This window comes from Medicago truncatula, chromosome 2 (assembly GCF_003473485.1).
Source record: "Medicago truncatula cultivar Jemalong A17 chromosome 2, MtrunA17r5.0-ANR, whole genome shotgun sequence".
In the NCBI taxonomy this organism is placed as follows: Eukaryota; Viridiplantae; Streptophyta; class Magnoliopsida; order Fabales; family Fabaceae; genus Medicago; species Medicago truncatula.
Genome location: NC_053043.1, coordinates 30,389,718 through 30,461,806, shown reverse-complemented (window position 1 = coordinate 30,461,806; position 72,089 = coordinate 30,389,718). Strand labels below are relative to the sequence as shown.

General features: G+C 33.1%; 3 protein-coding genes, 1 long non-coding RNA gene and 2 other non-coding genes across 7 annotated transcripts; all 6 read right to left on the bottom strand.

Moving 5' to 3' along the window:
* Positions 1-23,018: 23,018 nt before the first annotated feature.
* On the bottom strand, positions 23,019-27,486 carry LOC11413194 (uncharacterized). 2 transcript variants are annotated; one of them, XM_024775771.2, is made up of 5 exons: positions 27,294-27,486; positions 27,143-27,219; positions 24,702-24,805; positions 23,753-23,807; positions 23,019-23,520 (listed from the first exon to the last, which is right to left on the bottom strand). In XM_024775771.2, exons 1-5 carry the CDS (start codon positions 27,453-27,455, stop codon positions 23,391-23,393), a joined length of 528 nt encoding a protein of 175 aa, XP_024631539.1. In that variant the 5' UTR covers positions 27,456-27,486; the 3' UTR covers positions 23,019-23,390. The 2 variants fall into 2 exon arrangements, with proteins under 2 accessions (XP_024631539.1, XP_003595679.1); XM_003595631.4 differs by having other exon boundaries at positions 23,037-23,520; positions 27,143-27,225; positions 27,294-27,484.
* A 13,128-nt stretch (positions 27,487-40,614) lies between these two features.
* Positions 40,615-41,367, bottom strand: LOC11417736 (uncharacterized). Its single transcript, XR_003009647.2, has 2 exons — positions 41,229-41,367; positions 40,615-41,091 (listed from the first exon to the last, which is right to left on the bottom strand). It is a non-coding gene; the product is annotated as an uncharacterized lncRNA (long non-coding RNA).
* Positions 41,368-46,247: 4,880 nt separating this feature from the next.
* LOC112419595 (small nucleolar RNA R71) lies at positions 46,248-46,351 on the bottom strand. Its single transcript, XR_003009720.1, has one exon. It is a non-coding gene; the product is annotated as a small nucleolar RNA R71 (small nucleolar RNA).
* A 5,089-nt stretch (positions 46,352-51,440) lies between these two features.
* On the bottom strand, positions 51,441-54,623 carry LOC11432049 (pentatricopeptide repeat-containing protein At1g18485). Its single transcript, XM_003595626.4, has one exon. It carries the CDS (start codon positions 54,535-54,537, stop codon positions 51,610-51,612), a length of 2,928 nt encoding a protein of 975 aa, XP_003595674.1. The 5' UTR covers positions 54,538-54,623; the 3' UTR covers positions 51,441-51,609.
* A 1,919-nt stretch (positions 54,624-56,542) lies between these two features.
* TRNAA-UGC (transfer RNA alanine (anticodon UGC)) lies at positions 56,543-56,615 on the bottom strand. The gene has a single exon. It is a non-coding gene; the product is annotated as a tRNA-Ala (tRNA).
* Positions 56,616-58,125: 1,510 nt separating this feature from the next.
* LOC11422310 (serine protease SPPA, chloroplastic) lies at positions 58,126-69,640 on the bottom strand. The gene is made up of 13 exons (XM_003595625.4): positions 69,171-69,640; positions 67,869-68,052; positions 66,991-67,128; positions 65,402-65,572; positions 65,223-65,326; positions 64,817-64,884; positions 63,746-63,912; positions 63,089-63,158; positions 62,283-62,437; positions 60,561-60,666; positions 59,050-59,137; positions 58,811-58,954; positions 58,126-58,718 (listed from the first exon to the last, which is right to left on the bottom strand). Exons 1-13 carry the CDS (start codon positions 69,555-69,557, stop codon positions 58,488-58,490), a joined length of 2,013 nt encoding a protein of 670 aa, XP_003595673.1. The 5' UTR covers positions 69,558-69,640; the 3' UTR covers positions 58,126-58,487.
* Between the last annotated feature and the right edge of the window lie 2,449 nt (positions 69,641-72,089).

Here is a 72,089-nt window from a genome sequence, read left to right as displayed (position 1 = left end):
TTCATTTTGAACAGCTCATACTGATGAACTAGCATTAGGGCCTTTGCTTCTCTGACCTTCTTGCTTCCTTCGTAATTTGCACAGAGTGATGCAAACATTGCCTTAGCAGTGGATTTATCACTCATCTTCATGTATTCAGTACGAGGAATAGAAGCAACAATAATTCCTCTGATCTTGTGATGCTTTTTGTAAGTCTTCTTCTGAGCAGGAGTGTGTATTTTTCTGTCTATAGCAGCTCCTTCTTCATCCAAATCCAGATCATCAACTCCATCTTCAAGAATATCCCATAGTTCATCATCTAATCCCATGATATAGCTGTACATATTGGTTTTCCACCATGAAAACTCTTCTGGATCTCCATTGAACTTTGGAGCTTTTCCAGAATCTGATTTCCTTTCAGCAGTATCATAGTCATGTTTGACACTAGTGTATTTTAAGGATGTAGTTGATTCCTCTCCTCCAGACATGTTTTTCTTTTGGATCTTGATTTGTCACACGGTTAAGTGCTTATGATAACAGAGCAAGCTCTGATACCAATTGAAGGTGAGAAAAACACAAGAAAGGGGGGGTTGAATTGTGTTTTCTTTTTCTCTCTAAAAATACTTCTTCTGATAAAACTTCAGAAGCAGTTTGTGAATGCTTCTATTGAAATGATCAGAATCAGATATGCAGCGGAAAAGATCAAAGCAGAGAAAAGAAAAGCAAGACACAAGCAGTTATCCTGGTTCCTTCCACAAAACGGAAGTTGTCCAGTCACCCTTGCACTTCCAAGGAGATTTCACTATAATCACAAAGATTACAAATGCTCAATACTCTCTAAGTATGAGACTTCTCAAAAATGCTCAAGCACACACGCAAGAGTCTTCCAATGCTCAAGCACTAAGCAAGAGTCTTCTAATGCTCAAGCACACAGGCAAGAGTCTTCTGATCAAACAAAAATACAAAGAGATAAGTTTGACTTGAACACTTGATATACAATCAGTGGTGTTCACAATACAATACAATAAAGACTCTAGACTTTTGAATTTCTAAGATGTATCAAATCAGTGCAGAAATTCAGTGTGCTTTGTAGAATCAAATTGACAGAGTTTTGGCGCTTTTTAACTTGTGTATGTCTATCTACAATCTTCAAGTCTTCACTCCTTCATATAGAGGCGTGAAAGAGACGTTGAGATGATTAGCACGTCTAAAGAGTCGTTGAGTTCCTTTGATCATTCACCAGTAATCATTTGCCTGATTTGGGTGTAGTCCTTTGAAGAATTAGCTTCAAATTCATTCTCATCTTGAAGGCACAAATTCTGCAGGCATAGCTGTTGTCTTGTCTTGTAGCGTGGACAAAACAGAGTAGTGGAGGTAGTGGTTGTACACTTGTACTTTGTCAACTTTGTTAACGAAGGACAAATACTCAGTGCTATCCAAATGATCGTTGATACCTCCCTTTCAATTCTTCGTTCTTCTTAGACGAGGTTGAAATGAGAAACAGCTACTTTGGATCTTCAGTTTGAATTTACAAATCAATTGTAGCTTCTGGTGATGATTTCGCTTCTGATGAAAACCTTGCTTCTGATGAGCTTCTGCTTCTGATGACGTCATCACTTCAGAGGCACTTCAGCTTCAGAAGCACTTTAGCTTCAGACGCAGTTTTCTTCAGATGCTTCGAATTCCTTTGCTCTCCATTGTTCTTCCAAGACCTATTGAAATTACTTGACTAGCCTTTGGTCCTGTACACTTGAACAATCATTAGCAATAACCAATTGACAATTTTTAATACCTTGTTATCATCAAAACTCATTAAGGTTCATTATGAAACACATTTTGTTCCAACAGCGGGGTGGGGACGAGTTTTACCTTCCCCGTCCACATACCCTATTCTCATACACTTACCCGTTACCCTACCCATACCCAACGGGGATGAGAAATTGAATCCCATCCCCGTCCCCGACGGGTTCGGGTATCCCCGCCCCATCCCCGTCCCCGCATTGAATAATTTTTTTAATAAAAAATAGAAGTTTTTTTGCATCCCCAAGAGCAACGTTGTAATACATTATCTAACAATAAGCTCACTTTCACATTTGTTAGACAAAATTATTTAGTTGATCATTTAAATATCAATGGTAGTTTTTATTAACATGACAATTATCAAACAAAATAACATAACATATCAACATAAAGTAGTTTTTTACATTTGGGACGGGTTTGGGTATGGGTTCGGGGTGGGTACCTATATACCTGTTACCCGTCCCATACCCGTGTTTTGAGATCGGGGAAAACCGATACCCATACCCAAACCCAATCAAAACGGGGAAAACCCGTCAAATTGGGTTTGGTTCGGGCGGGTAACCACAGGTATGGGTTTTGTTGCCATGTCTGTGCTAAACTCCACAAGATAAAATTTCGTGCCATCCCCACGAATGAGTTGTTACCTACCTAGCCGTCAGATTTCATAATATTACGTCACCACCTCTCTCTTTCAGTCTTTTGTTGTAACTAATCCCTCTTATTTAATTCGGAAAATGCTATTTCTCTAGAAAAATAGCATCAATAATTTTTGGGTTAATGGTGCTTTACACCCCTGTAATATAAGTCATTTTTGGTTTCCCCCTGTAAAATATTTTTTTTGATTTACCCCCTGTAAAAAAACGAAGAAATTCTGCAAAAAAAAAAAAAAGTCATTTTTTTATGACCTATTAGGGCGGTATTTCAAAAATATAAAAATTACAAGAGGGTAAATCAAAAAAAATATTTTATAGGGGAGGAAAACAAAAAATGACCTATATTACAGAGGTAAAGCACCATTAACCTATAATTTTTCAAGGAAAATTGCTAAAGTGTGCGACAATATTTTCGCGTGATATGCACGATTGGCTATTTTGATTTATGAGTTATTTCTTTTTTTAATGCTATGCTGTAAAGTTGCTTTTAATTTTTTAATTAGACGAATTTCTTTAAAACAAAATCAAAGCATATATAATAATATATTAATTTGATACATCTTACTTAAAAAATTCGACAGAATGATACATACTAATAAAAATTAATTATATGTAAGAAAATAAATTGAATAAAAATCAAAATATATGAGTGTGTATAATATTAATCTCTAAACAAGGACCTAAAAGTAAACCTTCACCCTTTTAATAAAAAATATATTTTAATATGTCCTCATGAGCTTAACTCAATTGTAGGGACAATGCATAATATATGCAAAGTCCATGGTTCAAAATCCAGACAAAAAAAAAAAAAAAAAATGTCGAGAACAAAAATATTATTTTATTATTTATAAAACTTGTCAAAAATAAGAGGGGCTACTATTCGACCAAGTCCATATTCAATATACCCTGAGATGGTACGAGTCTCTTCTAGTTTAAGCAAAGGTCTTGAGTTCGAATCTAACCTTGACATGCAGCAACGTTAAAACTCTAAGGAGAGCTTGCCACCTATTTGAGTCCCACAATACTTGAGGAATTAGTCTCCGCAGTTCCGCTAGGAGGATACCCAATTTACGAAAAAAAGTACTGCATATTGGATATCCCTCTCAAATATATGTACTAGATTCGGTTTGGAATTGAAAAATCAATGCGAAATTTTATTTGAACCAACCGAATGTAACAAAAGAACAACTAAACATATCAAGTAATATTTGATTTTTTTTGTCTGTAGTTTTTTTTTTTTTGTTGTCAAGTAGTCTAGATGAATTTGTAATTTTAATTTGAATTGATTTGTATTTCAAGACCGACCATTTTTTTGTTAACTCTCCGATTTCTAAAAAATAGCCTCAATAATCCGGAGTTCAGACAAAAAGTGAGTAAAAATCAATAATTGTTCCACTTAGAAATCAAATTCTACTAAACACTTCGACATTTGGGGAAGTTTATTAAATACTCGAGTTTGATTGCTATGTTTTTAATTTCCATTTCTGGTTACATCAAAATACTATAAATTATTAATTTTACTTGAAAATTATGGTAATCATGGAAAAAGCCAATCACAAAGTCAAGAAAGAGAGAGAATATAACATGCAGGACGTGAGACCTAAGAGTGGCATTTGAGAGAAGCACAAGGCCATTAACTATGAAGTAACAAGACGAGTGTAATTGTTTCGTGCATATGGTGCGACAAATATGTCGTACCAAATAGCATTGCTTATGTCTATATAATCTTTTTGCAATCAGTATAGAACATACTTTGAAACACACATATTCTTCAAAAAATCATTTTTTTCTCTTCCAATCAAATGTTTTCTTGGGTTACATCTTCCTAAAATAATTTTTCATTGTCAGTTCTGTTTACTCGATTCTATATCGAGAAGGGTCTGTTATATTTTGGGGGATTAGAGCATAATTACGCGTAAAATCCATAAGGACAGTGCCATCGGCACATCTCAGACTACTTCACTACTTGTTTGTTCTACATATGATGATTCGGTAGCAGATTTAATTTGCTTGTCAAAGATGTTGATAAATTTGTAGTCGGTGATATAATTCAACAACAATCTCAAAGAGATAAGTTTATCGATCTCTCTAATTTTTATATTTAATTGATTCTTATATTTATATATTGATTATTATTTATATTTATAATTTATGCTTAATTTTACAACAGAGTTTTCTAGATACATATCACGATTTCTCCGACACTCGTCAATGCATCCAATTAAAAATCAACATTAGTAAGTTGTAGTTCATGCATCCAACGGATGGTGTATGAAAGTCACAAAGCTTCTCCAACATCCGACGGACAACAGGATTCGACCACATTGTTCTTGCACGAATAAATTCTCCAAATTCATTCCTGATGCAGAATCCAAATCCTACACAATTTAACGCTTTCGAAAACGTCGCGTCAATGTTGCACTTTAGCCTACCATGGATTGCGATGTCTCTACTTCATTCTGCCATAGCCGTAAATTACGGCTTTTCCACGAACTTAACAACATCGAAGCGAATAGCTCAGCTTGAGTATGAGACGTTTCTTGTAACAAAGCAAAAATGAACTCAGCCGCGGTGTTATTCCACAGCATTACCGAATTCACTTTGCTTAGAAGCAAGCCGTCCTGCCAAACTTTCCTCGCTCGCGGATAGTCAAACAAAACATGACTCACATCCTCGTAACATTCTTCACACATAACACATGCATACGTACAATTAACCCCTGTATATTTTTATTTTTTTTAACCTTAAACTAACACAAGGACCAATAATAATTTTTTTACAAACTGAAAGGACTTAAACAAAAAAAAAATAAAAATGCAGGGATAATCACACATTTAAGCCAATATTTTTTTTTTAGGGGTTTAGACTAATGAAATACTTTTTTTTGAACGGGTTTAATGAATATCCGTTTTTTTGGGAGGTTTAACGAAATACTTTTTTTTTTTTTTTTGAAAGAGGTCTAATGAAATACTTTTGATCAGTTAGTATGATCATTATATTTAAAAGTTAAAGTTACTTTTTGTTAAAAAAATAATCAGTAGCTATTCAATAAAATCCAAATTAATCTTCAAAAAATAAAATCCAAATTAGGTTGGACACCAAAAACTTATTTTGAAGTGGTTGGAGGTATAAGGTGAGAGGTTACATTTGAGTGACTTTCCTAACGAAAAATTTCTCCCATAGTCATTTATAACACTCTCATCTAATAACATTAAATCACACATATCTCTCAAAGTCACTGATTATTTTCCGTTAGTAAAGGGATGGCTCGAGATGGTAGCATTGTGGCTCTAGATGGTAGCGTTGTGAAGAAGAAGACACAGTCTTTTGGAAGCTGGATTGCTTTGGATAGTAATCAGGGCCGTCCCTAAGAATTCGGAGGCTCGGTTTTGGGAATGAAAAGAGGCCAGTGATAAAATCAAAACGTATTTTTTTTTTTTAAAAAACAATGTTCTATTTATATTTTTTAAAAGATAAATATAAGGTGCCGTATATATGCGGTACACCCAAAGGTGAAAATGACTACCGTATACATGAGGAACCCCCCACCTAACACCAAAAACAAGAGGACCTAATTCTAATTGGCCTAAAAGGCTAAAACAAGGGGGACAGAAAATAGCTGGGGGTATTAAAAAAAAAATTGGAGGGTAGTAGTACTAATGGGTATTAAAAAAAAATTGAGGCCCATGACTGAGGGAGGCCCAGCTCTGTTGAGCTGTTTGCACCCCCTTAGGGACGGGCCTGATAGTAATGGCCACTCGTCTCAAATTGATGTGGACAAGTATGCTATCATGCATAGGGTTCAGATTAATGCATGTGATCTTAGAATCCTTGATCCCTTGCTCTCTTACCCCTCTGTTATTCTCGGTCGTGAGAAGGCTATTATTCTTAATTTGGAGGTATATCATATCATTTTGTTTTTGTTTTTAACATTTTACTGTGATTTTTTTTTTTAGGTTTTGCTTGTGTTTTTTATTTTGTTGTTATGATTTTGTATTTCAGCATATCAAGATGATTATCACCGCTGATGAGGTTAGTTACCTTTTCTTTCAATGTGTGAATATGTTGATTGATGATGGTGAATAAAATTGTGTTTTTCTTGACATTTTGGTGAGAATTCACTGTATTGATGCTTAACCTCACTTTGCATTTTTTTTTTTGAAGGTACCTCACTTTGCATCTTAAAAGTAACTCCAAAATACTATATTTTTAAGGTGAATGCTATTAAGTGTCGTAAGCTTATATGAAATAGATTTAATAGCAATTTTAGCCTTAAATATCATAAACTTCCCTAAAAAAGAATATCACAAAAAAGAAAATAACAACTCAGCAGGTGAGCCTTTTACCAGTTTTGGCCCATTATGCCAATTTTGTCAAGAAAGTTGCTTTTCTGACATATAAAACTTTTTCATAAAAACACATGTAAATGTCGTCTTTGTCCGGCGGTAGTTAACTATTATTGGGGATAAAAACGTCATTTATATGTGTTATTACGAAGTATTTGATGTCAGAAAAACAATTTTCTTTTGCCAATTTCACCTGCTGAGTTGTTATTTTCTTTTTTGTGATATTTTTTTATAGGTAAGTTTTTGATATTTAAGGCTAAAATTGCTATTAAATCTATTTAATATAAGCTTACGACACTTAATAGCATTCACCTTAAAAATATAGTATTTTGTAGTTACTTTTAAGATGCAAAGTGAGGTACCTTCAAAAAAAAAAAAAATGCAAAGTGAGGTTAAGCATCAATACAGTGAATTCTCACCCAAATGCCAAGATAAACACAATTTTATTCACCATCATCAATCAACATATTCACACATTGAAAGAAAAGGTAACTAACCTCATCAGCAGTGATAATCACCTTGATATGCTGAAATACAAAATCATAACAACAAAATAAGAAACACAAGCAAAACCTAAAAGAAAAATCACAGTAAAATGTTAAAAACAAAAACAAAATGATATGATATACCTCCAAGTTAAGAATAATAGCCTTCTCACGACCGAGAATAACATAGGGGTAAGAGAGCAAGGGATCAAGGATTCTAAGATCATGTGCATTAATCTGAACCCTATGCATGATAGCATACTTGTCCACATCAATTTGAGACCAGTGGCCATTACTATCCAAAGCAATCCAGCTTCCAAAAGACTGTGTCTTCTTCTTCACAACGCTACCATCTCGAGCCATCCCTTTACTTACGGAAAATAATCAGTGACTTTGAGAGATTTGTGTGATTTAATGTTATTAGATGAGAGTGTTATAAATGACTATGGGAGAAATTTTTCGTTAGGAAAGTCACCCAAATGTAACCTCTCACCTTATACCTCCAACCACTTCAAAATAAGTTTTTGGTGTCCAACCTAATTTGTATTTTATTTTTTGAAGATTAATTTGGATACTAACTGATCAAAAGTATTTCATTAGACCTCTTTCAAAAAAAAAAAAAAAAAAGTATTTCGCTAAACCTCCCAAAAAAACGGATATTCAGTAAATCCGTTCAAAAAAAAGTATTTCATTAGTTTAGACCCCTAAAAAAAAATATTGGCTTAAATGTGTGATTCGTCCCTGCATTTTTTTTTGTTTGGTTTAAATCCTTTCAGTTTGTAAAAAATTTATTATTGATCCTTCTGTTAGTTTAAGGTTAAAAAAAAAAAAACATATAGGGGTTAATTGTTCGTCTGCATGTGTTATGTGTGAAGAATGTTACGAGGATGCGAGTCATGTTTTGTTTGACTGTCCGCCAGCGAGGAAAGTTTGGCAGGACAGCTTGCTTATAAGTAAAGTGAATTCGGTAATGCTGTGGAATAACACAGCGGCTGAGTTCATTTTTGCGTTGTTACAAGAAACGTCTCATGCTCAAGCTGAGCTATTCGCTTTGGTGTTGTGGAGTTCGTGGAAAAGCCGTCGTTTACGGCTATGGCAGAATGAAGTAGAGACATCGCAGGCCATTGTTGCATGCGCACAGCAGCTGTTGGTCAGCGTGTAGCAAACTGCAAGAGACAGCAAGGTGGAATGACTGGCAGGTCCGCTGATCCGATTAAAGATGTGCAGCAGATAAAATTTGTGTCCAACAGTGCAGATTGGGAAGAATCGATGGCAGAAACCAATCCATGGCAGGCTAAAGTGCAACTTTGACGCGACGATTTCGAAAGCGTTAAATTGTGTAGGATTTGGATTCTACATCAGGAATGAATTTGGAGAATTTATTCGTGCAAGAACAATGTGGTCGAATCCTGTTTGTCCGTCGGATGTTGGAGAAGCGTTGTGACTTTCATACACCATCCGTTGGGTGCATGAACTACAACTTACTAATGTTGATTTTTAATTGGATGCATTGACGAGTGTCGGAGAAATCGTGATATGTATCTAGAAAATTCTGTTGTAAAATTAAGCATAAGTTATAAATATAAATAATAATCAATATATAAATATAAGAATTAATTAAATATAAAAATTAGAGACATCGATAAACTTATCTCTTTGAGATTGCTGTTGAATTATATCACCGACCACAAATTTATCAACATCTTTGACAACCAAATTAAATCTGCTACCGAATCATCATATGTAGAACAAATAAGTAGTGAAGTAGTCTGAGACGTGCCGATCGCACTGTCCTTATGGATTTTCTGCGTAATTATGCGCTAATTCCCCAAGATTTAACGGACCTTTCTCGATGTAGAATCTAGGAAACATAACTGACAAGAAAAATTATTTCAGGAAGATGTAATCCAAGAAAACATTTGATTGGAGAAGTGAAATTGATTTTTTGAAGAATATGTGTGTTTTAAGGTATGTTCTATACTGATTGCAAAAAGATTATATAGACATGAGCAATTTGGTATGACATATTTGTCGCACCATATGCACGAAACAATTACACTCGCCTTGTTACTTCATAGTTAATGGCCTTGTGCTTCTCTCGAATGCCACTCCTAGGTCTCACGTCCTGCATGTTATATTCTCTGTCTTTCTTGACTGTGTGATTGGCTTTTTCCATGATTACCAGAATTTTCAAGTAAAATTAATAATTTATAGTAAGTATTTTGCTGCAACCAGATTCTGTAATATTCTTGTGCTGCATCTATCTTTCTTGTATCTTTGTTTTACCAAAACAAATGTAGACACAGAGAGACTAACATTGCAAATGCAAAATAGTTCATTGCACATGCTAACCTAAACTCTACAATTACAAATTCTTCTCTAATAAATTCTAAGAATGTGTGAGTAGAAATGTCATTAGAATATAACAAACAAGTGAGGGAACAAAAGCTATTCAAAATAGGCTTACACTTTATATTTAAGTATATACAACATTGAAGTATTTCATTTCATTAGTCTAATATTGTATTAACGACACTTTATATTGACTCTAATATTTTTAAAACATGAATGCTTTACTTGAATATGGATCAATATAAATAAGCAAAAGAGAAATTGTAGTAGAAACTAGGGACTATGCACTGCAGAATTATGATCAATATAAATAAGTAAATCTGTCAATATTCCTAAACTGTACAACATTCTAGAATCTAGATTACTTGATAATATTCATAGTCTCGTAGATTATACAACTTCCTAAGTTATTCAATGTATTTATTTTGACACCATTACAGAATCTTTCAATAATAATGAACTGATGCAAGATATTCACCAAGCTATGCAAAATGCGGTCTACATGGCTAAATCATGGAATCTATCATATTGTAACAAATGTAGCAAGAATAGTAGGCTATATTTGCTTACCTCCATTACAGTTTTTGCTAGAGAAATATTTTCTGAACCTCTCAATGCACTGCTTACTGTCCAGGTGACTGTAAAAAGAGTAAAATCGTAAATTATCTTAATCTGGAAATATAATTTGCAACAAAGAAAACATCTCATAAAAAAATTAGAGCACATAATAAAGAAATAAACATTTGCGGCTATTGTCTCCAAATAAATAATCAGTGAAGAAAAAATAAATTAGCAATTATGCGAAAATCCAACATGCACCGTGACTAAGTTACAACCACAGTAGAAAAGGCAAACAAGTATGGTTTAACATGCAAAGTTACATTTTCCAAACCTGATATTGTTTATTGGCAGTTTTCTGAGGTTTGAATGTGAAGTGTTGGTTAAACTCGGTCATGTGGTCTGTTCCAATGCGTACATCATTTAGTCTTGGTTTTGTGTGTACATGTGAATGTGCATGTGTCTGTGGATCTGCCTCTGCGTAACCCCTCGTGAAAGTAGGACCAAGATATGTAAAATCGGGTTTTTGGGTTTGAAATGGTGGATGGATTTGAAAAGCTGATGGTGATGGTATGAAACTTTGTTGCACCAAATTAGAAACAGAACCAAGATATGTAAAATGTGGTATATTTGAGGCTTCCCGAGTCACTTCTGCATTCAACTGGTTCATATATTGGACAGAGGGATACCATGAAGCATTAACAGGACTCATTGGATATGGACAGAGGGATATCCATATCCCGCTCCATGTTTTCTTCCCATCTTATATTCTCCGAAGTTTAACAACTTGTGTTTAAAGTTCCAAATTCATATTTTGGAAGATCGTCTTCCAGTTCCTTCCCATCAAGAAAAAATGATCCTATTCGCACTTCAGCATCCAATCTTTTTTTCTGCGAAGTATGATAACTTGTATTTGAAGTTCCAAAATCATATTCTGGAAGATCGTCATCCAGCTCATCTTGAAGAATAACAGAAGATAAAGATTGTTTTGTAACATCATCCAATCTTCTCTTCTGCGAAGTTCCAAATTCGTATTCTGGAAGATCGTCTTCCAGTTCATTGTGAAGAATGGCAGAAGGTAAAGATTGTTTTGTAACATCAGTTACAACAGGTACTAACTCACGTCCAACATCCTTCAAATTTAAGTCAATATTTGAAGCTTCAACTTCAGCGGACACAACTTGTCTACTATTTGGAGTGTCTTCTGATTTGACTAAGTCACTATAGTAGTAAGCTCGAAAATTTAGGTGTGGTAGGGAGGTTATGCTTCCATTCTTATCCCTTTTAACGCTATCCCTTTGCTTAGAAATATCAACTTGATCACTTGATACTAAAGGCCAGCGAATTGGTGACCAGACAGGACTAGAATCAATTTTACTCGATGTTTCGGAAGGTGAGCGAATCGGAGACCACACAGTAGGATCATTTTTTTTTTATTCTGAAGAAGTGCGAATCGGAGACCACACAGTAGGATCATTTTTTCTTGGCCATTTGGAAGGACTGTGAATCGGAGACCACACTTGAATATGATCACTTTTTCTTGATGATTTCTGAATAGAGTTAAGATAATTAAGTTGGTTTCTTCTCCATACAACACAACCAATTAGGGAATCTTTGTTCTCTTTAAAATGTGTGCTTTCGTCGAGGTATCCATATTTTCCAAGTATGGTGATTATTGTGTCACTAGGAGGACACACATAAAGATCAATGCCAGTTATAACTTTTGCAAGCCCAACCCTTCCATCTTCAACATATTTCTTTGCAACCTGTTAAACCAAGGTAATTTATTTTCTAAAAACCATACATGGGAGAATTCATGACCGATACTCAAATTGGTTTTTGAAAATTTAGGGTTATCAATCTAGGTTCATACAACCCTACAATTTCAATAACCAACTTTGATATTTAATCATTTAAATTAAGTATTTTTATCAAATTAGTCTAAATTTGAGATCATCCCTACTCACCTTTTCCATGCCTTCCAATCCAACTTGTGAAGATTCTTCTTTGCAATACAGGGAGACTATCTGAAATTAATTGCATCCTTTATAGTAATTCAATCTGGTTTTAATCACATGTTCATTAAAATAAAAATATATGTTGCAAATTACAATGATTTTTTATAACACAACAGAAAAGTAAGGACAATCCCACCATGCATAACATATTGTAAATTTAGATACTCAAGTGACCAAGAAATAAATTGGCATTATTAAAATTTAACAGTAGATCATAATGCTTAAACTAACTTCTTTTATTTTATATTATGTCCATCAATTAGGCTCACTAAATAGAACCTTGCCCAATTTCACCTTATTCTTAGGAAATGAATCTGTAAATAGTAGAATTGATGATATTTCTAAAAACATTAAATAACAATAATTTTTGAAGACATTGTAACAAACATGGGAGCATAATTCTATTTCTTACCACTAATTTCATTAATGTAATTGTTTGACTTTCTTTTCTAAAAAAAAGTCAAAAAACCTTTATCAAGTATAAAAAAAAACAATTTTGAACTAGATTTATCATTTGGGGATTTCATAACGTCCTTCCACACATAAATAGAACTGCACATATTGCATAATAATTGATAAAAATTTTAGATGCAACAAATTTTAGATTTAAGTAAAAAAAATCGATATTGTAATAAATAAATATAATAACGAGAATTTCTTACCATAAGTTCTTTGTTGCATGAGAGAGGAAGTTCTTGAATGTATTTTTCAAAATCTTGTAATTTGACAGTCCCTTTCACTACAATAGATCGAGACCATTTGACATCCGGCATCTTTTCGCCACTATACAATTGAATAAGTAAATTCAAAGATATGACAGATTAGAGAGAAAAGAGTCACTAGTACAACATGAAGTTTCATCATCTATAGTGGATTAGAATTAATAAAGCATTGATCTCATCTTGTTACCAACTTAGCTTACTATAAGAAACTTGATTGTCGTCGTTTCTCGAAAATTGGAGAATTTTTTTACTTTTAGAAAGATAAGCATGGACACTCCTCGAATTAGGGTAAAGTTGCAGCACTAATGTGTTGAAGCGTTTCTCAGATCAAGGATAAGCACAAGTGTTGCAACACTTATATTTTAGTTTTGAGTAGATGGTGCAGTATTAGGGCAAGTTTGGTACTATTATTTTGTAACAAAATTACTACACATTTATTGGTCACAAATATTGTTATTGATTATAATACCGATTTATTCTTGCATTTAGAGATCTATATATGTAGCATATATTAGGGTATCTCTATGTAAATATGCTTTTGATGAATCACTTAGGTTAATACTTGAATATGTGATGTGAAGCAATTCATGTAAACTCTCTACTTTTGAAAATAAAATTACTTTGATATTATTTCTGATCATATAATAAAATTAAAATAAAGTAAAAGTTACACAAGCAAACTAACTTTAAATGTAGAGAATTAATTACCCTTCAAAGAAGCCAACTGCAGAAACAGTTGGAGTAGAGTTCAATTGTAGGTACCCATCCCATAGCTTATCATTATTTGAGTTGGGGACAGCTGAAAAAGAATTCCAAAGCCTATATCCTAATTAGTGAAATAATTTCATAGCACTTGAAAATAGTGCATCATCATAGTATACTTAGGTTTGCAAGTTCCATCAAACACTTATATAAATGCATATATATGCTATATGATAAGTTTAATACGTTGTTTCAAAGTTCTCCAATGACAAATATATTTTTGTTCTTGTCTTTGTTTTTTCTTAGTTACTTCAACCACCACAGAGGTGTCTATTAATTCATTTTGATTTAATTCTTCTATTTACATCCCTTCTCTAATAATCCCTTATTTTATTTTTCTCATGTAAATAAAATAAAAAATCTAGCAATAAATGGATTAAAGTACCTTATTTCAAAAAAAAAAAAAAAAGATTACTTAGTGTCGCTCAAACAACTAAGGGTGCGTTTGTTTTATCTTTAAAAAAAAAAGATTTTGAGTTGAAAGAATTTAGAGATTTTAAAAAAAAATCTAAGGGTCTGTTTGGGAAACCCAAAAAAAGAGCTTTTAGCTTTTAGCTTATAAGCTCGTTTGACAAAAAAAGCTCTGTTTGGTAACACTTTTTCACCATGAGCTTATAGCTTATTTCACGAGCTTATAAGCTATTTTTCAGAAGCTATTCCAAGTAGCGTTTGAGCTTATAGCTTATAGCTTCTCACTTTTTTTCCAATTTTACCCTTATTATTTCATACGTAATAAAGACTATTATCCCTTTATTCCAATTTTTGTATATATATCAGCTGGCCTTTTTTTTTTTTTTTGAAAAAATATATACCTTCGTTTTTTTTTTTTACGAAACAAAATACTATTATTCTATTAGTGTTACTTTATTTTTTATTTTTTTAAGGTAAGTGTTATTTTCTTTATTCTCTGTTATTAGTATTACTCTATTAGTGCTACCTTTTTTTTTGTTTTTGAGGTAAATGTTATTTTCTTTATAAGGTAGAAACACTTGAATGATAATAAATATAAGATAAAATTTTAGTGAATAAAATTTAATTTAATTTATAATACATAGGATATATTAAATTAATAATTTTAAAGTATTTTTTAAAGAAAAATTAGTTTACAAAATTACAAATACTTAAATTAATGATATAATTTTTATTATGAATTAAGAATAACCTTTATGTCATTTTTTGAACCGCTATTTTTACCAAACACTTCAGTTAGCTTATCAGCTAAAAACTATCAGCTAAAAGCTATCAGCTAGTTTATCAGCTATCCGCTATTTTTACCAAACAGAGCCTAAATCTATTTCTGTTTGTTTACTATCATAAAAATCATTTTTATAAGATTTGAAACTCTTACACTTGAGTTCCTTATGTTTAGAAAAAAAATAGATTTTGAAAAAGCTATTTGAAATAGCTTTTCATTTTGAGATTAAAAATGATTTTTTTAACAAAATGGATTATTTAAAAATCTAAAACAAACACTACAATAATTAAAAATTGATTTTTTTTTAGATCAAAAAATAGATTTTTTGTCAAAAAAATCCAACACAAACGGGCCTAAGTCGCATCATACACCTAAAAGATTTTAATCTATAACAATTTTTCTTAAGTCTTCAAAATGTAATTAATTTTCTTTTAGGAATGTAATCAAATTCTGTATGTACGGCAAATTAAAGTTTTCTTACCATCTTCAATTCATCAATACATGAACTATTGCCGCCATATTTTGAAATTAATACACTCCTCATTTAAAAGTTTCATGTGCTTAGCACCCTTAATTATTTATGTAATACAAAAATTTAAGATATTTTATTTGTGATTAATTTTTATATTAAGTGATTAAGTATATCTTGTCAATATAAAAATGTGGTAGAACATACTTAAGCAATGAATTAGTTCAACTAGTAAGGGATTTGAGTCTCTTAAGCAAGTGATAATCAATATTTTTCACTTACGTATGAAAAATAATTAGTTTGAAGAGGAGAACTCACCTTGTATGCCCCACATTCTTTACTACGAATATTAGTCATTGTTCAGATGATGATGAAAGTTTCGTACGTATATAACATGATAAGTCAAAAATAACATACTTAAACATAAACACAAGGTACATATGAATTATGGAATCGTTTAAAAAGAAAATGTTTGTAAAAAAATAATATACAAAATAGAGAATGATAAAATACAAAAAAATCTTTAATAAATTATTTATATAAAACTCTCTCCCTCTCTCTAGCACTTAAAGATGGCATTGCTAATTGTACCAAAAAAGAAGATGACATTGTTAATTAAAGACAAATATATCAGCTTCGTTTCTTTTCACAAGCAACATTTGATGGACAACATTTTTTGTGTGATATTTATCATATAATTACAACAACAAAAAAATCCAACAATCAAAACATAAATTTTATTCTGTTGAAAAACACGAGCACAACCAATACGATCTGATTATGATAGCAATAATAATAATAAACACTTAAAAAATTGATTATTACTCCCTCAAAAAATATTGATTATTCTTATTATTCATAAAATGCGCAAAAATGGGACGTCAAAAAGATGAATCAATTATTCAAAAAACTCGATGAGTCAATTACTCAAAAAGAGACAAAACTTTAGCTTGTGAATTCCTAAAAAAAAAATAAAACTTTGGCTTGTGAAGAAATGAAATTGATTGAAACATAGTACTCAAAACCCATATAGGCATGATTATATCTCGAGTGTAAAGAAGATGAAAATGAAAACCAAAATGAACAATTGAGACTGAATTATTACAGAATAAAGATGTGCTTATTTTCATTACCTCCTTAGACTCAGATGAGATGAGATGAAAGAGATTGATCTCTTCCTTCGTATCTAATGATGAGATGAAATGTGAAATTTATTTAGTGCTTTGATCTCTTCCTCCATTGTTGTTTTTTCTCCTTAATTTATTTGTCTTTATTATTTACTTTTTTAATATTCCTAATAATATATATTTGCCAATCACATTCCATTCTGTTTTAATTGAAAAATGTTGACTTTTCTTTCCAAAATCTCATAAGTAAAATTCATTAAAATTTTCTTATTTCGTTCTATATTAATTATATAAATTAAATTTGTTATATTATTCTAAATATTCTCAAAGTGATTAATATATGTCAAAAACGAGGAAGAAAAACTTTAATTAGATTTTTTTTCTGATAAATGCTTCCTTATTATGAAAATTTTTCTTTACATACATATATATATATATATATATAGGGGGCATATCACATGAGAATGAGTAACTTATGTGAGAATGGTAAGAATGAATTACAGCCATCGGATTAAAAATAAATGGTTGAGATTAAATGAGTCCATTTAAACACCACATGTATCCACAACCACTCTATCCATCAAATATCAATTCTGCACACCCACGCTTCATCTTCTACTATCCATTGTCACGTTCTTTCTCCATCTACAATACAATTTCAGATTAAAAACTCATGTCTTTGATTTGTTCTTTTTAAATCTGCAAAACACAATTTTATTTCTAATTTAAATTTTAATTTTAGCCAAACCACCATTGAAACAGCACTGAAGAAATTGGAATGCCATGAAAAATTCCTAAAGTGGATTTAACTTGAATCTGGGAGAATTCGCGTAAATAAAAACGATGAAGAAGTCGAAACTGATGGTGGTGCCGGAATCGGTGAAGGCGCCGTAACTGGTGGTGGCTATTTGGTTTGCAACCGCGGAAACAAGTTGGAGGGTTGCGGATCTCGGCGTTGTGAAGTACTTTTATTCCGGCGAGGCAACTGCCTTGGTGGGAAGAAGAGGTGGTTTGCCAGAAGAGATGGTGGAGGGTTATGGGAAGAAGAAGAAGAAGAAGAAAGGTTAAAGCAGAAGAAGAAGAAGAAGAAAGGTTAAAGCGGACGAGAAAAGAAAGGGAAATTGGCACATGATTCACTAATCCATCTTTTAATCTTACTTTTAATCTGATGGTTGTAATTCATTCTTACCATTCTCACATAAGTTACTCATTCTCATATGATATGCCCCCTATATATATATATATATTCATCTTATTCTTTTCTTTTGTAATTGAAAAATATACACATTTCTTCTTTCACTCCAGAATTTTACAAATTAAAATCATTATAATTTTCTTATTTCATACAATAATAATATAAATTAAATTTAGTATATTATTCTAAATCTTTTTTTGGGTAGAGTTTATATTATTCTAAATCTTAATAAGATTATAATTGTTTTTATTGTGAAGCGTAAAAATTAATGAAAACGAATGCAAAAATTATTGTTGTAACTTCGGTCAATTCCAAACCGCACATTAATGAAATTTAGATTCGTAGAGCAAGTATCAATGACAACCAATAACAAAAAATAACCACAAGCAGCAACAACAACAACAACAAAAACAATCAATCTAAATCTAATCTAGAAACTAAGTGCATAGCAAAACCGCAATCGGACCAAGACTAAACAAGATAAAGAGAGTAGAGAAAAATAGATAACAACACCAAGTAATTGTTCAGCCAGTTCGGTCCAACAATGACCTACTATGGGGGAGAGATTGATCTCTCCAATCCATTATCAATGAGTTCTTTACAAAGAGATACAAAAGGGTTACAAGAAATTAGCTTCAACAAGCTCACAAAGAACAAACCTTAACTTCTACCCTTTCTTCACAATCTCACCAATGAACAAGACACTCATTGATTTTCACTCTTCCAAAGGTGTTTACAATTGTTTCCCAACTCTATAATCTAACCCCCAAAGAACCAACCCTTAGCTTTGACTTTCTAAGGATATTCTCTTTTGGTTTCACAAGACTAACCCAAATTGGTCACAAATGACTCTCCACTCATGTGTTTACCAGCCCGATGAGTCTCTCCCTAAAAGGCACCAACCCTTTTCCCAAGAGCCCCCTCTTTTGGTTCTCCAAGATTCACATTTTGAAGCTTTGAACCTCACACAAAGACCGTCAACCTTTAGTATCTAAATACCCTAAAAGTTTGGTTTCCATGAGATTCACCAAGCTTTTCCAACAAATGAGCCAAAGGATGCTTATATAGTGTTCAGATCCAGACAAAACCGTGTCACGATTTAGCTTCCAGAAACACACCCACACACTCCCTCAAAATCGTGACACGGTGCCAAAATCGTGTGACGATTTCAGACTTCCAGCACACACGAATTTTGAGTCATTTCTCAACAATGATATACTTTCATACCCACAAATTAATATTCTTAATAGTGCGAGTAGTTGGTAATTTATATGTTTCGTGAGTACATTTTTAATACTGAATAGCATAGCAACTATGGATCAGTAAAATCAAATTTAAAAATCATAGAAAGAATGTTGTGATAAAATTATGTCTCTCAACTCTCTCTCTCTCACTCACTCAGTGTTTGCATTGTAAAGGCAAAGACAAGCTCCATTTTTCTTAACAACAACATTTGATCTTCATTATTTTCTAGTGTGACATTTATATTAAAGTTACAAATATATTTATTTAACGATGAATTCCTACATAAATTAATTAAATTTTGTTTAACAAATCAAGAAATGAACATATTAATAAAAAAAATCTTGCAAGCAAAACAAGACCATGTTACTCAATGAATCAATTACTCATATATATATATATGACAAAACTTTAGCTTGTGCAGAAATGAAATCGATTGGAAGTAGTAGTATTCAAAACACATATAGATATGATTACAATTCGAGTGTAAAAAAGATGTAAATGAAAACTAAGATAAACAATTGAAATTGAATTACTACATAATAAAATTGAATTGCACACGCTACATAAATTTCAAAATTCAAAACAGTCACTATCATATAAAATACAACAATATCTAACATGTCTTTCTTTACTTTCTCACTTTATTGTTGTTTGTTCTCCTTAATTTATTTGTCTTTATTATTTACTTTTTTAATTTTCCTGAAAATATATATTTTCCAATCACATTCTTTTCATTTTTAATTGAAAAATATAGAATTTTCTTTTTTCACTCCATAACTTCATTAATTAAATTCATTATAATTTTCGTATAATTTCTTTATATAATTATTTAAATTAATATTTTTATATTATTCTAAATATTTTGAAAGTGATTAATATATATGTCAAAAACAAAGAGAGAAAAGATTTAATTGGTTTTCTTTCTTGATAAACGCTTCCTTATTATGAAAATTTTCCTTAATTTTTTTTTCTAACAATTTTTTTCCTTAATTTTTCTGATTTGATAATTACATAATAATAGTAAAAAAATAAACACTTAAAAACTTGGATTATTATTAATTTTCATCAAAATGGCAAGAATGGGACGTCAAATATACGAGAATAAATAGAACTAATTGCAAGAAAAGTTCATTTAATTAAAAAGATAATGTGACTCGATGGATCAATTACGTAAATTGATAACAAAATTTTGGATTTTGAAGAAATAAAATTTATTGAAATATAGTACTCAAAACACATAAATTATATTTCGAGAATAAAGAATATGAAAATGAAAACCTAGATATACAATTTAATTGAAAATGAAAACCTAATTATACAATTTAATTGAATTATTTCATAACACAACCCCACAAAACCGACTTGTGGGGTGATAATTACCCCTACTTATAAACATATTGTCAGGCCATCTTATATCCGATGTGGGACTCTTAACACACCCCCTCATGACCAACACCATTGGGGGCTTGGTTCATGGACATAAATGGTGGGTGGTCCGATAGTGAAAACATGAGAGCAGGTGGTCCAATGGATCTTGAAGAGGCTCTGATACCCTCTTAGAAATCGTGGTTTGGCCTAACACAACCCCACAAAATCGATTTGTGAGGTGAGGATTGCCCCACTCATAAACACATTGTTAGGCCATCACCTATCTGATGTGGGACTCCAAGCACATAATAAAATTGTGCTTATTTTTGTTACCTTCTCAAACTTGTGATATAAGATCAGATTAATGCGATTTGAACGTACAATAACTCAAATGCTTTTTTCCTTCACCTCGAATGCTGAGATGGAATGTGAAATTTATTTAGTGCTTTGTTTGCTTGCACTAGGCAAATTTTAAATCCCAAGGCAATCACTATCATATAAAATACAACAATATATACACCATCTTTCCTTGCTTTCTCACTTTTTTGCCGTTTTTCTCCCTAATTTATTTGTCTTTATTATTTACTTTTTCTTGTTTTCCTGATAATATATATTTTCCAATCAAATTCCTTTCATTTTTCATTGAAAAATAGTTTTTTTTCCTTCTTTAACTCCATATTTTTAAAAATAAAATTAATTATAATTTTCTTATTTCATTTTATAATTATACAAATTAAAATATGAAAATGAAAACCTAGATAGACAATTTAATTGAATTATTTTATAATAAAATTGTGCTTATTTTTGCTACCTCCCGAGACTTGTGATATAAGATCAGATGAATGCAATTTTAACGTATCGTACCTGAAATGTTTTTTTCCTTCACCTCTAATTATGAGATCGGATCTAAAGTTTATTTAGTGTTTTGTTTGCTTGCGCTATGCAAATTTTAAATTCCAAGATAGTCAGTATCATATAAAATACGACAATATATAGACCATCTTTCCTTACTTTATCACTTTTTTTCCGTTTTTCCACCTTAATTTATTTGTCTCTATTATTTACTTTTTATATTTTTCTTAATAATATATATTTTCCAATCACATTCCTTTTATTTTTAATTGAAAAATATATATTTTTCTTCTTTAACTCCATAATTTTAAAAATAAATTTAAATATAATTTTCTTATTTCATTTTATAGGTGGATTCTAGAGTGGGGGATCAATTAAGTCCCTCATCGGTGGACCAGAACAAAAATATTATTTGATTTTTTTTTTGTTACAAAAGTATTATTTGATTAAATCAACGGTCAAAGTTTATTGAAATTAAAAGTAAGAACATTTACAATTTTCCACACACAATCTTGCCATAATACTAACACCACTAATTCAACGAACCATTATTTTTCTTAGTCATCACCTTCAACATCCATTCCAACTTGGTAGCAGTGCCGAAGAAGAGATTCTAGACAAAAATTTGAGCATAGTTTTCAAAGTTTATGTGTTTTTCTAGTGGCAGTTACCTTTCAACAAAAACACATTGAATGACACTAGTTTACTTGGAGCTAAACCTGCTAAAACACCACTTGATCCTTCTGTAAAGTTACACCAAGATTCATCAAAGCCTTTTGAAGTTGTTCCAAGCTATAAAAGACTTGTTGGGAAATTATTGTACCTGATAACAACTAGATATGACATTGCATTTGTTACACAACAATTGAGTCAATTCCTTACTTCCCCTATTGTGACTAACTCTGACACAACTTGCAGCGTGGTCACGTACTTGAAAGGTTCACCTGGGAGAGGTTTATTGTTCAAGAGAGATTCTAGTTTACAACTTCTTATGGTTTCACAGATGCAGATCGAGCCGGATGCATTGATACTAGGAGGTCAATTTCAGGCTATTGTTTCTTTCTTGGTTTCTCTTCGATATCATGGGGAGCTAAGAAACAACATACAATACAATATCAAGGAGTTCCTTTGAAGCCGAGTATAGGGCTCTCTCTCTTTTGTTAGTTGTGATCTCCGATGGCTTCTCTATTTGTTGAAACATTTAAGAGTCATTTGCATCAAACCGTACTTTATTGTGACAATCAAAATGCAATTCACATTGGAGCCAATCTAGTATTTCATAAAAGAACAAAACATCTGAAAATTGACTGCCATTTTGTTACAGAAAAGCTACAACTAGGTGTTTTCAAGCTTCTTCCAGTCAATTCCAAATCTCAACTTGCGGACTTCTTTACTAAGCCATTGCTTCCCAAGCGTTTTTATTTCATTCGTTCATATCGAAGTTTAACATGTTCAAGACTATGATGCTAAGCTTGAGGGAGGGTGTTAAACTTTAGAATTCTTGCATACATTATGCATTGTCCTTACTAACTGAGCTAAACTCACGGGAACAACTAATAGATGAAGTAGTTCTTTAAATTGTATTTGTTGCAAATAAAAGAGTTTTGATATTTTAAATAACGTACAACCGTTCAAAAAAAATATATAAAGAGCAAAGTATCACTTTTTTCGGTACATGTATAGAGTTTTCTAATTTACGGTTCTTCATTTCTCTACACTTATAGTGTAAGTCTAACCATTAAGTAGCACACTCTCAAATCTCAAGTCAATACCACCAGGAAAAAAAAAATTAAACTAGCACACTAAACCAGTCTAATCTCCCATATATGATACAAGGAATACAATCACTTGACATTTGTGGTGAACTTGAAAATTGAAAATGGACAAGGGAATACAAAAAACAATAGGTATTTACTTTATGATGAATATACTGAATCATAAAAATGATCATTGTTTTTTTTTTTTTGTGGTGTCCGGGGTTCGAACCTCAGACCTTGCATATATTATGCATTGTCCTTAACAACTGAGCTAAGCTCACGGGGACAAAAATGATCATTGTTTAAGATAACACATGCATTGTTTAAATAACGACATAATTATTTAATATTTAAACCCATAAAAATTATCACTACCAGAAAATCCTTCTTGGGCTAGGGAGTCGATGGTTTTGAAGTCATAACCATCCTTTTCCAAGACACCGGGTATTAATGCCTCTATGTAAAGTATTTTAAGATTACACATTCATTGATGATTCACCATTAAAATTACTTCAGTTCTTCTGTGTGTTTCCCATTAGGGGTGTTAGCTTGTGTTTTGGCTGGTGAAGTCGATCCTTTGCTGCATTGCTCTTCAAAACCAACAACAGGATCAGCATATAACTGGAAACAAGGCACCCTGCACAAACATGTCCTAGCATGGATTAGATTCTCAAATGCTAATAGCTAATTATTACTGTACTTAATAGGTTATTCTGTATTATTCTAGAGCTGCATCTATCTTTCTTGTATTGATCTTTGTTTTACCAAACCAAATCTAGATAGAGACTAACAACATTTGGTTCTATTTAAATTCTTCTTTCATTTTAACCAACATTGCAAATGCAAATAAGTTTATTGCACACGCTAACCTGCTTGTTTTTAGAACTTCGGCGCCTATTGCAATTTCCTCATAAAAACTGTTACCTGCACAGAAAAATGACATTTACCATCAAGTGCAGTTTTTTTTTCTAGAAGATAATAATTGCATTTCAACATGTAAATTAAGATTGAAAGTCGATGTAAAATTGGCAAAAAATAAAAAATGAAGTTCTCTATTTCGCTTCTTACTCAACTTTCAGATGTAAATGATCATATTACCAAGGAAGAGTTATTGTAAAAATTGGCAGACTACACATGAACAAACAATTATAAACTCTAAGAATATATGAGTAGGCTTAAACCAATAATTGAAAAACAGCAAGCCATTACAATTACCATATGTTACAACATCAAGGCGACCAGCGTATACACATTAAAGTATTTCATCCCATCAGTCTAAAATTACATTAAGGACACTTGTGTGTTAACCTTCACCACTATATTTACTCTGATATTTTGAAAACATAAATGCTTTACTTGAATATGGATCATAATAAATAAGCACAAGAGAAGTTGCAGTAGAGAATTAGAGACTATGCACTATATATATGTATATATGTTAATTATGTGGCAAAGCTACAATATTGTTAGAATTAAGTAAATCTGTTAATATTCCTAAATTGTACAACTTTCTAGATTAGTTGATAATATTTCTAGATTATACAACTTCCTAGGTAGTGATAATCAATTAGACATTCAATGTATTTATTGTAACACAATTATAAATACAAAATGTGTGATCTAAGATACACAGAAATCACAAAATCTTTCAATAATAATGAACTGATGCAAGATATTCACCAAGGTAAGCACGCTGCGGTCTACATGGCTAAATCAGGGAATCTATCATACGATAACAAATGTAGAAGGGAAAATAGACTATATTTTTGTATAAAGAAATAGTTCTGCATATCGCTTTTTATGGCTATTGTTGCTTACCTCCATTAAGGTTTTTGCCAGAGAAAAATTTGTTCAATAAACGATGAGTGTATTCGTTCTCATATTTTCTGAACCTCTCAATGCACTGTTTGCTGTCCAGGTGACTGTAAAAAGAATAAAATGGTAAATTATTTTAATCTGGAAATATAACTTGCAGCAAAGAATACTTTCCAAAGAAATTAGAACAGATAATAAAGAAATAAACATTTGCAGCTGTTGTCTCCAAACAAGTAATCAGTAAAGAAAAATTAAATTAGCAATTATGTGATAATCCAACATGGAAGAAAAGTATGCTCACATCAACTAATAACATGCAGTTTTATGCTTTAAATTAAAATTAAAGGGATGGGTCCAATCCTTATTTCAATCTTGTCGTGACAAGGGCTCTATAGCACTAGATTTCCCCTTTCGATTGTTAAAATAAGAACGATGGTTTTCATTCAGCAAAAGAATGAAATTCATTGTTCGCATGAAACTGATGCAGATATGTGACAGTTCCAACAAAGGGTTGCATGTTGGAACATCATCAATATCTCAAAATGTGGCTTATAGGTCTTATACCATTGATCAAATTTATTTTCAGAAGTTAGATAATCCCTCGTATCTCGATACCACTGACGATTGAGGATTGAGCCTCGACACATCAGTTATTTGGCATAATCGGCAAATCAAATCAAGATTAGGCTCACAGTAGAATTTTACCTACATTGCAAAATTTTAAGTACTTATAGCCATGGTACAAAATCAAACACTCGAGCAAGATTAGGCTCGCATCTGGAGGGTATGAGCCTGCAGGGACATCTCACGGGTGTGCGTGTAGGTTTTGCAAATAGACATGAACTTATTTAAGAACTATATCAGTAGTTTCTGATACTTTCCATATTGCATATCCAAGTATTCAGATTGATTTTTGTCATATATTCCTCCTACCACTGCAGTTGAACAAACCAAGTTTCTATTTTCGCTTCAGTTACATAGATGATGTGGCAGAATAGAGCGCGTTTAACTATTGATAGAGGGGATTTGTTCAAACTGCAAAATAGTTAAACACCGACTGTAGTTAATTTGTTTGGATCCGCGTTGGATTTTAACAACACTTGGGTGAAATAGCACACCAATGCAGAAGCTTCACATTGTTGCTTCAGATATTTCATGTTGAAAAACACTGGGACGCGAAACTTGATGTGCCAACGCAGATCCAAACATACCATTAGTGTCTGTTAGGTTGCACTGCCAATTTTCCTCCCATAAAATCGCAGCAGAAGCATGGTACTGGACAATAATTATGTTTCGTTTCTCAGACGGAAAACCAAACATATGCTTAATTCACGTCCCAAACAAATATCAGTTCTTACTGTTTTATTTTATCAAACAGCTAACAAAACAACCAATTATTCCAAAATCACAGAACGTAGGTATGAGTTAAAAACGACTTAAAACAGGTAGATCCACCAACAGTGTGTAATTTAAGGTATACCCATTATCTTCCTAAATCATTACTCGTTGCAAATAATGAAGTAAAAGCAGACCTAGTTTATTTCAATATTGTCATTTTTTAGTCTATAGACAGACAGAATGACAAACACCTAACAAATCACACATACAAACACAAGATCCCCTATTCAAACCCAGTAATCATAGAAAATGTCTAGCCTAACAATATCGGCATGACAAGTGCTAGCAACACTCGCTCTTTTATTGGGTGAAACATATGTGTGTCCCACCACTTTTATGTTGATTCCATTTTCAAAGTGTGGGGTCCACATTAATTTAGATCAATAAAAGATGGAGTGTTACAGCGAGGGTTGAAAAGAGAGTGTTGCCGGCACTCATGATATCGGCATTGCATGTTGAATTAAGCTTTACAAACATTTTATTGTTGGCATTTTAAAACAACAACAACAATAAGAATAATCATAAATTCATAATAATAATAATAATAATAAGGGTCTTGTTAACAAGTATCCACGGGGCACTCTTTAAGCATGCTAAATTAAGTAATTATTCTTTTAAGATGTCAAAGTTTTCAATTTCCAATGCGCTGATTACACAAACTTTCATAAGAAGTTACCATTTCCCTAATAACAATTATTTTGAAAGGCAAATCACGCCAAAGTAAGATACATTTTTTTTTTTTTGAGGGACAAAGTAAGGTACATGAAATTTGTAACAGCTTACTGAAGCTTTTTTCTCAGTTCAATATATCAAAATTATGACGGCTGAAATCCATCAAAAAACGATAAATAGCATCAAAATTTTATTCTAATATAAAATTATAACCTTAATTATACCAATAAATGTCAAATTTTGAGAATGTCCAAAGTGGTTAAACTCCTGCATATAGAAATTTTTAACATCCAAATTCATGCATATACCAATTTCAATGTCCCAAAAATAAAACAGAACTCCAAAATAAGGAACAATGGGAAAAAGGAACTTACTCAAGTCCATCGTTAAGGTCAGGTTTTACCTCATCAGCATGGAAAACCCCATTGTTGTTGGTAGCATTACGTTCAACCTTAACCTTTCAAAACCCTATAATTAAGTATCAAACAATAGAAGAAAGAAGAAGAAGAAGGAAGAGAGAGTCACCTCTTGCTTTGGGAAGGGAGTGGTTGAGTTTGTTGTTGATTCAGCAGCAGAGAGAGGGGCGCGTGGAGGTGAAGAAGGAACACTCGCCATGGTGGTGGTGGTGATGGTGTTTTCTTCTTCTTGTTCTCTGGGTTCTCTAGTCGCTGTTGCTGAAGTACCCATCGTGGAAACTCAGACTTTTGTATTCTTCTTTTCACTAACTAAACTTTTGTATTTTTCTTTTTTGGGTTAATAGTGTTTTTCACCCCTGTAATATATGTCATTTCCGGTTTTCGCCCCTATAAAATTTTCGGTTTGATTTGCACTCTTGTAAAAATTTTATTTTCCGGAAAACACCCCTAATAGGCCATTTTTAGAATTTTTTTTTAAGAAATTTTGGTTTTTGAATGGCCTATTAAGGGTTTTTCTGGAAAATAAATTTTTTACGAAGGTGCAAATCAAACTGAAAATTTTATAGGGGCGAAAACCGAAAATGACATATATTACAAGGGTTAAAAACACTATTAACCCTTCTTTTTTTACTATTATTTTTTCCATCTACATGTTTCGCTTTATTTCTTTCCCAAATACTTTGTTCGGATTATAAAATTACAACGATAGTTAATTTAATCTATTTTAACATAAATAAAAAAATTTAAGATATTTACTATTTTTAAAACACCATTTAAGGAAGAAAAAAATCATTTATTTGTAATTTAAATGTCAATGATGATTAAATTTTATTTTATTTTGTGTTGTTTTATACTTTATAATTTATAGGCTTAAATATGCATTTCATCCCTGCAATTATAAGCAATTTGATTTTTCATCCCTGAGCTTACTAATCCTTCCATTTTGCCATTGTAAAAATTAATCATTTAGAATTTAGTCCTAATCACTTTTTTTATGAGGTGGAGAGTCATTAGTTCTTGATGACTTCATACCCACGTGAAAGGACAATAATACCCCTTTCTTCTTCCTCACCCTCCAAACAACCACCGTTTCATAACCATCACCGCCACCAAACTACTCCCAATCCATGTGTAGAAGAGAAAGAAGAAATGGTAAAAGAAAGAAGAAGGGAACGAAAAGAAGAAGAAAGCAGAGAGACGGAGCTTCCCATCGTCGTTGTCGCAGCCGTCAGAAGCCAACTATCTGCCGTCAAACCCAACTATCACCACCATCACCTTCAACCTCTCTCACGATTTCTGCCTCTACCGTGACCACTCTCTCGTCTCTCATACGAACCACCACCACCACGATATCCACCTGACATCCACTTGCCCTCATGATCGTCGTCTACATCTTCGTCCTCCTAGCACAGATCTGAATCAGCTTCTTTTCACGTTGTTCGATTATTTTTTTGGTTTGGAGTTGAGGAGATATGTTAATCTTTAAGGTTGTTGGGTTTGATAATTCATCAAGAGTGTTTCATAGAGATTGGTTCTCGAAGATTCAACAGGAAAAATATAGAACGAGAGATCCCAACCTGGGTTTTGGTCTTTTGGAGAGAAATGAAGAAAGGGGTAAAATGGTAATTTCACACATGTCTGATCTCATTAAGGGCATAAAGGTCGATTCAAGTGTAATTTTCTGACTCATCCTCATCTTAACCCAGTTATCGTGTGCCACATCGCTAATCACTATCCACGTTAGCAAAAAAATGTAATTAGGACGAATTTTCAAATGATTAATTTTTACATGGACAAAATGGGAGGATTAGTAAGCTCAGGGATGAAAAATTAAATGGCCTATAATTGCAGGGATGAAATGCATATTTAAGCCTAATTTATAATGGGGTTTAAAACTAGATGTTAATGAAATTATGAATAATATAGAAAAATATGAATTTGAATTTTTATTATATTAAAGTGGACACACAATACATTTTTCTTCAGAGTGTGTTTGATTTTATTTTTTTGATAAATTAAAGAAATAAAAAAAAACATATTAAGGAAGGCAAGTATAGATTTTAACATAGGAGGGGATGGGGAATATAATTCAAGCTTCTTTCACGGGTGGGGAGTGAAATATTTTCTAATATGTTTTACATAAGAGGAGAGGGAAGTGTATGTTTTAATATAAAAGGGAAAGAGAGTGTAATTCAAACATCTTTCAAGCGAGAGGAATGTAATTTGCTCTTATAAAATTACAGCGATAGTTTAGTTTTCGAAATTCGAAGGCTGCCTATATTTAACTCGAAATAAAAAATCTTTCTTAATTCAATAATTTCATAATTTTGCCCTAAAACTTCTCTCTCATACCAAAAATCTGAAACTTAGTTGTTGGGTGAATCTTATAGGTTTTTGATCAAAATTGTCATATTTCAAGCCTTTTCAAACTTCAAACACAATGAAAGGTCTCACTCCCTCAATTTATCACTATTGGTTTCATGTTTTTTTTCTTCTGGTTTACTGAACTTGTTCCGATTTTAGAACTCGAACCAGGTTGTGCTATGTTCAGATTTTATAATACGAAGTGTATCTGTTTGTACTGTATTTATATGTAATTTGCTTGTTTCAGATATAGACCACATATACCGCCATAGAAACAACAAACATTCAATGATTATTTTTGCTAGGCGAGAGCGATAGTAGAGGAATGTAGCGGAAGGAAGAGTGTGTAGGGGCATAGGAGGCGCCTTCGTGCTGATGGCTCTGAACCATCTCAGGTGGACGATGTTGAACCAAAGTGGGTTTTAGAACAATATCCCTAAGGTTTTTATGATAATAATGTATGAAAGAACAATTTAGTAATTTAATGTGTGTTCAAGTGTGCATGACCATAGAATTAAATTCTAACTTTAAGGTAAATTTATAGGTTTTGAAACACCAAGCTCTGAACGCAAAGGAACTCATTTGATACTAAAGAAAATCTCTGAAGACTTAGACCATGATCTAAAGGAAGGTCAACAAAAATTAAAAGCTATGATCAGAATTTGCATGAAGTCGAGCAACATTTGAAGGAAACTGATTCTGATAAAAGCTTACTCGGATGAAGTCAACATTTGATGGGCACGTCTGATGAGACTTGGTCTTACTCTTGTATTTTAGTCATTTTTATGCCTTGTTGAGAAAGATAGAGAATCTTATTCATGAATTACATGCTAGAATGAGTTGAAAGTTGTTAGAAGTGTTAAGAGGTTATATGGCTATGAAATGGCAAATTTTGCACAATTTGGATAAGACTTTGGAAGCTTGAGCTACTGGAAATTTCGTACCACGATGGAACGTTGGACCTGTATCATGCCACGATGGGAATTTGTTTTGCCTGCATGTAGATTAATGAATTCATCGTGCCATGAAGGACTCATAATGTGGTACGATAGGGTTATTACAGAAATTTTGTCTATAAAAGCCAGATGCAAATTCAGAAAGAAGGTTCGATTTTTAGGAGACTTCAGAGCATAGGAGGCAGTTGGAGACCTAGAAACACGTCGTGCACCTCACACCAACTCATAGTTGGTTCTGATTTATGTATGTATCATTATTCCTTTGTTAGTGATTGTCTTAGTTATGAGAAGTTAAGCCATTTGTTGATTAAGCCATGAGATGAATCTATTGTAAGTTGTAATAATGTAATTTGTTATGAACTCTCTTTGACATGAATGGAATCCTAGTATTATTCAGGTTTATTTGTGTTCAATGTTTTTTATATGATTATGTGTGACTACCAGCCTTAGCTTCTTAATTATATGAGTTGATTTTAGAATTTAATTGACTACTAGTAATATCTGTTAAATCTAACCTAATAAATTTGTTTGACTTAACATATTACGCTAGAGATAGAAATTGTTGAGTTATGACAAAGGAATTAACGAACTAGTGATACTTCCAAAGGTTATGAATCGACTTAAGTGATTAGAGGATTATAATTTAGGAAAGAATTTTGACTCAAGAGATTAATCAAAACTATTATGTTAATTCGTCGTAAAACTAGCTGAACATTGAGAGAGAAGAGGTGCAAATTAATTTACAATGAGCAGTAGAGGATTTGAAGGCTTGATCACTTGTTAAACCTAATTACCAGACCAACTTTAATCGCACTTTTTCTTACTTTTATGCAAACAAAACATCTGCCTTGGGAAACCCCAATTTAATAGATCATTCACATTAAAGAAATTGCTAAGTAGAAATTAATAACAGTCATCGTGAATACGAATTTAATTTTATTACTTCGATAGTTTTGGTACACTTGCCAAATATCTATCAAGATTTTGGCACCGTTACCAGGAATTGTTGAATCATTTCAACAAGTCAATTTCGTTATAGTTTAGGATTTCTGCAATTTAATTTTTGTTGAAAATAAGAAAATTTAAAAGAAAAAATATTGTCAATTCAGTTGTTCATCTTGTTTTTGTATTGTGCAATGCTACTAAGGTATTGTATTGTTATTTATGCGAGGTATAGTGCAACCTGAATACTTGTTGCATGATTCAGAAATCGAAAAGACTGCAAGAGCCAATTAGAAATATGTTTGGTTAGATCGTTCAGCTGAACCAAGTTTGAAAACATGCTACACGGTACCTAAACTAGTTGAACCAATAGGCGGAGCTTGGGGCCTCAAGGCAATACACTAAAGCACATGGTGCATGCCTAAAGGCGATAAACGCCTCAAAGTACAAGGCACATGCGCCATGCGCTGATGTAACAACCTGATTTTCGCTAGATTTATTTTATTATGTGTGTTTATGTGTGTCTGTTTATGCTTGTATGCGTATATTTTTCTTTGGGTGCATTTTTATCCGTGATTAGTAGAGTTTTTCTTTGGGTATTTTTATCAGAGATTATTTTCACTATGTTACTAGTAAGAGTGGGGTAAATTATTAAGAGTCGATAAGTATTCATTAGTTTGTTTAACTGTAAGTGAGTAGAAACTTTGTGAATTAGTTAGTGAGAACTTTAGGCCCATTAAGACATTTGAGGGTTGAGCCCATTTGTGTAGAGCCTATATAAACTCTAATCTTTAGAGAAATTAGGTCACAGACTCATTTACACATTTCACAAATATTTGAGGGAGGTAGATAGAGAAAGAACAAGAACAAGGGTTAGAGAGAAGAAGCTTGGGAGAAGAAGAAAAAGGGTAGAGATTCAAGAGGGTGGAGCAAAAGTGAAGCCTAAACTAAAGATTGTGCTCAATTGAGGTAAGGGGGATATTATTCATTCATAACGTAAGCTAGAATCTCTTTTTCTACTTAATTTCATAGGTACAAATTTTGTGAATTGAGATTTTTGTGAATTTAAGTGATGAATTTCGTGTTCCTACTTTGACACTATTTTTGGGTATGTGAAATTGATGCTAAACATGTTGTTGTTGTTGGTTTTACATACTTGAATTGTAGTTATACGAAACTTTGTTGTCTTTTGCTCAAGTTGGTATAAATTAGAGTTGCTGTTGATTGTGATGAATTCATGTTTAAATGAAGTTGTTGTTGAAATGGATATGTTGTTCCTGCTGATTTGTATCATGGGTGTTCCATTTTGTGAAATTGTTGTTTGAATTGGTGAAGTTTGTGTTAAGTTGTTGATGAGGAGGACCAAAATGAACTTTTGATATATGAGGTTTTTGACTGAGTTTTTGGTCTTGTTGGGTGAGTTAGATCTAGTAGATTTTTTTTTTCATGTTGTGGTTGTGTTAGTCGAGTCATTTGGGAGAAAAATGGATTTTCGTGTGCAAAGTCGATGTTTAAGCGCTTTTGCAAATAAGTGATTATGTGAGGTTCTGGAAAATTATTTTGGGATAGTTGAAACTTGAATTTCTCTGTAGAATATGATAGAGCTAAGTGTTAGGAGCGTGTAGGCGAAAACGGGTTAACGGTTTGAATTTTACGCGCGAAATGGTGAAACGACAAAAATCAGAAATTTTGTGTTGTCTGACAAGCACGACCGTTCATGCTGTCAGAATTTCGGTTTTTGCGTTTTTGAGCCTTTTTCACCCATTTCTGTTTTGAATTGGCCTTTGGTGTAAACATGAAAGTTTTAGATAATTTTGTTAGCTTTCCAATGGATTTGGTTTGATTTGAAAGGTGGGGTTTAGTATGGGAAAGGGAAGTTGTTTCCCCACCATGGGAAAGTTTTTTTGTACCATTAAATTAAAGAGGAGTACTGATTTTATCATAGACTGCCTACACCATATTTTTTTCTTTCTCTTTTACGCTATTTTTTTTTTTTTTGTTTATTAAGATCTGAAATTTTAGACCCAGTTATTGAATTGCAACATGATAACAAATTCACTCACGTTACCTGGACTACATCACGTTCATGAAGATACTTCAAGCCATTTAAAATATGTCTTGTGTATGCAAAAACTTGAGAATCATTTAGGTGATAGCTTTGATAAAGCCAATGACCCTTTTGTCACAAGTTCAAAGAATATAATAGAAATGCAATTGCTCTTTAGCAGAGATAGAGAAAAATGGTATAATAAGATTAACAAATGAAACAAGTAGATTAATGGTTCATGCTTTTTATCCTCTACCATTTTAGATGAAGAACAAAACAACCAGTAAAGTTTTATCTTTTTCTTCATCTTTTGCTCTTGCTCTTTAAAGGCTTTACAATGAACCAAGTTCCAAGGGTTTAGTCATTGTGTTGAGTCATCCAAGTTTTATCTTTTTCTTACTTTCTTGTGCGTATACACTTGGTGAATCAATTTGATGATAATTATTTTGGTAATAGTAATGAGGCGAGAATTGTATATGTATAAATGATTGGGTGATTCCGTTGATAATGATGATTCCTTTGCCTATACCTTGAAATGATGAATTGTATTTGTTGAGTTGATTAGGCTAAATGTGGATTAAGGTGAGTAATCCTTTCATTGATTTATGTTGATAAATGATGAGCTTATATCGATTACTTGAATAGAGATTGAATATACTTGTTATGCTATGTTAGAGGTTTGATAACATGTTTGATGTGAACTAGGATATATATATATATGTCTGTGTGTGTGTGATGGTAGTATTCTAGGAATGTTGAGTATGCATATGTGTTATGTATGAATCATTGAATGCTTATGTTTGATTATATCTTGATTATGATGATGTGAAGCTAACCCTCAGTGGCCGTTCGGTTGGCCGTCTGCCTATTTGTATGAATGGGTAGACAGCGTGCAAGATTGATCTTTTATCTTTGCTTGGTGAGTTGTTGGAGGCTAGCTTGGAGCTACCTCGTTTATCTGCTTTGAAGTCTTTAGTTTACGGCTCTGATTTAAGATGTTGGTCTTTCTTTTATTTTGGTATTGACTATGTTGTTGATATTTTACTCATATGTTGAGATTGTAGATTTATTTCATGATGTATTTACGATGCTTATGACATGGTTATTGGAGATGTATGCTATTTATCCACTGTGACGTTTTTGAGAAAATTTTAGTTTGCATGTTTTGAGAACTATTGAAGACGTGACGTCTATTTCTTGAATATTTGTATTATTCGCGTGTTTTATCGCTTTAATAGAAGTAGGGCGTTACACATGATCTTAGGAATTAGGCGCCCCGTGACTTGCGAAAAAATTCACTTTGCGCCCCTGGAAACTTTAGCCAAAGTTAGGTAGAAACTTTCCTTATAAATGTCATCCTTCCTCATTCACAATGTCTCTTTCAGAACTGAAGCAGTTCAAGAGGAAGACGATTCTAGGAAGCCAAGGAGGAGTTATATCTTCTACTATCTTTTCTAGGCTATGCTTTTATCTTTTAGTATTTTTGTCTTAGTTATCATGTGTAACTAGATATCTTAGGTTAGGGTTCTAAGATTTTTTGGTAGATAGACGAAATGGCAAAGCCATTATAAACTCACACACACAAGCGGAGGTACCGGGGTTCGAACCCCGGTCATGGCATCCAGCCTAACAATTTCGACATTTTGCTAGTTGAGCTAGGACTTCTAGATGAACCTCTGTTTATTTTTGTTGGATAATTATTTATTTAATGTCGTTTTATTTTAGTTTATTTTCTGTTTGCTACTAGGTTTTATTAGGATTAATTTATTCTGGCGAAGTGGAACCCTAAATTAAGTATTTAGTTTGTGACAGAGCTCAATATTTTATTACTATCTGGATGCTTATATCTTGATATTTATATCCTTATACTAATAAATACCTGTCTGGGAAGTAATTGATTACTAAACTAAACGAAAGATACCAAAAGTGAGTTGACCCTAGTAGTAAGTACTTAGTTGGAGATGGATGAGAAGGTGCTGATTGACCTTACTCTAAAGGGTAAGACAAGAGAGGAAATGGGATTGGAACCATTCATCTGTATTGAGATCAGGTCAAGCATCATGGGTATTCCTGTCTTCATCTCACAAGATGTAATTGCTTATGTACTCAGGAGAGCATCAGAAGGTAGCTTCAAAGATGGTCTGGGTAACAGCTGGAAGAGTCCTTGGAATGAGATGGTTAACAAGTCAATGTTCAATAGCACAAAGAAAGGTGCATACTGTGATTTGAGCATGTAGAAGAAACTGCTCCTGAAGATCCAGAATGAGAATCTTTTACCAAAAGGTGGTGGTAGTTATCAACCTTCTTTGGAGCACAGAGTGTTTCTTCATTACTTCACGAAGGAGAAAGAAAATGTGTCCAAGTACGTCTTCAAGCACATGATCAAAGAACTCAGGGAAAGCCAAGATAACAGGAGAATCTGGATTCCCTATGGAAGACTTATATCATAGATCCTTCACCAAGGAGGGATTCTAAAGGTACTCAAGGAGGTCAACAACTTCACTGATGATCAGCTTGGTACTGAAACAGGCAAAATTATCAATGGAAGCACTCTCAGGAAGATGAGTCTGATCACAAAGGAAGCTTATACAAAGCTTAGCACAAATTTGAAGGAATCAAATGCAAAATCCAACCTGATGGAAAACTTTCCTCCAATCTGCAATCAAGATCCTCTTGATGTAAGGATGAACTTCATTAAGGTTCACTATGAGGAAACTAGTTAGAAGATTAGGCTTTGTGACATTCCAGACACCATGTATGGTGGTGCTCTGCCAGTAGCCAAGAGCAGAAAGACAAAGAGGAAAGCACTCACAAAAGCTGAGTATCTGGATGATACTTCTGAACAGCCTCAAAGAAAGCTAAGAAAGCCAAGAAGGAGAAAGCTGCTTCTCAAGAGAATGTAGTTGGTTTTGCAGTACCAACCATCCAAGAAGAGGTTGAAGATCTTGAGCCAGCTAAGATCTTGAACAAGAGAACTAGAAGTGGTAAATAAGTTGCAACCTCACAATCCATACCTGATCAACCTTCAATTCCAAATAAGAAGAGAAAACTTGCTGTGAGGAAATTGAAGGAGTCAAGTTATGTAGAAGAAGAAGATCACATTGTAGCTGCTACTGATCTAGTTGCAAGAGAGTTGGAGAAGAAGAAGGCTGAAGATGCTGCTGCACTTTAGAAGGTCCTGGAGTTAGCAAAGGAAATTGAAGTCTCTGTCTCTAGCATTGCATGAGAAGATGTTGATGCAGATGCTCAGGAAGTTATTAAGGCAGCTGAAGTTTTACAAGAGTTTGTGGCAACTAAAGCTGGAAGTCTGTTGGTGGCAACTGCTGAAGGAGTTCAGGAGGAGAATGTTGGTTGTTCAGAAGCTTCAAGAGGTAATCCTGATTCTCTACACTCTGCTAAAATCATAGAAATAGAATCTAGTTCTACCTCAACCTCACTTTAAACATCTTTATCAACCTCCTCAACTTCCTTAGACTATGATAATGTCCCTCTAGGAAGACTCTACACAACCATAAACAAAGACCTTTCACCATCCACCAAACGCCAGAAAAACCCTGCTATTAATATTCACTATGAGCCTGTGTGTCCTTTTATTCTAAACAGCATAGGTGAAATGTCTGAGATGAGAAACAAAGTTTGTGAGAGACTACCTGCTAACCATCCTTTTCAACCACCTATAATTAAGCCTATTAACTTTGTTCCTGCTGATGCATAAGTCATAGGTGAACAAGTAGGTCATGAGTCTACAAACTACAATGTATCACCATCTCATCCCAACTCATCTACCCATACATCAAAACCTTCAGTTTTGGGGAATCTGGTCAATCACTCCTTAAGTGAATTACCAGGTTGTGAGCTAAATCTAGAGAAAGTCTCTAAAGTAGCTTCTAGTGAAGTTACTTTAGAAAGCCCCCAACAACAAGCACCTAACGTACAAATGGCCTCAATCACCTGTCCAGACGACTCTGTTCCTGAACACTATGTTTCTGAACACGTTGTTCTTGAACAACCTGTTCCTGAACAAGTTTTAGAGATCAATACTCATACTGCAACCTCCACAAATGACCAACCTTCATCTTCTAGCCAAGCTATTCAAGCTTGTGCTCTTGCCAGATCCACAAATGTACCTTCTTCACCCACCATGTTCCTAGATTCTTCTATATTAGCAGATGTGTGTGAGAATATATTTCAGGAGCTGAATAAGCTAGTTCAAGTAAGGAACAATCTGGTGCATGAGGATAATTATGTGAAGCAGTGGAGAAGATTGAAAGAGAGAGTGGATGTTGTCTTGACTAAACTTCAAGGATCATGTCTTGATGCTCAAGACACTGCTCAGAACAATCTTCAAGACTGGCTAAGTGGGGTTGTCAACAAATTATAAGAAGTTGAAGTTCGAAGAAGAACTCTAGTGAGGACACCTTTGTGCATAAGAGCTAGAGTTGTTGCTGACTTTATTTATCCCTTCTGGTGTTCATCCCAAGGAGCTAGATTTAACTTGGTTGAACAAGATAAACTTCAAGTAAGCTTCTACTGAACTGGAATTAGTACAGAGGAACACTCTACTAGAAAGAGAGAACAAGCAGTTGAAGAAAGAACTTCTGGATCAGAAACTTTTACTGCTTGAATATAAGTTCTCTACAGAAGAAAAACTGGAAGAACCAAGGGTTAGAGAGGAGAACTTGATAAGAAGCAATGAAGACTTCAAGAAATAAATGAAGCAACAAGCAGAAGAGACAAACAAGATGATGAAACAGATGATGGAAATATTCCAGAAACAAGCCCAACCTTAGTTGCACACCCTAAGTTTGTTTTTTTGTTGTTGTTTGTTTCTGCTTCTGGACTTATGTTTATATGCTTCTGCATTATTGCTTCTGATCAATGTTTATTGGCTTATGAACAAGTTTATGTGTTACTAATCTTATGTTTTACTTCTAAACTATATGTTTACTTATTAGTTTTATAGAATATCTCACTACGTTTTTCTCGTCTCTTTCTTTTTATCTTTAGTTTTTATATTTTTTATTGATGATAAAAGGGGGAGTAGATGTATAATATTTATATGCTCTGAGCCTCATTAATTTAATTCTAATCAAGTTAAACTAATAGGACCTTCTTCTTATCTCTTAGTCTATTTATGTGAGATTATTCTGAGTGATATTTCGTTTTTAATGATGAATTTAATTAACATGGATAGAACTAAGGGGGAGCTTACAAACCTCACCTTAAAGTACTATTGGACTTTGGGGGAGCTTACAAACCTTATACCCTTAAATCAACTTGTTAATTAGATTAACAACAATTGCACATTTTAAATACTAATGTTTGTCATCATCATAAAGGGGGAGATTGTTGGAACAAAATGTGTTTAACATTATCCTTTGAATGTTTTGATGATGACAAGGTATTAAAAATTGTCAATTGGATATGCTAATATTTGTTCAAGTGTACAAAACCATAGACAAAAATTTGATATCTTTATTAGGTTCAGAAGAACAAAAGAGAGCAATAGAATCAACAAAAAGGAAGCTAGAAGCATCTGAAGAGAAGTGCTCCTGAAGTGATGACGTCATCAGAAGAAAGTTCATCAGAAGCTAAAGATCACCAGAAGCTGAAGTTCATCAAGAGATGCAAGACTTAAAGCTTCAAAAGGTTGTTCAATGGATTTAATCACGCCTAGCATTGCAGAAGACCAGAAGAGTGAAGCAACGACTATTTTGAAAGGTTTTGAGAGCATTGGATGCTTGTTCTTTGAAGAGCGTTGACATAGTACAATTGTACGAAGTGTACAACCACTATCTCCACTACTCAGTTTGTGTCTCTGCTACAAGACAAGAATAACAGCTCTGCCTGCAATAATGTTCCTTCATACTTGGAATGGATTTGAAATTGATCCTTCATAGGACAATAACCATATCAGGAAAAAGATCATTGGTGATTGATCAAAGCTTCAAGCGACTCTATTTTGATGTGCTGGCAAATCACGTCTCTTTCACACCTCTATATAAAGGAGTGAAGACTTATAGAATGCAAGACTTGACAACAATTTGAACGCGCCAAAACTCTGCTGAAATTGTTCTGTATCAAAAGTTCACTTAAAATTTCTTATCAAAGTTCATATCTTAGAAATTCTAGAGTCTTAAGAGTCTGTATCTGATTTGTATTGTGAACACCACTGATTGTATATCAAGTGTTCAACCTCAAACAATTTTCTGTGTAATTCTGTTTGAATAGAAGTCTCTTGCAGTTGTGCTTGAGCATATAAGTCTCTTGATTGTGTTCAGGAGCATAGGAAATCTCTTGCAGTTGTGCTTGAGTAATTTGAAGTCTCTTGCTAAGTTTAGAAGTGAGCAGTTGTAATCAGATATTACATTTTTAGTGAACTCTCCTTAGAAGTGCAAGGGGGACATGACTACTTCCGGTTTGTGGAAGGAACCTGTATAATTGCTTTGTGTCTTTCTTCTTTAATTTCTCTCTCTCTCTCTCTCTCTCTCTCTCTCTCTCTCTCTCTGTGTGTGTGTGTCTCTCTCTGTTTCAGCTTAGGAGAAAACGAAGAAAAACTTAACACAATTCAACCCCCCCTTCTTGTGTTTTTCTCACCTTCATAGTGTACATCAAACACATGATAAGATTAAATAATACCATCATCTTTTTAATCATCTGTTAACCAAATATGGGATATGATAAATGTTTATCTTGTTACTATCATATCCTACCATTATCCAATTCTTTATCATATCATGTCACTATCCTATCATACGTACCAAACGGTTAGGATTTTGTTTTAGGATTCCATCAGAAATCACATTTTTAAGTTCATACAAAATTATCTTGAAAACAACATTACTCTTTATTGTTAAGTCAAAATATATTTTGAATGATTTTTTACGGACGTGTTTCAAAAACATTATATAAAAATTACTCCACAAAAGTTTAGAAAATGTTAACATGACATACATCAAATATGAAATTTTCAGTAACTCAAGATAAAAATAAGATAATCTGAATCTAAAAATCATATTTAAAATAATTATTTGTGAACTAAAAATGTTTGCTTGATAACTTTGTAGGAACTAAAGAGTGTAATTTTTTATTGGAATGGTAAACAAAAATTGCAAATTGTGTTGGAATAAAAACATATTTAACCATTAATTGAATGAACATAGGCTACAAACACTTGCATAATTTAATATGCTTATAATCATATTACATATCATTTATTGAAGTGACTAACTATAATCATCAGAGACATTGTATTTTTCCTAACTTCTAAAATCAAGATAGACAACAACATTTTGGCAAAGAACCTAAAATGATTTTTTGTTTTTGCTGAATAAAAAAATATGAATAGTACAAGCTTATTCTAAATCTTAGCGCTAGACAAATGATATATTAGAGTTATAAGATAAGATTATGATGATATGCAAATAAATTTTACAATAATAAACATAAAGATCTCCTAAAAAAAACATAAATATATTTTTTGACTTAATCACTGGGATCCACACAGGAACAACCATTTGAAAAACACTTCATAACTCCATCGTGGTCACATAGAAAACTTGGACAATCAGAGTCAGAACTGCAAGGACCAAAACGTTCTGTGACATAAACAAGAATAAATCTAATGTTAGTTAAAGATGTGAAAGATTGTTTTTTTCTTTTTGGTGAATAAGATGTGAAAGATTGAGTATTAGTCAAATATGAAAATTTGAAAATAAGTGTAAAAATGACATACCGAAGTAGGTTACAAGAAATAATGAAAGGAAGAGGATAATAGCACAATTAAACAGGATATTTTTAGACATATTTTCTTGTTTTGTATGTAAGAAACAAAAAATGTTAATCAATTTATACTGTAAAATTTTCATGCTCTATGTACTAGAATTGAATAGTTTATTAGCACTTATGAAGTTGCAAGAAACCTTTTTTTAAAACCAATTGAATAGTTTATTAGCACTTATAATGTAAACTGACTCTTAACTATATTGATGGATTGTATTTGTCTCTTCACCTTTTCATTAATTTAAAAAAATTAATAGCATTTTGAACACTTTTCTTATCCAAAAAAAAAAAAAAAAAGTTGTAAAGATTAAGTATAGATAAAGATATTTTTTTTTTGGTAAGGAGTATAGATAAAGATATGCAAATAATATTCTTTTAAAGCATTCTATTTTTTTTAAAAAAAATTCCTTTTAAAGAATCCTTAGGACTCATACCAACAGGCAACAATTAAGATCGATGCTTGAAAAAGTATAATGAATAAAAGGAGTGAACAATTGGAAATCAAAACCTTCCAAAACGCAATCCACAAACAAATTAAATATTTTATTTCTTAAAAAATCCACACCTAAATAGATTTTATCTTAGTTAGATTTTGAGTAGGTATTATAATATTTATTTTTCCTTATTTTACAATTTTCATTGATTTACAAAATATGACACTTTTTTTTTTGAACAACAAAACATGCCCTTATCCACCCGCTCAATCACTTTTCTAGTTTAATATTATGTTCAAGGCTTAATCTATAGTAGGAGGTTGAGTCTCCTTTTACCTTCCATTCCGCGAGCATCACTACATATATTTTTTTTTTTTTTTTAAATAGTCTAGTGGCTAGAGGACACACATTTTAAATATGGATAAGTGGGGTGTTCAGGATTCGAACCACGACCCTACATATAATATGCAATATCCTTACCAACTAAGTTGATCCCAAGGGGATAATAGCATCACTACCTTCTATTAATAAAATTTTGGCTTAAATATTGGTCCTTGCGCTTTCATCATATTTTAACATCGATCTCTATACTCTTTTTTTAGGCATTTAATATACAATTATTCAATTAATCACATGCAATAGTAAAAAGTAAAGAGGATAGGGAAGAGAGATAACACCGATATTTTTATAGTAGTTCACTCTTTCTCGTCCTTGCTAGAGCTACGTCTACTCTTCTTGATGAAGTACACCTTCACCAAGGTCATCCACTAAGTAACAAATGTTGATTCCAATGTGTTTACAAGAGTTCCTTGAAATTAAACCTAATTCTTCAACCCCTATGCAAACACTCCCCCAAACTCCAATTAACCCTTGAATTTGGTGCTTCTTGAATCTTCAAATCCTTGATTACCCGTGCACCCCTTCGAACTCTTCACTCAAGCCTTCGATGCTACGTCTGGTAAACGAATCCCCTTCGACTTCAAGAACGGTTAGAAAGACCCCTAGGTCCTTTGGATGTGGAATGAGATTATTCACTTCACTTTAAAGCCTTGATTAAGCCCAATCAATCTTCTTGAGAAAACCAACTTACAATCCCTACTAGCACCATAGAGAACCAATGTGACTCAAAAAACAAAGTGATTCAAAGAAAAAGTGTTTAATCTTGAATAATGTATGCACAATGAGTTTTTGAGACCTAGAGAGAATAGTTGCAAATGATTCAATGATTTGGGTGTTATGAGGAAGTGTGTATATACAGAAAAGGGTGGCAAGTGCAAAATTTCAGCCAAAAACAACAGAGTGAATCGATTCACTTAATGTGTGAATCAATTCAGACAGCAAAATGACAAGCCAGGTGAACAGTGAAGATTGATACGCATTAGACACATTTTGAATCGATTAAAATATCCCCAGATGAAGATTGATATGATTCAAACTCTTATGAATCGATTCATTCAAAGTCAGAGAGTTTTATGATACGATTCGCTGAAATTTGAATCGATTCAGGTAAGGAAGAAGTGAAAAATTGATGTTGTCAACATTTGAATCGATTCAAAGATTTTGTGAATCGATTCAAGAAAACTATGAATCGATTCATTGTGATACTATTTAGGAAAACTGTGAATAGATTCGCTGCGATACTACTCAGGAAAACTGTGGATAAATTCCCTGTGATACTATTCAGGAAAATATGACTCGATTTAAAAAGAGTGATATAAGGAAAATGGACAAAAGGAATGCATGATATGAATCAACGAATCATGACTCGAATCAAGCAATTCACGGAAGGATTATCCATATACGGCAACACACAAAATATCAAAGAATCACATGACACAATGAGACATGGTTTGCTAGATGCCTTAACAAGTTTCTAAGCTAAAGCTAACCAACATAAAAGAACCTCATCAAATAAACCTAGCTATTTAGACATCATCAAAACACAAACCTATGACTAAAGCAATATCATCTTCACTGATGACAATTTAAGCCTTTAATATGTTTAAGGTCTAATGCAATCTACTTAGCATAAATTAATTACATAAAAGCGTAATAAATTAATTGTGCAAAGGATTCAGTAATCTATTATATATCTATATAAAGGTGATATTTAATATTGTATATGGTCCACATTTGCATGATTATGAACAATCGTATTAATTTCTTTTAAAAAAACTCAACATGAGAATCGTAGAAAAAAAAAAGATCTTGAGGTCAAAATAGTAAAGAAGCTGATGAGTTATTAATTAGTGTTTTTAATTGGTTATTTGAGTTTATTTTAGGCTAAATTACATTTTTGGTCCTCTAACTATTTAATTGGTATCAGATTAGTCCTCTAACTAAAAATTGATTTATTTTGGTCCTCTAAGTTTCTCACCGTTACTACATTTAGTCATTTCTGTTAGTTTTATTCAAATAAACATTAGGATTTGTGTTATGTGGGTCCTCTAACTTTATTTATTAGTATCATTTTGGTCCTATTCCTTTTTAAAGTATTATGATTAAATTGTGACTGATATTATTGGTAACTGTTTTGGTTCATATGTATGTGTGAAACAGAAGGTCGGGTACCCACATAATACAAACCCTAACGTTTATTTGAATAAAACTAACAGAAAGAACTAAATGTAGTAACGGTGAGAAACTTAGAGGACCGAAATAAATCAATTTTTAGTTAGAGGACCAATCTGATACCAACTAAATAGTTAGAGGACCAAAAAGGTAATTAAGCCTTTATTTTATTTAGATTTTATGTGTTTTTATTTACTTTCTAGAACTATTTTACTTCAATTGCAAGTTATTTAATTTCAGGAACAAGTATATGAAAGATTGAGTCTTGGAGAAAAAGAAAGGAGATTTGGAGCTGATTGAGGCCAAAACTATGAAGATCTTGTGCAAAAATATAAGGCACGACCGTGCCTAGAAATGGCTTGGTCGTGCCTCCAATGTTTGAAGGAAGGCCAACAACCAGAGAGGTTGGCACGACCCGTGCCTCCAGTGACACGGACGTGCGCAACTGGCAGCTTTCCTTTTTACTGCTTTTGCTTCCTGATCCAGATGCCTTTTTAGTGTAACTCTGACCTAAAAGTCCATGGTTTCTTGTGGAACATTCTATTGATGTATTTCTTTGGGGCTTAAGTTAGTTTTAGACTATAAATAGAGCATCTAGCAAACATATATTTTCATCTTTTGTTCTTGGAATTTATAAGTGACAATTGTTTCTTTGAATAAAATTTCTCTCTATTTTCTTGTTAATTACTTTTATGTTGTTCTTCTTCTTCTCTATGTCTACAATGAACATGAGTGAGTAGACTTCTTTGTCTTGGGATTGTTGGATGAGTCTAATGACGTAATCCCTATCAAACCAAGCCTAGAACCTTAATCTTATGTAAATCTATTTTCTAATATATTTCACTGTTTTTCTAATGGAATAACAAGTATTAATCGAAGGACCGAAAGGTGAAGTTTAATAGTTGTTATTTCATCATCACAAATATCAAGCGAAGGATCGAAAGATGAAGTTTGATATTGGAACAAGTGAAATTAGACAAGGATTGCGAAACATGAGAATTGTCTAGCAAACCTTGAGACAATAAAGTTTCGTTCTTAAAGTGTTTCAATAGCAATCAACCATTAGAATAGGTGTGGTTGCTATTGAAATACATTCATTGAGACCGAAAGGAGATATGAAAAGCCAAAGAGAAACTTGTCTTTAGAAAATAGGTTCAACGTAGGATTCTAGGTTGAGAGTTTGGTTTGTGAAGGATTTGTCACCAAGATGAACCAATAATCCCAAGGCATTTTTATTATTATTAATTTTCAACCGTTAAAAATCCCAATTTTCAACCTTTGAAATTTTCATCTAATCATTGTTAAAATTGAATCAAATTCATAACTCCCTTTCGAAACGATACTCTTTATTACGACATCGGTAAACCGTGCACTTGCGGATTTACTACATCAAATTTTTGGCACCGTTGCCGGGGGGTTAAGTAATTTGATTAACTTTTTAATAGCGGTTAGACTGGTTTCTTTTTCTTTCTCTTTTTCTTTCTTTTTACCTTTAACTTCTTGGGTTCTTATTCTTTTATGCGTAGAAGCAAAAGTCTTGGTGAGTTCGTTCCCGAGATCGAAAGATTCTTGCAAAAGAGAAAGAGAGAATCACAAATAATAACGCTATGGCTGAGGAATGCACTCTTAAGGAGTATGCAACCCCTTCTACGGAAGACCCACATGCTATTATTGTGTACCCAATGGTTGAGAGTAACAATTTTGAAATTAAGCATGCACTTCTTAACTTGGTGCAGCAAAATCAATTTTCCGGATCACCCACTGAGGATCGGAATCTTCATATTTCAACTTTCTTAAGACTCAGTGGAACTTTGAAAGAAAACCAAGAAGCCGTAAGGCTGCACCTCATTCCTTTTTCTTTAAGGGATAGAGCTAATGCATGGTTTCCTTCATTACAAGTTATTACTTCATGGGACCAAATGAGGCAAGCATTCCTTGCCTGATTCTTTCCCCCTTCTAAAACTGCTCAATTGAGGGATCAAATCACATGATTCACTAAGAGATGGGGAATCTCTTTATGATGCATGGGAGAGTTTCAAAGAAATCCTTAGGCTTAACCCCATCATGGTTTAGAGAAGTGACTTACTGTCCACACTTTTTATAATGGTCTTTCATATACCACAAAAATGAGTGTTGATGCAGCTGCAAGTGGAGCTTTAATGAACAAGAATTACACAGCAGCATATGTTTTGATCGAGGACATGGCACAAAACCACTACCAGTGGACAAGTGAAAGAGCCATCACTGATGTTGCTCCTTCATCCTCTGAAAAAGAGGCAAGTATGTACGAAGTCTCTCCCCTTGATTATCTATCTTCTAAGCTGGACGCACTATCCCCAAAATTTGACAAAATGAATATTAGTGTTGTCACACCTGCTCCTGTTTCACCTCCTTGTGAAGTCTATGGTATATTTGATCATATTGGCGTTGAATGCCAACTAGGTAGTGCTGTTGAAAGTGTTGAGCAAATGAATTATGCTTAATACAACCAAGGGGTGAGGCAAAACCAAAACTTTTATAAAACTCCTCAAAATCCCTATGACAACAAACAACACCACCCGGTTATTCAAATAACCGAAGAGTCCCTCAAAAATCCATCTTGGACCTTTTAATGGAAAATTATGTTATGAATCAATCCAAGCAAATTCAAGAGCTTAAAACTCAAACTGGATTTTTGAATGACTCTCTTGTCAACTCACATCTAAAGTAGACTCCATTGTTACTCATAATAAAATGTTGGAGACTCAAATCTCTCAAGTGGCCCAGCAAGTGGTTGCTTCCTCTCAAACCCCCGGAATCTTTCCAGGTCAAACTGAAGTCAACCCCAAAGCCCATATAAATGCTATTACTCTTAGGGGTGGTAAACAATTAGAGGAGCTCGTTGTGAAAACCACAACAATTGAGAGTGAGATAGAGAGTGATGAGCCTCATAGTGAGAAAGCCATGGTTTCTTGTGCAACAATTTAATGATTTAATTCTTGGGGCTCAAGTCAATGTTAGACTATAAATAGAGCAGTCATCTAGTTTGTAAAACCATCTTTAACGCCCTATTTAATTATTTGATTATTTTAATGAGTTTAGAATACACTTATATGATTTGTGTGATTTATATGATTTATTTTGATGAGTGATATTTTGTTATGTTATATGTTGGTATTTATTAGTATAATATATATTCTATTTGGTTTAGAAATATATATGTTATAGAGATATATTTGTTATTTGTTATAGAAATATTTTATATTATATATATATTAGAATAGAATATTGAGTTTAGGGGTTGTTATGAGATTTTAGAGAGTTTTGGGGGAGAAAGAGAAATAAGATAAAATAGAAAAGAAAAGTTATAAATAGGAGAGACCTACTTTAGAAAAACATAATGTACGATCAATTTTGGAGAAAAGGGAGAAAAAATCAAGAGAAGGAGAGAGACCTAGGAAGCTGCGAATTTTATATTCCAAGGTAAGGGTGGGACTAACATTCAATAATCTTGAGTCTATGATTCTGAAAATTGTATTTAACATGTTGTAGGTATAGTTTTTTGAGAATTTGAGAATTAGGGTTAAGAGTGATGATTGTGATGATTTTGAATGAAAGTGAAGTTGAATAATATAAGTTGCTTTTTCTGATTTTTCTTTTCATCTCTGCCCCGAATTTGAAATGAAATCTGGTATTGATAGGTCAATAGTTGGTCTTAGGTGTAAACACGAAAGTTGTAGGTATGGATGTTAGCTTTCTAATGCCGTTGGTCTGATGTCAAAACGATTTATAGAACTTAAGTTATGGTCAAATTACTGCACGTAGGTCACAGTGAATTTTTATGAATTTCAACACAACTTTGTCCGAATTTGAAATGAAAACTGGTATTGATTGGTACAGAATTGGTCTTAGGTGTAAACACGAAAGTTGTAGGTATGAATGTTAGCTTTCTAATGCCGTTGGTTTGACTTCAAAATGATTTATAGAACTTGAGTTATAGTTAAATTACTGCACGTAGGTCACAGTGAATAATTGAATATGATTGATGAATTAGTATATGAATGTATATGTTTATGAGTATCATGTTGTTTATGATTGATGAATTAGTATATGTATGTATATGTTGTGAATACGATATTTTCCATGATTGATGAAGTATTATATGTATATATGATGTTTTAAGATGTTGGTTATTATTTGATGTTGTTATATTGTGATATAATTGTATATGCATTACTTGAATTATATGTGAATAATTGAGACGTTGTTGACTTGCATTTGATATTATTATGTCATGCTGTTTTTGTATACTGTTGTGTTGCTGTTGTTATTTAACTAAGCTGCATGAGTCGGTCTAAGTTGATTAAAATGATGAAGTTCCAAATTATTGGATTATATAAGAGGTTGTCGATTTAAGATGTTTAAGAGGTCGAGTCCATGCATTAACATTACATTGTTGGGGGCTTGATGCCCTGGAGCCTTTGCTCACTTAAGTTGAGGGCTTGATGCCCTGGAGCCTATTTACGCTCAAATAAAGTTGAGGGCTTGATGCCCTGGAGCCTATTTACGCTAAAACACGTTGAGGGCTTGATGCCCTGGATTGGTACCACATGCATATAGAAGGTCTAAGTTGCATAGTCAAGTCGGAGTCGCATTTGTCGAGTCAAAGTCGTTGTTGATGAATTATCATTCATGAGTTGTTATGAAGTTGTTGAGCTGTCTTCTATCCATGTGTTGTTAATGAAGTACTTATGAATAATTATGATTATGAGATTGTTATGTTGTTTATGATATTGATTTTGATGATGTTTACGATGTGATGTTTAAGTTGCCAAGTTGTTGAAGCTGTGATTCTCTATATGAACTATTAAAGATGTGATATATGATGAATATTATGATGATTTTAGGTTGTTAAATATAATTATTGAATTATATGCTTAATATTATTGTTTTGTGAAATCTCACCCCTTCTGCTTGGAAATGTTGCTCTTCGTATGGGTAACTTGCAGGTAACCAAGAATAGTTGATGTCGTGTGAGCTTTCTCTCTCGTGTGTCTTAGGTGCTCTGATACGTAACGGGATGGGAACTTTGTTATTGCTTTTCTATTCCTTACGTATTGTTTTTGAAGATTTATGACTATGTTTTTAGATTGGATTTTTATGAGACATTTATGAAGAGGCCTTCGTGTCAAAGACTGTTTAGTTATTGAATAAATTCCGCTGCGAAGTATTAAAGATTTTGTTATTGAAATTTAAAGGATAAATAATTATTTATTCAGTTTATGATTTTAAGAAAAGAATGTGACATTCCGTTTATGTGAATACTTTGATTATTTTTATGAAATTTTTATGTTGGAAAAACGGGGTGTTACAAATCAATCCAAGCAAATTCAAGAGCTTAAAACTCAAACTGGATTTTTGAATGACTCTCTTGTCAACTCACATCTAAAGTAGACTCCATTGTTACTCATAATAAAATGTTGGAGACTCAAATCTCTCAAGTGGCCCAGCAAGTGGTTGCTTCCTCTCAAACCACCGGAATCTTTCCAGGTCAAACTGAAGTCAACCCCAAAGCCCATATAAATTCTATTACTCTTTGGGGTGGTAAACAGTTAGAGGAGCCCGTTGTGAAAACCACAACAATTGAGAGTGAGATAGAGAGTGATGAGCCTCATAGTGAGAAAGCCATGGTTTCTTGTGCAACAATTTAGTGATTTAATTCTTGGGGCTCAAGTCAATGTTAGACTATAAATAGAGCAGTCATCTAGTTTGTAAAACCATCTTTTGTTGTTGGAATAAAAGTTCACCATTATTTTATTGTTATTTACTTTTATGTTCTTCTTCTTCTTCTTCTTCTTTTTCTCTTCTATGTCTACAATGAACGTGAGTGGATAGACTCTTCTTGTCTTGGGATTGTTGGATAAGTCTAATGACGTAATCCTAATCAAACCAAACCATAAACCTTAATTTTATATAAATCTACTTTCTAATATAATTTCACCGTTTTTATAATGAATTAACAAATAACAAACTCATAAAGCAAACGCGGAGGGTTAGTATTTGTTAATTCATCATCACAAATATCAATTCATAAAGCGAACGCGGACAAGTGAAATTAGACAAGGATTGCGAAACATGAGAATAGTCTAGCAAACCTTGAGACACATAAGGTTTCGTTCTTCAAGGATTCTAATAGCAATCAACCATGAGAATAAGGGTGGTTGCTAGAGGAACACACTCAATGATTTCGAGAGAAACTTTGATATGCTTAAGAGAAACTTGTCTTTAGAAAGTAGGTCCAATATAAAGTTTAGGTTTAGGGTTTGGTTTGGGAAAGTTTTGTCATCAAGATGAACCAATAATCCCAAGACACTTTTTATTATTATTATTATTGTTATTTTCTAAACCGTTAAAAATCCAAACTTTAATCTCAAACTCTCATCTAATTATTATTTAAAGTTAATTGAATTCATAACTTCCTGTCGGAACGATACTCTTTTACTACTTCGGTAAAACATGCACTTGCGGTTTTACTCATCAAAATGGTGTTTCATAAAAAAGAAACCGCATCATATCAGACATGGAATGATGAAACAGTCAAATTTACATAACTCTTTTTGAAGATACACCCTTCTTACAACTACGTTTACCCTTAACTGTAATCCAATTAAAGCGGTATAAAAGACACCAATTGATACATGGACTAGTTGAATATCTAATGTGTCTTTTATGAAGGTTTTAACCCGTGCAATAACACCATGACCTTTGAAATTATTTGTTCCAAATAAATCGACCTTAAAGAATTGGTTGGGATAAGTTTTGTACTTTTTAAAATATTTTCAGTTCACACTTCGGTTTCCATGCTCACCCATTGAGTGTGTATTAGTGTATGCATGGTGTCTATACTGTCTTGGGCAAAGTTGTGTTCCAATAACATGCCTCCAACATTTAATACATATTTAATAGGTTTAATTGCATTTTTGGACCTCTATCTTTCCAAAAGTTGCGGTTATGACCCCCTAACTAATTTAAATACAAAACAACCCCCTATGTTTTGATTCTTTGACAGTTTTGGACCCCCAGTCCATTAGTGAGGTGCCACGTGTATTATTTAGGGGGCAACGTGGCACCTCACTAATGGACTATTTAATACAAATCCACCTTATTATAATATAAGAAAATGGATAAAATCTGTTTACCTTATGGTTTTAATTGTACAATTTATGTAGTGTTACTTTAATTGCAAATGCAATCCTAATCAATTGCAATGAGCTATGCATCTGACATAATTCCAGTGGCCCTTCACTTCAGTGATGTAATCAATGATTAAAAACCAACATAGACCATCAATTACCAGTAATCTCCACAGCTACAAAATCCATTTTTGAAATGATGAAACCTCTTGTTGTCCCTTACAATAATTTCCCTTTTATCAATCTTTGATACTAACTTAATAGCATTATGACAATCTACACAAATGCGTAGATTTTTGCAAACTCTCAATGTGGTGCCTTTTGCTGTATTTAATAAACCAAATGAAATTGCAAGCTTCTCACTATGGTTCCTAAGTATCTTAATTTTTTCATCTTCTTCTAGTTCATGAAGAACACAACTTGTGTCAGGTTTATATCCAATTTTGTTTATTTTCTTCTCCAATTCAATCCATGTTTGCTGAATTTTCATTGATTGCAAAAGTGATTCATCACCAACAAGAAATCTAGAAACCTTTCCTCCTATTTCAATCCAACTACAACCTGCATCTTTCTGAAGGCCAATTTCCTTCATCCTCTGCCTCATTTTTCTAACCTCGTCCCATTTTCCTAGTCGAGCATAGAAGTTTGATATCAATACATAATTCTCAGCTTTGTCTGGTCCCAATTCTAATAACTTGTTAGCTACTTTCTCTCCAATATCCAAATCCCTGTAATTTCTGCATGAACTGAGTAACGAACTCCATATCCTGGAATCGGGTTTGTCTGGAAGCTCATTTACAAGCTCCAAAGCTTCGTTCAATCGTCCTGCGCGACCAAGCATATCAACCACACATGCATAATGCTCTAGTTTTGGCTTTATACCAAACAAACTCTGCATCTGACCAAGATATTCTAACCCTTCGGCTACTAAACCTGCATGGTTACATGCCGTTAACAATGCTATAAACGTGACAGAATCTGGTCTGAAGCCAGCGTTCTGCATTGATTTAAACAGCTCAATAGCCTTCCGTCCATGTCCATGAATTCCATATCCTGTAATTAAAACATTCCATGTCACTTCACCTTTCAAATGTACCCTGTCGAAGATGTTCTGAGATTGCTCCATGCATCCGCATTTTGCATACATGTCTATCAATGAACAAGTAACAAAGCTGTGCTCTGTGAGATGAGATTTCACTGCAAAGCAGTGAAGTTCTTTTCCCAGCCGCAATGCTGACACCTGCGAACAAGCCCCCAAAGCACCAATTATGGAAATCTCATCAGGCCAAATTTTACTTGAAAGCATTTGATGAAACATATCAAGGGCATCAAAAGGAAACTCGTTCTGTGAAAAGCCATTAATCATAGTATTCCAGCACACCAAATTTTTCTCTTCCATATTATCAAAAAACAATTTTGCTAACAAAATTTTCCCACATTGAACATAAAGCGACACTAATGATATACAAATGAATTCATCCAATTCAAAACCATTACGCAACATAGAACCATGAATCTCTTTCCCACAGGACAACGATTTCAGGCGAGCACAAGCCGAAAGAAGACTAGCAATTGTAAACAAATCAGGCTCCAAGCCAGAACCTCTCATCAAAAGATACAAATCCAAAGCCTTTCTAGGAAAACCATTCTGCACATGACCACCAATTAACGCATTCCAAGAACTCACCATTTTCGACTCCATACCACAAAACACACCCTCAGCATAATGCAAAGAACCACACTTAGCATATCCAGCAACAAAAGCATTGGCAACTAATTCATCACTCTGAATGAATCCATGCCTTAAAGCATAACCATGAATCTCCTTCAATTTCAAAAACTGAATCTCCTCCTCACAAACCGGTAAAACATTCAACAAAGTCACCTCATTCACTTTTACCTTATCCTCCATCTGCATCTTCCTTAACAACTCAAATGCTCCGCGAAAATCTCTGTCCTTAGAGTATCCCCCAATCATAGAATTCCAAGAAATGACATTCTTCTCATTCGTATCAAACAAAACCCGCGCTTCACATAAGTAACCACATTTCGAATACATATCCAACAGCGAACTATTCACCTTCAATTCCCCGCAAAGACCAAGTTTCAAAGCCAAACCATGAAACACCATCCCTAATCTCACTTCACCTTGTCTTGCACACAAAGGTATCACAGTCACCATTGTAGCCACATCCGGCATCAACCCTTCATCACCATTTAACAATCCCTTAAACAAACCATAACTCTCTTCAAAAACACCATTCTCCAAACACGCATACATAACCGAGTTCCACGAAACCAAATTCCTCTGAGGCATTTTATCAAACACCTTAACAGCACTCTCCACAAACCCAAACTTCCCATACATAGCAATCAACGCATTCCCAACAAACACATCAGACAAAACCTTCGTCTTCAACGCAAACCCGTGAACTGCTTCTCCAAGCCTAACATCATAAACCCCCACACACGCCTTAATAACACACGGCAAAGTAAAATTATCCGGTACAAACTCCGTCAAAGAAATCATCTCAACAAACACAAAAACCGCGTCGCGGAAAAGACTGTTCCTCAGGTAACCACTGAGAAGCGCATTCCAGAGGAACAAATTCTTTCTCCGCGACGCGTTAAAAACTAGACAGGAATCATAGGGAGAGTCACAAATGGAGTACATAGTGACAAGGCGGGTGATGAGAACCACGTCATTTTGGAAATGTGGTGACGTGGAAATGAAGTTGTGGATTTTTCTTCCGATTTCGATGTTTTTGTATTCTCCGCATAATTGTAATAAAAGGCCAATGAGTTGTTTGGGTTTAGAGTTGGAAGAGGAAACGACGTCGTTGAGATTTGATTGAAGGAAGTTGAAGGCTTGGTTGAGGTTTCCAGTGTTGCAAAGATTGTGAAAATGTTTAGATGCATTTTGTTGTTTTTTGTGTGATGAGATTATGGGAGAGAATAAGTGGGATGATTTTGGAGGTGTAAATGAATGAAAGGGGATTTTGTTGTTGATGTTTTGAAGGGTAAGGTTATGGTGGTGATGAAATGAGAATGAGAGTGGTGGAGGTGTTAGAGTGACAGAACACATTGCTAGACTTCACTTGAATTTCAGTTATTTTGCAACCAAATCTAAACTAAACGACCGTTTTTATTTTTTTGTTTTTGTTAATTTATAAACAATCGTTGTTACGGAAAGTGTATATATACGGTGTGTTCCTGTGTCATTGTTGAAGCCAAGATAACAAACGTCTGGTAAGATAATTGTATTAGTGTACTAAAGACATTTTCTTTTCAACAGTACACTCACAAACAACTTTTTTAACAACTTCTTTTCTTTTCGCTCTCTTTTTATTGGTCAAAAACAATGGAGGGAGAAAAGGGAAGAGAGAGAATAAAGATATAATGTGAGTATGAGATAGAAAGTTGTCAAAAAGTTGTACAAATATCATTTCTCTAAATTATTATGGGTCTTACTTTTTGAAAATTGACTTCACTTTAATGATGGGTCGTATAATGATTTCATTTAACAAAAGATGAACGTTGACGAAAGTGTTAAAAATAGAGTATCTTTAACATTTATATTGTATTATATCATATCTTTATTTAATTTTGAAAAGAAATCGAAATGAGATAAATTAATTCTGAAATTTATCATATTATATTTCTTTAGTTAAAAAATTTATTTTAAATATGATTTGGGTTTGATTTCAACGGAATTAGATAAGAAATTAAATTACCAATATAACCTATTAAAATATATTTATAATAGAAAATACTATTATAAATAGGTTCTTGTTTATTTGTTTATTTATGGATCCATGCTTAAATTGGTTCTTGTTTTAAGATAATAAATGGATGTGGAGGATGAGCGATTCAAGAGTCATGAGATTCAAGGTTATATTTGGTTAGACACGCTTCTAGCTGAGTTACATATGGATTTCTTTCGAGACAGAATTGGTCTAGTCCCCCCTCTTTCTCTGTACATACTTTTACCTTTTTTTTTTATTGAATTTAGAGTTTGGCAGGCATAGGACAAAGGCTTCCCGGGATGCCAACCTAGCTGGGATGTCGGTGTTGTTTCCTGATGTCTGTCTTTCTCCTTGCTTAACAAAAAAAAACTAAAATTTAATAAAATATAAACGGAAAAAAAAAAAAATTTTAAAAAAAAATGTAATTGTGTCACAATGGTAATCTTGTTATTTAAATATGATATATTTCTTATCATGCATAGTCAAAAATAAATATGTTGCAAATTTAAACCTAACAAAGTATTGAATATATTTTTTTTAAAGGCAAACAAATATATATAAATCACTAAACAAAATAATAATTCAATAATGCTCTCTCAAACGGACTAAGTAGGACGGCAACACCAAAACAAGTGTGGCACAACCTCCATCGGGCTACCACAAAAGATACAACTTGTATCCCCGGTACTAGCATCCTCCTTCTCATAAGATTGTCCCTAAAATTGGTCATGTTTTGAAGGAGTTGCAAAGAGAAGACAACTACCTTCGACGACGCCCAAGATTTCTAGACCAACAATACCTCAACCAACTTTGCTGGCAAAGCCCCGCCAAGCTCTGATCTCCTTGCTAGGGCGACATCCACATACTTAACTTAGAACACTCATGTAGTATCAAGCTTCCAACGACAAACACCCTTTTCTCGAGAGGCCCAATTTGAGGTAAGGCAGACATAAGATCACATAAGATCATCCTTTAGGTCCATCTCCCGAACAAAAAAGAGCCTCCTCTAAATAATATTGTACAACCAAACCCTAATTGCTAATGAGAAACCTAATACACCCGCTAAAACCTAACCGTCGATGAAAAACCACCAACCTACAGGTCATGCTAGAAAGATATCATGATATTGTACAACCAAACCCTAATTGCTAATGAGAAACCTAATACACCCGCTAAAACCTAACCGTCAATGAAAAACCACCAACCCACAGGTCATGCTAGAAAGATATCATGATACCTTGCCAACCTCTTTCTCCAAACCCTCGGGGAACCAACCAGCCATTGCATCTCTCTTCTCTAGTAGAGAAACCTTATTAAGAAGAAAATATAAAATAAAACTCAATTTGGAGATGCAGGGGATCGAACCCTGTACCTCTCGCATGCAAAGCGAGCGCTCTACCATTTGAGCTACATCCCCATGATGTTTATACAGTTGATCACATTAATATTCAAATTAAAGATGACGCTTAAAAATTTATTTTTTTTGTAAACCAGGTGGCCTTCGCACGGAACTATGAGACTAATTGCTCAAGCCTTGTGGGGCTCAAATGGACCACAAACTCTCCCTAAAAGTTTTAATGTTGCTGCATTATCAAGGCTGGATTCAAACCTAGGACCTTGATTAAGTTAGAAGAGACTATTTCATATCATCTAAGCGCTCTTGGGTTGTGATATTCTTAGTTGCACACTTTTATTCAATGAGTGCATAGTAAACACATGAGATGATAATCATTTACAATGTTACTATCATATCATGATCTTATCCTTCTATTTATCATATCATTGTCTCTATCATATCCTGTGTTCAAACAGACCCTTACAGAATTCAATTGACACCTTTAGACAGAAAGAAATAGAGATGATGATGTCATGGAAAGGGAGATAGAGAGAAAATGTGTTGTAGAACATGTGTATGTGAATTAGAAGTGTACAAGTATCATTACTCAATATTTAATTTCAAAACTGCAAGTAAACCAATATATTGTTTTGATTTATCGCACTGGAATAAAAAATGCAGTATTTTTAAAACAATAATACAAGATTGCCGATCAAAGCTGAAAGTTAATTTTGATAGCATTGAATAAGCTTGGATATTTTGGGTTGATTACAACGTGAATTTGCAGTGAGGAAATAATATTCAAGGAAAAAGTTGGTACAACTTCATACATAAAAGGAAGTTTACGAAGTCTTGGTAGTGCAACTAAGACGATAACTACTGCTTTTTCTATTCTTTTATGTCAAAGGATAAACATACTTAAAATGAAGGCTAAAATATGGTTTTGATCCCTGCAAATATGCCTCGTTTTGGTTTTAGTCCCTGCAAAAAAATTTTGTTGTTTTTGGTCCCTGCAAATATGTCTCATTTTGGTTTTGGTCCCTGGCTCCACTTTTGTGATAATTTGCACACGTGTCACATGATGACTTAACTATTTATTAGAGAAATAGTCCCTGCAAAATCTTTTGATTTTGAAAAAGGTGCAGGGACTATTTCCAAAAACAAAATATTTTGCAGGGACCAAAAACAACAAAAATTTTTTGCAGGGACTAAAACCAAAACGAGGCATATTTGCAGGGACCAAAACCATATTTTAGCCTAAAATGAATAGAATGGGATAATTCCTCTCTAGGTCTATGTGTTGCTCTTAAGCCCTTCAGTTTTGATCAGAAGTTAGCTTTCGATATTGTATTTTGTACTTTTTTATTTTCTTCTGAAAATTGCCTATCGGAAGATATTTTCCGAAATGCTTTCTTGCTTGTCTTGAGCAACACAGAAGCCTATAGAGCAACCACCAAAGAATGGTGACATGTGTGATTCACAAACACAAACCCAGTTTGTAATATATTAGTCTGGTTTCGTCATAGTGATTTGGGTGGAGACAATAGTGATAGTGTGCTCTATTGATGAAGCTTTGATACTATCATAGTTATTCATCTCTAAGGGATGTTTCATTTTGATAAATGAGAATGAAGGAGACATTAAACATGGTGCTGTCTGTATACATAATCATCATCTAGTAACCAAGACATAACAAGAAAAAAAACTAAAAACTAACCAAGTACTTTTATCCTCCTGATAACGAGCAAGACATTGATGCGACACAACACTCCTACAGAAGTCCAGATGAGACAATCCAGGCATATGTATTCTTATTATGTGATGTGTACAGTGATTGCGAGGGGAAATTTTATCAAGACGACTTTTCTCGTCTGTTATCCCTCGAACAAAAAAAAAAAATTACAAGGAAAACTATATAAATGAAATAAAATGTTTGCAATGAATTATTAAAATCTACAGGGAACTGAGGTAATCTTTTATAATTGACAAAATGGGGTTGTCGTTGGGATATCCTTCCAATGAACGAAAACTGATTCCATCCATCCTAGCTTGAACTCCATCAGAAAATGTCAACCCCTGTAGCAGTTCCTTCAACGTGCTTTCAACGCCGGTTAGGGAACTCCGTGCGCCAAATAAAATCTCCGGTAGAGAGGGACTAGAACTGGATATCTCCACAACAGTAACCTGGCATAGCACAAGCAAAGTCACCATTTTTGTAACTGTACTACTCAAATACAACATTCATATTGGAAGAATAAATGTGATCTCTAACTAACCTGTTCGTCTTGAGGTATATTGGCCTTCAATTTTGCTATGGCAATAGCTCGGGAAAGGCCACCAATAGCATCAACCAAACCATGTGATGCTGCATCTTTACCAGTCCAAACTCTCCCCTGTGCTACCTTCTCCATCTTGTCCACCTAGGTAGAGAAAAGTAGTTGTATGAAAGGTCTATAAGAAAGAATGATGAACAAAAAAGCTCTGGATTAATAAGCTTAATAAATTTAGAACATACAGTCATAGATCTGGATAAAGCTGCCTTGTCTCGAAATTGTTTATATGCATTCTGTGCAGATTTGGCAAATAGCTCTGCTTCATCTGGCCTAAAAGAAAGAAAGGAAATATACCTTGTAAAAACTGTCAATTAAAGATTAAAAACACGTAAGAGGAAGGAAGAACTCTCGGCCTCCCCCAGGTTGAACTTGTAATTTGTATAGGGTAAAAGATAGTGTGTTTGTTTATTGTTCAGTAGATTATCTTTTGCTACAATCTGCTTTTATATATGATGAAATTTTCAACGGATGCCTAACACCTTGATTTCTTTTCTTCAGAGATCAATATAATGGAACCCAGTAATTAATACCAATATTAACCACGTATATGGTAAGCCCTGCAAGATTTATAGTACAATTTGTCACACCGAACTTCACCAAGTACCATTTCTAATAGGTAATAACTGGAGAAAAGAATTCGGCATATATCCAAACCAAGATGTAGATAGACTAACTACTCTACATCTTATTAGAAGTGTCAATGTGTTGAGCTATTTGTGAACTATCCGAGCTTGATTAATAAAATGAGTCAAGCCAAAGTCTAACAACCTTGATATTAACGGCGCATGAATAGCAAAATAAAAACAAAGGCAAGGTCCAAAAACAATTTGAAAGAGACAGCATTTTGTGTACTCAGGTGGGCAGCATTTTAAAGAAGACTATTCTACCAAAAAATTGATTACGAAGAATTTACTACTGTTATTTTTATGATATAAATATGTAAAATTTAATTCATGCTTTATAGTGTTAAAATTGATTTTTGATGTAGTCAAAAAGTTAGGAATATTTTATTTTATAGATTATGAAAATGTAATTGAAATTTTTCGATTTACACGTTAGATTACACACATCTATTTTTGACAGTGCAAACTGCAAACACGTTGGTTCTAGAGTTGATAAATTGGTAAATTTCTTTAAGAAATCCCTGAGAGGTCCTCAAATCAATTATATATGTAGCAAGTTTGGTGCATTTGATTTATATGCCAATAGCTTGAAGGGAGTCCACCCATATAGTTGTTTTACTCCCTCCGTCCCAGTTTAACTGAGCCAATTTTCCATTTCACACAGATTAAGAAAAGTGTATAAAGGAAAGAGAGAGAAAACTAGTTTTGAGTGCCTTTTTCAAGTATTGATGCATTCTTCTTTATCATAAATGTAAAGTAGAATATGTTGAATTGGGAGTCGTGAAAGTAGTATTAATTAGAGTTATAATTGAAAAAAAGTAATTAATGTTGTATTGAAAAGTGAAATGGGTCAAGATTCTTGGGACAATATTTTTTTACAAATGGGTCAGTTAAACTGGGACGGAGGGAGTAGCATTTTAACTTCTTGAAATTCAAATTTTAAATTTGGTTAACTTGTAGTGAATTTTTTTTCGTTGGGTTAGAATCTATTTGGAATGTAAAAGTAACAATTATGCACTTCCTTCTCAAAGAGAGTGGCCGGCAGCTGAGATACCAAATAAAATTATTACCTAAAAGAACGCTGATCAGCGCTAACGAGCTCAGCATATCTTCCCCTTGATATGATTTCTTTATTAAAGCCAATCTTCTCATACAGTTTCGCTAGGTTAAATTTTCCTACAGAAAAATGTTATATCATAAATTAAAAAATTACAAACATCAAAAACAAAATATTTAGCACTGACTGTTCATGATGTTATAATGTCTTGTCTCATTATTCCAGAGGTCAAATGAATAATTAGCATTCGGCTATATATCATTTGGATGCAGTTAATTACCATTCAACCATGAAAATTTTTATGCCTACAGAGATCTACAGCAGTACATATGCTATGTCTTATTATTGATAATCTAATGTGCATAACCTATAAAGGCAGATTTCATACTACATTCTTGTTTTTGGAAAAAGCATTATAGAACAGGCTTTCCTCTTGATGGAAAGTAAGCAGATATCAGCAGTCTGTACTTTTTTAAATGCTTCTTCCTTTTCTTGGAAATGATTTTGAACACTTAACTAGAGATGAAGAGATTTCAGAAGAAGGAAAGCTCACTATAAGACCACAATAATGACTTTAAGCATGATAGTCAAAACTGTGGTTGCACAATCATATGATTTTTGGAACCTACACGATCCTGATCATATTCTGGAATATGATCTCACCAAATTGTGTAGTGTTGGAAAATATATTAATTGTTTATTTTCCTATGATGTTATTCCCTATGTTATTATTTTCTAGTCAAGTCTAGAGAATTCCATTGTTATTTTTCCAATGTAACAAGTTTCTAGGCTAGTCTAGGAGAACATTAATTGTATTCTCTCTATAAAAAACAGCCTTTGGCTAAGGAATAAATCATAAAAGCATTCACCCATAATATTTCTTTTCAATATGTAGGATCATTGCGATTGCATGTATGTCAGTGAGATTGTACAATGCTGCCATGCTTAACCAAACGCAGGTTTACCAGCAGAAACCCAATTGTTGAAACTGAAACCCATGTTTATCTCCATCATAAATGATATTTTTTACCCTGCTATCTAACCCTCTTCCAAGCATTTCTTCCCAAACAACTTTTTCCTCATTGTCTCTCTTGTGTCAAGTGTGACTGTGTTTCATGGGTTCTCATCTTCTCCATTGTTCATTTTGTACAGTGAAGCGACAATAAATTTTCTTCATTGGTCCGTACTACTGCAGCATCAAAAGGTTGGTTTGGAGCTACAGGATTTTGGTTTGGTTATGGTGATTGATTATTGGTTTGATGTTTGTTGATCTTCTCTTCTGTTCTCAGTTTTGTTCTCCTTATGGATTATGAATTGAAGTTTCACAAGTGTTATTAGTGATATATTTTAGAGGGGAATTTGCGTTATTTATATATGAATATTGAATATATATTCCAAATCTGTTTTCCAATCCCAAGATTTATGATTTTCATCCCCTATCTTAACTATAAGTGACATTTAATGATATCTTACACATCTGCCGAGACACTAAAGCAATGGAAAACCAAGTACTGAGATTGATCATTGCTCAGTGCCTCAACAAGGAGCTTCCTAATTCTTATATTGAGCAGCACCGAGTAGATTGTAACATAGAAACTGATGAGAACATATCATTCATATATTCCACCATGTGCATGAATGATTTTAATAAATCCTATACTTTTTTCAGTTAGATTCATGTCTGCACGCCCTTCTCCTATATTCACCTACTAAAACAATAAATCACCGTGATTACCTGTGACTACTCCAATTGAACCAGTTAAGGTAAGACTTTCTGCAACAATAGCATCAGTTCCCATTGCCATGTAGTATCCTCCACTTGCTGCCACATCAGCCATCGAAGCAATGACTGGCTTTGAAGCAGCTAAAAGCCGAATTTCTCTCCACATCCTAAGCACCGTGATAGAAAATAATGAATTGTAACATCAGACTATGATCGGCTAAACAAGCTAAATCACCAAAGTACTTAGAAAGCCTTACAATTCCATCCATGGTAAAAATTCCAAATGCATTTCAAATTTAACTGGACTATAAAGGAAAGTATATGATTCATTCCTCTCAAGTTTAAAAGTGGGCTTAAATACGTTTTTAGCCCCTCAAAATAGGGTAATAATTGCTTCTGGCCCATAAAGTTTTTTCACCTTTTGGTCCCTCTTTTCTGAGAATGGCCACAATTGGTCCGTCAGTTGAAAAATGGACCAAAAGTGGAGTGCCCAATTGTTATCATTTTCAGAAGAGGACCAAAATTTGATGAATTTTTTTGAGGCACCGAAAGTCTTAATTACCTATTTTGAGGAATAAAACATATTCAAATCGTAAAAGTGTTCTCTAAAAAACAGCTTCAATGAAAGACTAATCATAATGTCATACTTACGTTTCAAAAAAAACAATGTCATGCTTATATGTACTCGCAAAGTATTACGTTGTCCACATCAGATCTAGATGCATCCAATCGATAATTTCAAACCAATACAAATCAAATTATGAAAATTGCATTTTGAAAATAAAACTAACATGGGGGAAAATTTTACCAGAACTTACAAATCAGAGGCAAGAGCGTCACCTCCAGGACTGTCAATTCTGATAATAGCAGCCTTAAATTTTTTTGACTCTGAGGAGAAAAAGAACATCCATTGTGACCATGAGGTAAATTATAGCACAAATACAATATGAATTATAACAATTAGGAGTTTTGGCAAACAGCATCGTAGATGAACATGGAAACCATGATTGTGCGTTTGTTATATTACTAAAAGAGAATAGACAGGTGTTGTTGCTGTTGGTTACATGTATTATTACATAACTGAAAAAACACTAAACACTGTTATTTACATCTTGAAATACATGAATGAAGAGTTCTGTAGGTCATGTGTTTATTTATTTTCTCTGGATTTGGGTCTCATTGCCCCTGAGATTCATAGATCTCATAAATGACATATCCTCCGTCCTAGCATCCTGTTTCACTATAATCTACCTGTTCTTGCCTTTGTCAATGTATCTCTTAGTTTGGGAAAGGAAACAATACTGTATGGCCAATTTTGGAATCAAAAGCTTCAAAGGAAGTGATCTCCCTTGGCTTCTCATTAATCTTAGTGACACCGGTAAATAACAATATAATATTTCCCCTACTAGAAAAACAATAGCAATGATGCTTTAATGATAACTGCTTTAATGGAAAACTAATAATATCAAATGTACCTCTGACAGTGCGAATCTTCTCAATGAACTCCTCCGCAGTGATACCTGAGCTAAAGAGACTTAATTGACCCTTAACTCGACTAATGCTCCCTGAGGCCCGGATGATGGCTATCAGTTTTTTGCCACCTGAAATTCCAACTGTCCATTTACTAACCCGGGAGTATTTCCTGTATTTAATCAAACCAAGAAATCATTTTGATATTTTATTTTGGTGTATTTTATTCACCAAAAGGGGCATTATTAGGAACAAAAGTTGGGTAAGAAAAAGGAAGCAATAGTATTAGTAAGTCATGTGAAAATTGTAATTTACATACATAAGCCACAGAAAGAACCAGGACAAAGAGATAATGAAATATAATAATTTAAAAAACTCTAACATATTATCTACACATTGAAGCTTCCTCCAATTTCCGTATACACTAATTGTAAATTTTTTTTTTTAAAGAATACTTATAAAATTAATCAATATACATATACTTTATATTTATTCTAAAATAAAAAGTTATAATATTCAAATTAGACTAATGTATTTGATGTGCTAGAAATAAATATGAAATCTGTCTTCTATTTGAAATACTGTGTTACAATATAATCTGAAACAAATTTTGCATGACAATTCCAAAAAAGAAGTGGTTAGTGAACTATGCAAAGTTCTTATTGCATAGTAAAACGGTGAAGAGCTGCAATGATGCACTATGTGGAAGATGATGGAATCAATAGGATTAACACTGCGATAACATATTTACTTTAACCTAAAAATCCTTTACTTAGATCCAATTAACAATCAACAGAAATTAATGGCTAATAACATCCCTGTTGAAGCATAGAGGTGGAGGAAAATGTATGTTTTCAGAATGGTCCTAAAACATGTAAATACTTCTTTTATTTGATCATGAAAATATTAGTCATTAAGAAATAGTCTAAATTACTAGGTACAAAAATGAAATGAAGATAAAATTGAACTTTACGGAAATTTCCCAAATTAGTTATTTCTAAAGCTCACTTTTATCTACCACAAATAAAACACATACACCTTGTTACTTTCTTAAAAGCATCTGAAGAAATTTCTACCTGTAATCGACCGTTGGCAGTTTTTTCTTTTTTTTCACTCCAAGTCTCTTCTTCAACATGTCAGTAACCTGCAAAACATTCAATGTTTCATATCCTTATAACCCTATTTAATTGCAATCTATTGATATCTTCTAATGAATTCATTAAACGTTATTAACCAGCAATAAATAAGAATACAACAGACTGTGACAACAGTATAATCCACAATAAAGAAGCAATTAAAAACAATACATTCATACAGGCCCAGACAAAAACTCTTCATTGGGATCTTTCCAGCAAATATATCCGCCACTAATCACTAAATAAGATACTATCTCTCACTCTCGATAAGAATATATATTAATAAAAGCTGGCAAATGATACATACAATTAGTTTTGTACATAACACGAGCAGACAATTATGTACCTCATCATCATACATTAAATTTGATATAAGGCCCTCTTCTTTCAGCTTATCAACTTGATAAACACCTTCATTTATGAAGTTCTCAATATCTTCTCTTCCTTTTCCTGTTTTATATTGGCAGAAGAGCAGAAGTTATTTTGTGATACAAGATTCAACTAAAATTTGAAAAGCAAAAGTACCTTTGGCAGAAGAGACTTTATCCAGCCAGTTTGTATAGATATTATCTAGTAATGCAGTCAACATCTCACAATTTTCATCAGACATGCTTGTTCGTGCTAATTGATCTCCTGCACTTTTGTACTTGCCAATCCTTTCCACTTGCGGTTCAACTCCTATTTTATCTAAAACGCCTGGACAAAAAATTAACAACTGATGTCAAAAACACAAGTTTTAAGATTATTCATAGTCATCTGATCCTTAAAAATTTAAAAGGTTGATTAATAGGACATGCGTCTGCAAACTAATATATGAGAATATTGAAACTTTTTCCGAACAATTAAGGAATCGTTTGAGACACTAGCATTGGAATGGTATTTGAGAAATTACCATATACATCTAGAATATTTTAGAAAGGTGCATCAGTACAAGACTTAATTCAGGCATTAGTAGTAAGACATTTTGTACCAAAGTTATGTACAAACATTATATGAAGTACTGTACTACCAGGTAAGTCTCTTACAAAGGTCTATGCATAGTATATACAAAATTACCAGACTACAAGTATCATTCCCCTTCAATACCCACTCTCTCTGTCATAATACTAGTACTTTGTTGTTTTAAAGAGAAATTATTGGATGTTGCTTTAACAACTAGTTTGATGGAAAAAATATTACAAGAGGCTGGAACTGATGGCATTGATTATCATTAAATCACTAACATGACATTGCCAATAAATGTAGGACCAATCTGGTTTGGTCCATTGATCCAGCCCAACCCAAGCCATTTGGGTCAGATCTAATTTGTCTGAAAGAAAAATAGGCTAACCCAATGTATCATTTGATACCCCAGTATTGAATTAGGATTTAGGAAAGCTTTGGGTTAACAGTCAAGTTATCCAAACCCATCCAAATATAAATATAATATTTATATTTGTAATTTTTTATTACCCAAATACCGAACTTCATTTTACAAATACTGAACTTCATTTTACTCTTAATTAGGAAGTTTAATTTTTGAGTTCAATCTCCTTTTAATTGTGTTTCAAATTTGATCTCCCTTTTATATATTTAGTGTTTAACTTAATTTTTGAAGTATTCCATTTTATTTCATTTTGTCAAAAAATGAATTTTTGAAGTATTCCATAATTTTTATTTGAAAGCACATTTATTGTTGCATAAAAAAAACAAGCAACTTATCGTTGTTCTTCTCTTAGAAATGTCCTAAAATATAATAGGAAAATTTTAATGTATATGATATATTTATATACTATGTATTTACATATTGCATAAACTATTTCTTTTGACCGTTGTTGTATGATCATTCCATGATTTTGTTTCGCTATTCCTTTGGGGTACCATGGTGCCTTACCCAGCCTATGTTATATAATAGTTCTTTTGGTTTCTTTGGTAAAGACTTGAGTTCAAATCTAAAGAATGGATCTAGTCTATATTAAGGCCGGATAAAAAGCAGGTGTAATGTAACCCATGAAAACCTCAAAATTACCATTGAAAGACCAAATTCGAGATTCATACACACACACATCAAAAAAAAAAAGTAATTTATTGCCGTCAAACTTTAAACTCTGCAACATAAAGAAAGACCAGCTTACCTCTGATGAATGAGGCTTGAACACTCAATCCAAACAAAGAAAAGTAAGCACTTGGAGGGGCATATATTTCTTCACATGCACATGCGAGGTAATATTCTTTTTCTTGACATGTAGGGAGATAAGCCACAACAAATTTTCCTACAAGCAAACTCGAGTATCAATGCATGTTAGAGGGATATTAAATGTCATTAATCACCATATTTTCTCTAAAATGTAAATCCTCAGTTACATCACAATCCCAGAAAATAACATGCTTCATCCCTCCTATAACAAGAGGAGATACATTGATTTGGGAAAAAGGAACCTTCTACTGAAGGCCATTTCAGCAGAGATAAAAAAAAATAAAAAACATTAAATTAATCACTCTCTTGAATATTCTCCATATGATATACAAGAAATATTTCACTAAGTGTTAAAATTTCACGGTTTATCCATGGCTTATGCATTGGCAGCCATGCAAATTAAACATGCATCAGCACCCCTATAACAACAGAAGATATATTGATTTGGGAAAAAGCATAGACAAAAAGTCATATTAACTTAATTACTCTCTTGAATGTTCTCTATAGGATATAGGATATAAGAGAACTATTTCAGAGTGTTAAAACTTCACAGTTTATGCATTAGCAGCCAAGTAGGAAAATTGTTCCAGAAAAACCTGCAACTCGACATTTTCATCAGATGTGCAAGAGCCATAGAAGCCATCAATAATTACTAACTACAGTTAAATGTAACAGTTATGCAAATTTACTGAATTTCTTGGAAAATTCAACACAGGGTCGCTTGAGAGTAATAGAAGTTTCTATCAACATCATATAATATGAAAAAAGGTATTTTGACATTTAAGCTGCAACACAGCACAGCTCTAGTGTTTTTACCTGATTTTTTGAAATTCAAGATGTGCCTTCGAATTTCTTCTACTTTACCCCACCCACAATCTAAACTATCAATATGGAGATAGACCCCAGAAATTCGAGGATCATAGGCTGCTTTCAAAAAATTCTCGCATATTTGAGGTAGAGAAAGTCCCGGAGAGAATTTACTCTTCACTTGATCAGATATCTGAACACAACAATAATATATAAATATATACCATTTTGAAAACTGAAAGCAGAACATACTATATGTATGTTTGGGTGAGCATTTAAACTTTATTTTCAAAGACTAGTATGATTATAATTGAGCATGGGTGATTCAGTGCCTGAGGCTTCCACCAGGTTCGGGTCTAGAGAGTATATGAACACAACATTACCCCGCAAGCAGAAAGCTGTTTCTAGGATTTGTGCTCATGACCTCCAACTCACAAGGCAACAACCTTATTGTTACATCATGATTTGAATGCAAGTGTTTCAAAGAGCATACGAAAATAAGTAGTGTTCAGCCTATTTAGAAACTTATATCTTACCGTATATAGCTTATACCTAAAACAATTTAATCACATTCCCTTTCTAGAAATAGTGTTCACACGATAAACACTTGGGATTTAATTTTTATGCACGGTAAGGGTAGAAAAGTTTTACACATTCATCCAATTATGTGTGCCTATTTGGATTGGCTTATTTTGAGCCTTTCTACTCGCATAAGTACTTGTGAGACTATTTCAGAGAACTTATGAAAGCAACTTATGATAGGTTCATAAGCCATATTCAGCTTATTTTCATAAGTTCTCCAATATATCTTATGAAAGCAAACAACTTATAGCTTATGCTAAAAAAATTGACTTTATTTTATTTTGTTTAATGGAAATAGCATATTCATTCGCGCTTACACTATAAGTGCTCATGCTGTAAGCTGCAAATTAAGTTGCTTATCAAAATCAGCCATATGTCACTTAATTATACTAATTCCTACAATAACTTTACGATTTTAAACATAGTGTTCATGTATTGACACATGCTTAAGAAATAGTTTGAGTTTAACGGATATGTTTTGTTAGTGTAAATAATTTTACACTAACATCCATTAGGAATCAACTATATCTCCACGTCTATCAGGTGATTTGGCAGAATACACTGTCGCTATTAGATGACAGTGTAAAATTATTTAACACTATACTATTTTCCCAAACTTTTTTACATTACATTACATACCAATTCAACTCAAACATAAACAAAATTAAACTCAAATATTTATTCAACTAAGGATAAGAAATGTGAAAATGGAAAAGGATAGAAGGAAACCTCGCCACGAAGCTTCATTGTAAGAACACTACCTTTACGAATACGTTCCCATGGATACGCAATGAACATCCTAACCTTAACAACGAAATTCCTCCAACCAGTAATAGGTTCAAATTCAAATTCTCCACTAGGATAATCTTCATCAGCAATTCTAACTTTTTCACCTTCTTGAACAACTTTTTCTTCGATTTTGGAGTCGGAGGAAGAATCAAAAGCGCGAATGGAAATGCATGTTCTTCTTGAACGAGTTTGTGGAAGAGAGTGAAAAGAAGAAAAAGAGAAGCGAGAGTGAAATTGAAGTGATGATGATGATGATGATGATGATAAGGTGTTGCGGCGGTAGAGGGAGGTGAGGTGGGGAGGTGTAGGTAGAAGAAGTGTAGACATTTTTGTTTGTATATCAACAAATTGAATGAAATAAAATGAACGGAAAAGATGGTGAGGAAAGTGAATGTGAAAAAGAAGAAGTGAAGTGATGAGCTGACAAGGTCTAATTTTTTCCACGTCCTCGTTTATGTCAGCCGGACATTTTTTTTTATCTCCTCCTTAAATTTGCAAGTATCAGTCAATTTTATCATATAATTTTTTTAAAATTGGCATTACATGCTTAAATTTGATAAATATCAGTCAATTTAGTCAATCTATCAAGTTTGACCCACACTCAGCATGTCGGGGGCGCATGACAAGGGGCATGGGTGTATTTTTCCATTCCCTTGGTGCATGGCTCATGCCCTAGGCGCACGATGCATTCCTCAAGCACAAGGATCATGCACGGGCGCATCAGTGTTGTTTTCCCACGCGTAATCGCATGTTTCTTTGTCCTTTAGGTGTTTTCTTCCGTATAAGATGTCTTGGGACTTGGGAATATAATTTCTCCATTTGTAATGTCTTCTGAGGCCTCATGAGTCTTCATTCTTTGTCTTCTCAAGATTTTCACAAGTCTTCAAGATATTTTCTTTGTCGATTTGCATGATTTCTTCTTTAATTACATCATAACACACTATAATTGCTAGGTTTCGGAGAAACTAGAATTGCACTACTATAAATGAAAACATTACATAATGCCCCGAAAATCATAGGCAAGTGTTCTAAACCTCCTCTACTTTTGATTAAAACTAAATAAAAATAACCGTAAACTATGCTAAAAGTAATAAGTCTTTGAATTTTCTACCAAAAGTAAAATATCAAATGTATTTGGTCCATTTTAAAACTAAATTCCTTTAACATTATTGTAACAACTAAGATAGGGAAAGTATGATGGTAGCTTCCCGAACCTAAAATACTACACATTTTTTAACCATCTATATAAATGAAGATGCATTTTTTAAAAGGTTCTGTCAACCATAGATATATTCTCATTTGAGTTTGTCGAATACTAACATTGAACACTCAAATATAATCGAAAATAAATTAACTCAACGTATGTTTTCATAAAGAAATATCAAATCTATATTATTAAAAGAAAATAAAGCATTTTAATAATGTGACATAACTTGACATGTGTATAATAATTGTATTCAATTACTACCTCCGTCCCTAATTATAAGACCCTTTTGAAAAAATAACGGGAATTAAGATAGTGGATATTTGTATTAAATATGTTTGTAATAACTATTGTTTTTACAATTTTATCCTTTAAGAAAGAGAGCTGACTTATGCTTTCAACATTCTATTTATTGTTGATTGAAGAAAAAGATGTATAATAAATAGGGGCATGTATGTAAAGAAATAATTAATGTAGTTGGAAATAGAAAAAGGGTCTTATAAAAAGGGACAAAAAAAATTCTCGAAAGGGTCTTATAATTAGGGACGGAGGTAGTAACATTTATCAAATTTTTTTACACTGCACGCAATAGTCATTAAAGACTCAAGAGTACCAATAAAAAAGTTTCTAGCAAATCTAAAAGGTTAATAGAAAAACTAAATTTTGAATCCATATTCGAAACACGATAAAGGACCTGGAATATTTTATAAAGGGAAATTCTTTGTTGTACCCATGACCTTTTAAGTCGGTTAAAATGTTAACAGACGTCATAAGATTTCATTTTATTTTATTTTAATTTTAATTTTTTTATTTTTTTTAGGAACGAGGTTTGCTCTGATACCAGAGTTTTAGTAGAGTGCAGAAGACTTTTTCTATAGACAAATTTAAATTCTTTTGTCTAGTTTTTCGAGTTGTAGAGACAACTTGAGCTTTGTAATTTATTTATCTCTTTTTGTTCTGAGAATCTCTTTTGGGTGGTGTTACTCTAAGGCTTTAATTCCTGATCAATGGTTTTTCTGTTTCTTCGAATAGATATTTCTCAGCTTTTATCAAGGAAAAACTATTTCTTGCTAAATTTCTAAATATAGGTGACTTTAGGTTATCTGAAGGTGTAAATAATTCATCAATATGAATTGTATTTTTTCCTATAAATTCTATGCTATGGTGTGAATTACTCAAAGTATAATTAATTCTATAACATATTGTAAAATGATGATTACCCTTTTTCATAAAATTCGAGTTTTCCAACTTATAAAGAAAAACTATAGATCTATCTAGATCTTTATCTTTTAGGGATAATCCCATTTGTAAATTTATATCAAATTTTAATTTTCCATATTTTAAATTACACTTTACTTGTCTTTTGTCTAAAATCATAGAGTCTTCTAGGGCTATTTCTAGAGGTGAATCAATACCTTTCACAAAGGTACTTTTGATTAAAATTTGAATAGTTGATATATGAATATAACCAATTTTGCTTTTTTCTTTTTCAGAAAATGTTTCAATTCTTTTTTCAATTTGAGTTTTATGTATGGTAAATTTGACTATATTTCCTTGAGTATTTTCAATTGAAATTGCTTCTTCTCCCATCATTATTCCAAATTTCAAAATATTTTTTCTTGAGAAAAATTATTTGAATTTATTAAACTTTCTTT

What these genes read in the sequence shown, in the direction of transcription:
- LOC11413194 (XM_003595631.4), bottom strand. Translation starts at nt 27,455, where the DNA reads ATGGGTACTTCAGCAACAGCGACTAGAGAACCCAGAGAACAAGAAGAA. An exon ending in GACCTTAACGATGGACTTGA is followed by an intron (nt 24,806 to 27,142) that starts GTAAGTTCCTTT and finishes TTCTTTTTACAG; the next exon opens with TCACCTGGACAGCAAACAGT. An exon ending in GAAGTTCTAAAAACAAGCAG is followed by an intron (nt 23,521 to 23,752) that starts GTTAGCGTGTGC and finishes ATGTTTGTGCAG; the next exon opens with GGTGCCTTGTTTCCAGTTAT.
- LOC11432049 (XM_003595626.4), bottom strand. Translation starts at nt 54,537, where the DNA reads ATGTGTTCTGTCACTCTAACACCTCCACCACTCTCATTCTCATTTCAT.
- LOC11422310 (XM_003595625.4), bottom strand. Translation starts at nt 69,557, where the DNA reads ATGTCTACACTTCTTCTACCTACACCTCCCCACCTCACCTCCCTCTAC. An exon ending in TAAAGTCTCTTCTGCCAAAG is followed by an intron (nt 65,327 to 65,401) that starts GTACTTTTGCTT and finishes AATATAAAACAG; the next exon opens with GAAAAGGAAGAGAAGATATT. An exon ending in GAAGATTCGCACTGTCAGAG is followed by an intron (nt 63,159 to 63,745) that starts GTACATTTGATA and finishes TTTTCTCCTCAG; the next exon opens with AGTCAAAAAAATTTAAGGCT.